This window comes from Cryptomeria japonica, chromosome 7 (assembly GCF_030272615.1).
Source record: "Cryptomeria japonica chromosome 7, Sugi_1.0, whole genome shotgun sequence".
Classification (NCBI taxonomy): Eukaryota; Viridiplantae; Streptophyta; class Pinopsida; order Cupressales; family Cupressaceae; genus Cryptomeria; species Cryptomeria japonica.
Genome location: NC_081411.1, coordinates 284,665,796 through 284,737,884, shown reverse-complemented (window position 1 = coordinate 284,737,884; position 72,089 = coordinate 284,665,796). Strand labels below are relative to the sequence as shown.

Below are 72,089 nucleotides of genomic sequence, written 5' to 3'. Positions count from 1 at the left end.
ACAAAAAATAGAAATATACATTATAACATTCAAACCATAACACAGTGATTTACCTGGGGAAAACCCTTTCGGGAGAAAAACCCCACACTCCAAAAGCCACCCAATATATTATTCAACAATCAAAACATATTACAATATACTTGTAGATAAATCTCTTCATAGGAGTACCACTAATCAGAAATTCAAAGGTAACTCAATAGCCATAACACTCTTACACACAACCTCTATCTCACGCACCTCATATATAGGAGATATAACACAAGAAACCGTCAAACAGTATTACAAAACCATAGGCTAAAACCACCCAATAAGGTATAGCTAACCTTATCTCTCTTCTAGATTTCCTATGACATGTCCCTCCCTTTTTGCATCTCATTTATGTGTTCGATGTATTTTATATTTCCTATTTCAAGAGTACAAACTTCCAGAGGCCATAACTTGAGAATCATGTGTCCTATTGACGAACTGTTTGAAACGTTGAAAAGATCGCAAACTATTCTAATGCCTCATAAGTGATATGCCACTTATGCCCATTTTTTAAGCCATTTTGAGGCCTCTAAAGTCCTCAAAATTAAATTTTGAACCTTTCATTAGACCCCTCAAAAAATGAAAAATTTAATATCTTCAAAAATATATGTGATCTTGCAGCGTAACTTTACCAGAATGCTTATATAGCCAACTAGAAGCTTCAAGGAGAATTTTGCACCATTTCATGCTCAAATGAAAACTTACTATAAATATTAACCTCATGTAAATGCAAGGTTGAGACACCATTTTCCCAAGAAATCTCCCACTTGTCGAACACCTTGCAAGAGCAAAGGGAGTATTGACACAATGAATCAATTTCTAGGGGCCATGAGGCCCATAGACTCTGAACACCATCTGAACTTCTCTGTGCTCATAGGATTAGTTAAATAATCTGCAACATTCATCAAAGTTTCTACCTTAACCAACTTCACCCTACCATCTTCGACCATATCTCTAACAAAATGATATTGAACATCAATGTGCTTGGTCTGGGCATGAAATGTCAGGTTCTTAGCTAGGAAAATCACACTCTGACTGTCACAATATACTCTCATTGCTCCTTGTTTTATTTCAATATATGAACACAATCTCTTAATCCAAATTGCTTCTTTACAAGATTGAGTGGTTGTCATATACTCTGCTTCGGTAGTGGAAAAAGAAACCATAGCCTATCGCTTACTCATCCAACAAATTGCACCACCAAATAAAGTAAACACATAAGCACTAGTGGATCTTTTGATATCAATATCACCTGCCCATTTTGAATCCACATAACCATCAATATCAAGGGAAATCATGTCTCCAACTGAATTACCATGATAACACAAAGAATACTCTGAGGTAAGGTTCAAATATTTGAAGACTCTTTTGACTACATCCCAATGAACTCTACCCGAATTAGACGTATATCTAGATAGAACTCCCACTACCTGGGCAATTTCTAGTCTCTTACAGACCATAGCATACATCAAACCTCCAACTGTACTTTGGTAAGGCACCCTTCTCATTTCTTCCATCTCCAATGGGGATGTAGGGCAATTTGTAGCAGATAATTTCATTCTAACTATAAAAGGAACACACAATGGTCTACAATCCTGCATGTTAAACCTCTGTATCATTGAATTCACATACTTACTCTGGCCTAGCCATATCTTTCTATTCACTCCATCTCTTCTAATTTGCATCCCAAGAACATGTTTTACTGCACCAAGATCTTTCATTTTAAATTTAGCAACGAGCTGAGACCTTAGTTCTGAAATCATACCTTTCCCTTTACCAATGAATAACATGTCATCAACATACAATGCAATGTACAGGAAATGATCACCATTAGATTTATAATAAACACAATGATCTGATTTAGAACACTCAAATCCAAAACTCAACACATGTATCAAATTTTTGGTACCATAACCTAGGACTCTGTTTGAGGCCATACAAGGATTTCTTAAGTTACGGACCAAATTACTTTTACCTTTCACCACATAGTGCTCCGACTGTGTCATATTGTAGTGTCATAAAATTGCGACCCTAGCCATTTTCTACCACATTAGGGTCTTCATGCATGCAAAATTGAATCCCCTAGCTTGATCAGAGACCGAAGACAAATCAACCCTTGAAAACTGCTTCTCCCTTGCCCTCCACACCACCCTGTCTGCACTCTTCCCTGGGGAAAAGGGCAGGATAGGGGCATGGCGCCCCCTGTCCCTTGCCCTATTTTGAGGTAGGACTCTTCCTAAGTCTGCATTGAATCTTGTGCATTGAGTAGGAAAATATCCCCAATGTCAGTTTGTGACATAAATAAGTTTCATTAACCCTAACTGACAAGTATAAAATTTGCATTTTCCCTCATTTGCGAAACATAAGTTCAATAAGGTGAAAATTGGCGATCAAGCATTCAAGAGCATTCAAGCATTCAAGCATCCCTTTCAAGAATTGAGCATCTTAAGTCTCCCTTCAAGGCTAGGTGTTGCATTCAAGTCAAGGATTCAACCATTGAAGAGGAGATCCATTTCAACATTCAACTTCATACAAGCAATTATATCAACATTTCTATCACAACCTCCCTTGAGATGATTTACATTTCAGTCTTTCATTTACATTTACTTGCAAGTACTTTCTTTCATTACTTGGTTAATTTCAAAACTGGGGTTTGACCTGAAGGAAACCCCCAATCCCAACCCCTTTTCCTCTCTTTCCTGTGTGTAGATTGTAGGTGCGCAACTGTACTTTCAGATTTGGACTCCATTTGCATAGGCGGAGAAACCCTTTTTATTTCACAGATTTTTTGGAGGATCATGTACACTTTCACCACAGTCCAAGCAACTTTTCCTCAAATTTGCAAGGAGGCTTCATCTCGACATATTACTGCCAAATCCAGGTGTACAACTTCATCCCACACTCTGATCTTGAGTTGTTATTAGTTCTTCATCTCTTTCCACTTAGTCTTAATACATAATTCAATCAATTCCTTTCCATCCCAAGTAGAAGAGGGGATTGACTTATCATTCTCATTTCATTCAGAATTCTATCTTCTTCCTTGGAGGTTGAATCTAGTGAATTACACCCCCCCCCCGCTCTTCCAATGTAATACATGAAAAGTGTTTCAAGGAAAATCCATAGTGAAACTCTCATCTCTCCTTGGAGGGAAAGGGTAGCTTTCCTCTTGATCTCTCATTCACACATTTTTCACCCACCATTACATTTTGGTGAACCCGACGTCTTGCATGCTTTCCTTTCAACAAAATTTCATATTTTTCATTTACAAGTTTAATGTTTCTGCAAACTTAGTGGTTCATTCATTCAAAACCTAGTTTTTTTTTAAATCGGAATTGAACTTGTGATTTGTAAAAATTGCTTGTGATTATCTTAGATTTGAAAATTGTTTTGTTTCTTAAATTCAATTTCCTCATTTTCTTGTTCAATTTGCAAATCAAATTTACAAAATTAAGCGGTTACTTGTTAAAACCCTAATTTTCAAAAATGATCTTGAACTTGTGCAAAAAATGGATTTCCATTTAATTTTCAGATTTGTTCTTATTCTCAAACGTGTTTTCATTCCTACAATTCAAATTTCCAATTTCCTCATTTTTTCCCAAAATTCAAATTTCAAAATTAAGTGGTTAGGTCATAAAACCCTAATTTTCAAATTTAATTGGATTTTGTACAAATTTCAATCAATTTCATTCAAATTTAGATTTCTAAACATTTTCTAAGGTTTCCCTATCCATTAGGTTTGACCTTTTTCAAATTTGCAATTCAATTCCTCTTTTTTTGCAAAACCCTAATAGGGTCCTATTTTTAAATTTGAACCTTAATTTTGTCCATCTAGAAATCATAAAATTCACCAATTTTTTGGGGTTAGCTTTGAAATCATCATAATATTAATCCTAAAAAATTTTGAAAAAATTTGGTAGGACCATGTGCATTCCCGCCACGGTCCTCGACTTTTTTCCCAAAATTTCGGGAGACTATTATGACTGTATTTAATAGCCTAAATCCATAAGATAGGTTGATTTTGTCAATTTTTGATCCCTCTAAAATAAAAAATACCTCCAAAATTCAATATTTCAAATTTTAAGAAAATTTTTAAAATTAAGAGGTTAATTATAGTCTGCCCTAATTTAAAAAATTTTGTTAATTTTAAAATTAAGTGGTATCCCCTTGGCCCTAATTTTAAAATTCCAATTATGTCTTTTTCTTTCTCTAACTAAGTTCAAATTGTTTAATCATTATTTTTCTTAAATTTTGCATTACTCAATTTTGTAAGTTTTGTTCCTATAATTCAAAATTTAAAATTCAAATTTTCCCTCTAGTGCATGAGTTTTACCACTATTAGTCCTACCTATACTATCCCTATTAGACAAAGCATTAGAATTAAGGCCTCCCAAGGTTTAATTACTAAGGAGATGGAGTCTAATTTGGGTGACTTCTTTAATGAGGATCATGCTAATTCTTCCAATCCTAATCATGTGCCTATTTACCCCATTGATGATTCTCGTGATGAAGAAGAAAATTTAACTAGGGTCTCTATAGATCAACTTTCCAAATTGTACAATCCATTTGATAACTTTCAACAATGGATGTCCCAAGAATACCCTAGTAGTGAATCTCTTCCATTAATTGAAGGCCTTAAGCACATGATTCAAAGTGATAAGAATGAACTTGATATATTGTGTGGCAGTGCACATATTGTTGGTTCTAATGTCATGCTTATCAAGGGTTGTGCCGAAACCCTAGGTTATTCACAACCTTCAACACAAGCCAATCCTTCAATTCCTTTGACTACTCTTATGACTAGTATTCCTACTTTTACCTCCAACATCATGGCTAATTCAACTCAAAATGTCATCCCTACAACAATTAGTCATGGGGGAAGTCCCTCTTCTTCATTAAATCCTCCATCTTTGCCTATGTCTTCAATAAGTATTCCTATTATCCATCAACCAATCAATGTGACACAAGGAGGCAATTCCTTCAACAACTTTGTTCCTCCTTTAAGTATCCCTTTTCCTACCCAATCATCACCTATGCCTACTTATCATAATGTCCCACCACCTTATTCTTAATCCATGCCTTTGTAGCGTCCTAAAATTGTGACACTTGCAATTTCGACTGCATTTCGGTCTTCATGATGGCGACGCAACATGGAACCTAAATGGAGACCCTGAAACTCGTCCGCGACACCAAAAACTACATTTTCTTGCACTCTGGCCTAATCCTCCTTTGCACCTTGCTGTCCCGGGAGGTGGAACCAGAGCGCCCAGTGCCCTGGTCCCTGGCCCTATTTTGGGCCCGGTCTCCTATGGGGCTTCGGGTCTTTTTGTTTGCAAATTGGAAAATATCATTTCCTGGTCGGCCTAAGGTCGGGAAAATCAGTCTATCAGCCCTAATTGACAAGTATATAAACTACATTTTCCTCTCCCATATGGATGGATGGAAAAAAGGCGAAAGCGATACTCAAACATTCAAGCATTCAAGCATTCAAGCATTCAAGCATTCCTTCAAGCAATTGATCATTCTAAGTCTCCATTCAAGGCTAAGTGTTGCATTCAAGACAAGGATTCAACCATTAAAGAGGAGATCACTTACTACATACTACTTACAACATACAACATACAAACAACATCTATACCTTCGCACATAAGGATACAAACATCCTTACAACAAGGTATTAGTACTTGTTTTACATTACAAACATTTACAGCATTTCTCATTTCTTGGTTAATTCCAAAACCGGGGTTTGACCTAAGGGCAAACCCCTAATACCTAACCCCCCAATCGTCTTCGCTTTTCTATGTGTAGGTTGCAGGTATGCGGCTGAAATTGAAGATCTGGAATCCTTGTGCAGAGATGAACAAATCCCCCTTTGTTTCGCGGATTTTTCGGAGGACCGTGTGCATGCCGGGCGCCATCGTCCCGTCAACTTTTGCTCAAATTTGCAGGACAGCGCTGTATCGACATTTTACTGCTAATTCCAGGTCCGCAGCTTCATCCTATATCCCTATCTCAGTTTATAAGCGAATCTTTCTCACTTTCTATGCATTCCTAGCTTAATTCTCTTATCAACATTCTTTACAAAAGAGGGTAGCCTTGCTGTCTTAACCCTTGAAACTCATTTAGAATCCAATCTTGCATTGTGTGGGATTGGATCTTGTGGGTTTCAACCCCTCTTTTGAATGCAAAGTCTCCCCTAAGTGAAAACCGCCAACCCTAGTCACCTCCCTTCTCTCTCCTTGGAGTTGGAAGAGGGGAGAGCAACTAGGGTTCGATTTTTCCGCTTTACATTTTGGTGAACCCGACGTGAACATCCTTTCTGATTATTCATGGTTAGATCTGAAAATTGGATTCCTTGATTACATTTCCATGTTTGATCTTTTGCAAATTTTAGAGGTTAATTGCATGAAAACCCTAAATTTTCTTTTTAGTAATTAAGCTTGTGAAATGTTTAATTGTTAATGCTTGTTTCAGATCTGCCCTTCTATTACAAATTATCAATTCATATTTGTGCTTTAATTTTGAAAATTAAGTGGTTAAGTGTCAAAACCCTAATTTTTGAAACCCTCTTGATTCAACCTTTGACCGACAATTTCACTAATCAAAAAATTTCCAAATCAGCTGTAACTTTGGATTCCGCAATAAAATCACAATATCTTTCATCCCTGAAAATTTGGAAAAAAGTTGCGAGGACCGTGTGCACTCCGAGCGCCATCGTCCCTGACATTTTTTTTCGAAATTTCGGGAGCTAGATCTTACTGTATTTTTCTGCTAAAATCCAAAATTTTGGCTGATTTTATCAATTATAACACTTTCAAAATTACAGTCAAAGTTGGTCTTGTGATTGTTTGGGTTAAGGCTTCTAATCATTCAAAAATCATTGAAATTAAAATTTTGTGTCAAAATTGTGTTCTTACTATCCTAAATCTGAAAAGTGTGTTTGCATTCATTCAAAATTTCAGTGCTTTATTCAAATTCTTGCAATTTGTGACTTTTGAAATTAAGTGCTTAATTACAACAACTTTGATTTCCGCTTTCAAAATTGAATTTTGCGTGAAATTGAGTCAACTTTTAAAATTCAAAACTTGCATTGCTTTTGGTATTCCCTCTTAAATCATAAAATTCAAAATTTCAGTTTCCCTCTCTTTTTCAAAATTCAAATTTTGCATTTTTCGACAATCTTGGTAGGGTTCAATTTTGAGATTGCAACTTTAATTGGGCCTATCTACAGATCGTAAAATCACTCAATTTTTTCAGATTAGCTTTAAAATCATCATAGCTTTCATCTCTGAAAATTTCGAAAAAAGTTGCAAGGACCGTGTGCACTCCGAGCGCCACGGTCCCGGACATTTTTTCCGAAATTTCAGGAGATTGTCGTGATTGCATTTAACAGCTTAAATCTAGGAGATTGGCTGATTTTACTGAAATTTGCTACCTTTAAATTCAAAATCTTCTCTCCCTTTCTAGTGCATGAGTTTTACAACAATAAGCCCTACTTACACTATTCCCGTTAGACGAAGCCGTAGAATTAAGTCTTTCCGAGGTTTAATTACCGAGATGGAACCTAATTTGAATAGCCTTTTTAACGAGGACATGGGTAATTCCTCTAATCCTCCTAATGATGAAGAAGCTCTCCATGAGGTTTCTGTAGAACAACTTTCAAAATTGGATAATCAATTTGACGATTTTCGACAATGGATGTCTCAAGAATACCCCGATAGTCAAGCTCTTCCTTTAATTGAGGGTCTAAAACATATGCTTCAAAGTGATAAGAATGGAATTGATATTTTGCGTGGTATTGCACACATTGTGGATTCGAATGTGATGCCTATGAAGAGTTGTGCTGAATCTTTAGGTTATACACAACCTCCCACTCAAGTCAATCATTCTATTCCTTTGACAACTTCTATTGCTAGCATACCTACCTTTACATCAAACATAATGACTACTTCTATACAAGACATTCTGCCTATGATCACCAGTCATGGGGGCAGTCCCTCTTCTTCAATTAACCCTCTTCCTTCATTCAATCCGACTTCTTCATTCATTCCTTCAATGAGTGTTCCTATTATATCTCCACAAATGAACATGACGCAAGGGGGCAATTCATTCAACCATTCCATTCCTCCTTGTAGTGTTCCTCCTGTCCAATCATCTCCTATGACTAACTATCATAGTGTCCCACCACCTTACTCTTTACCTTCTTTCAATAACATAACACCTCCATCTCAATCTAACACATCTAATATGAACTCTTCGACTGAAGCGACCATTAATAATCTTGCACAAACTGTCTCTTCTTTATAGCAACAAATTGCCTCTATGAATCAATCTAAGTTTAGTGTGCCCACATTTGATGTTGCGAGCCCACTTTCTCTTGACATTGTTCAAGCTATCCCTCCTAAACATGTTGAAATCCCGCATTTAGAGCTTTATAATGGTAAAGGTGATCCTCTAACACATGTTAAGACTTTTCAAACAATTTGTACCGATTTTGCTTATGACCAAAGGTTGCTTGCAAAACTGTTTACTAGAACATTAAGAGATAAAGCCCTACAATGGTATTGCTCGTTGCCTTCTTATTCTATTATTTCTTTCGAACAACTTGCAAATGCTTTCATTCAACAATTTCAAAACAATATAAGTCCTAAAGTTACTTTGATTGATTTAATGCATTGTAAACAACGTGTTAAAGAAAAAGTGACTGATTTCATTGGTAGATATAAGCATTTGTATGCTCAAATTTCTTTTCCAGTGCCTGACAATGATATTCAAAGAATCTTTATTTCTAATTTACAAAAAGATATTCGAGACAAACTTCTGTTTTCTGAGTTTACTTCTTTCCAACAGTTGTGTGCAACTCTTCACAATTATCAACTGACTGTGAGTCAAATGGAACAATCACATCCTATGGCTTCGAGTGATAAGGGTGATAGCAGTCAACAACCATTTGGAAAGTTTAAACCAAACAGAGATTCCATCAAATTCAATGAAAACATCATCACCAACAATGTGAATGCAACATCAGGTGTGCCTCCTATTTCTAAGTTTTTCAAGAAAGAAAGAAAGTATACTCCTTTGAATGAATCATTGCATAGTATTATGAATAAGTTATTGGAACAAAATGTGCTTACTCTTCCTCCTATAAGGCAAATAGATCCTGCAAAGATTAATTCACCCTATTTTGATAACAAATCTTTTTGTCAATTTCATCGTCAACCTGGGCATGATACTGAGAAATGTTTTGCTTTAAAGGGGAAAATTCAAGATTTGATTGATAATAATACTATCTCTGTTTCTGGAGTGAATGATAAAGGCAACACATCTGTAGCTCCTCCTAACCAAAATCTTCAGATTTTTACTGATCCATTACCTTCTCATACCTCTAATGTGATTGAGGCTAATGATTCCTCTATCTCATCTGATGGTCTTGTGTCTATAACTCCGAATGTGATTAACTTTGTAGAGCAGCAAGAAAACCCTAAAGAACCTTCCATCACATTTGATTCTAGTGAAACTATCAGGGCACCTGATGGTCCTTTATACATAGTTGCAAAAGTCAAGAATACACCTTGCCGTGGAGTGCTTATTGATCCTTCGTGCATGGTTAATGTTATTACCGAAGAATTTCTTTTTACTTTGCAATTGAATCAAGTGGTCTATGACAAAACAGATGTGGTTGTGAAATTATTTGATGCATTTTCTTCTCCTGCAATTGGTTCTATTACATTACCTATTGAGGTCCATAACAAATCCCTTGATGTGAACTTTGCTATTATTCCTTCTTCCAAACAATTTTGTGTGAAGCTTGGCTATCCTTGGCTATCTTCCATGAAAGCTATTGCTTCTCCTATTCACAAGTGTTTAAAATTTCCCCATAATGGTGAAGTTGTTACTGTCAATCATAGTCTCTTTAAACCAGCTGAAAGAACTTCTAGCGTTCCTATTGATTATTTTTGGCCTAAACAATTCCAATCTCTTCCTCCGCGAAGTGATCATCTTTTCAAATCTTATCAAAAGTGGAAAACAGATATGATCCTATCTCTAAGTGAACCTAGAACACCCAAACTTGATATTCCTATCGTTCTTGAGAAGGAAGTTCTTCCTTTGAAAGATAAAACTAATGTCTTTCCTCAAGAAGATTCCCAACCCATCCCTATGGATGTAACTATGTCTATGCCTAAAAAACTTTCTAAAAGTAGACCTATACCTCCTCGTCATGATGGACTTGGTCTCCTTCCTAAACCAAATATTCCTCCTTTATATGGAGCAGTTCCTCCTCCTTCCTTTTATAGAGAGAAGAGACCTTCTTCTTCTCCTATTATCCAACCTAAGAGACCACAACCTAAACACCCAAGTGATAAGGATGAGAACATTCCTCCTCCTCAATCTTCTCCACTTCCTACTAAGACTAGACGAAATCGTTCTGCACATGAACGCCGACGAAAGCGTTGTCTGAGAGCTCAAGCAACTGCTTCTCAAACTTTGCAATCTCCAAAAACACCTTCAACAAGCATTATTCCATTTTCTCCAAAATCTCCTAAACATAAGATGCATGATGGTCTTGATCCTGTGCAAGTTAAAGATCCTATCTTTATAAATCTTGATGATGATATAGATGAAAATGTTACTTCTCTTACTTCTGATAGTGAATATGAACTTGTTGATATTGATAACCATTTATCTAACGAATTTTCTAAAGCACTTATCCTAGCTCCTAGACAAGAACAACGTGGCTTGGAACATGAACATAGCCCTTGTTTGGATCTTGTGATAGCTCCATCTGTTGTGTTGGATGTTCCTCCTCCAGCGTGTTCCCTACCTTCCCGAAACATTGATCAACAAGATCGGGGGGTAGATGACATGCTAGACTAGTTTCATTAGCATTGCAGATTTTCTCCTCCTCTCTTTTGTTACTTCTTCTATGTGTTATTCTCATTCTTCTATTCGTTGTCTTTAGTGTTGTCTACTTGAGGATGATGCAAAGCATTGAGATCTCTTTTGGTCTCTCTCATGTTGACTCAAAAGACACATGTGTTCCCTTCTTCTAGGTGACCTTCCTTGATTAGGGAATGAAGAACAATTATGCATATATGTATATATGATATACATGAATTATCATACAGCATACTGACCCCGAGGAAAGCGAAGTCACCTCATGCTTTGTGTTTTGTGTGTATTATCCTTGGGTTTATCTCACACTTGGGGGCTAAATCTTTGTGATAACGTGCTCCTTTCCTTCTCATTTCTTATGTGTATCACTACCTTAAAGCAATCACCCCCGTTGAGGCGTGTGCGATCGGTTTAACGTAGGGGGGCATACACCCTGTCTATCTCTTCAAGATACTTGAAAATTTCTTGGTGAACTTAGCTCTGCCTTGAAAATTTTTGGTATTTCTCTTGCATGACTCATAGTGAGGGAACCTTACTATTGACAGTCATGGTTCTCCCTCGTGATCTTCCCTTCTACTTTGTCAATCGAAGTCGTAAGATCCTTAGTCCATTGGGGGCTTGGTGTGTCTTGCCTCCTTGACGTGGTGAAAGTCTTTCAATGTTGTTTCCTTGTACTTTACCGGAAGTATGAGCGTACGCCTATACTCCCGCTAAAGTGGGGGCTAAATGTAGCGTCCTAAAATTGCGACACTTGCAATTTCAACTGCATTTCGGTCTTCATGATGGCGACGCAACACGGAACCTGAATGGAGACCCTGAAACTCGTCCGCGACACCAAAAACTGCATTTTCTTGCACTCTGGCCTGATCCTCCTTTGCACCCTGCTGTCCCGAGAGGTGGGACCAGAGCGCCCAGCACCCTGGTCCCTGGCCCTATTTTGGGCCCGGTCTCCTATGGGGCTTCGGGTCTTTTTGTTTGCAAATTGGAAAATATCATTTCCTGGTCGGCCTAAGGTCTGGAAAATCAGTCTATCAGCCCTAATTGACAAGTATATAAACTACATTTTCCTCTCCCATATGGATGGATGGAAAAAAGGTGAAAGCGATACTCAAACATTCAAGCATTCAAGCATTCAAGCATTCCTTCAAGCAATTGATCATTCTAAGTCTCCATTCAAGGCTAAGTGTTGCATTCAAGACAAGGATTCAACCATTGAAGAGGAGATCACTTACTACATACTACTTACAACATACAACATACAAACAACATCTATACCTTCGCACATAAGGATACAAACATCCTTACAACAAGGTATTAGTACTTGTTTTACATTACAAACATTTACAGCATTTCTCATTTCTTGGTTAATTCCAAAACCGGGGTTTGACCTAAGGGCAAACCCCTAATCCCTAACCCCCCAATCGTCTTCGCTTTTCTGTGTGTAGGTTGCAGGTACGCGGCTGAAATTGAAGATCTGGAATCCTTGTGCAGAGACGAACAGATCCCCCTTCGTTTCGCGGATTTTTCGAAGGACCGTGTGCACGCCGGGCGCCATCGTCCCGTCAACTTTTGCTCAAATTTGCAGGACAGCGCCGTATCGACATTTTACTTCTAATTCCAGGTCCGCAGCTTCATCCTATATCCCTATCTCAGTTTATAAGCGAATCTTTCTCACTTTCTATGCATTCCTAGCTTAATTCTCTTATCAACATTCTTTACAAAAGAGGGTAGCCTTGCTGTCTTAACCCTTGAAACTCATTTAGAATCCAATCTTGCATTGTGTGGGATTGGATCTTGTGGGTTTCAACCCCTCTTTTGAATGTAAAGTCTCCCCTAAGTGAAAACCGCCAACCCTAGTCACCTCCCTTCTCTCTCCTTGGAGTTGGAAGAGGGGAGAGCAACTAGGGTTCGATTTTTCCACTTTACAACCTTCTTTCAATAACATTACACCACCTTCTCAATCAACTATGTCTAACATCAATTCTTCTACCGAAGCGACAATTAACAATCTTGCTCAAACTGTGTCTTCCTTACAACAACAAATTGCTTCTATGAGTCAATCCAAGTTTAGTGTGCCCACCTTCGATGTTGTGAGCGCACTTTCTCTTGATATTGTTAAATTTGTGCCACCTAAACATGTTGAGCTCCCTCAATTAGAACTCTATAATGGAAAAGGTGATCCTCTTATGCATGTCAAAACATTCCAAACCTTGTGTACTGACTTTGCTTATGATCAAAGATTGCTTGCAAAATTATTTACAAGAACACTAACAGATAAAGCTTTACAATGGTATCGCTCTTTGGCTTCTTATTCTGTCACTTCTTTTCAATAGCTGGCAAATGCTTTCATCCAACAATTTCAAAACAACATTGGTCTTAAAATCACTTTGACTGATTTAATGCATTGTAAACAAGGTATTAAACAAAAAGTGATTGATTTCATTGGTAGATATAAGCATTTGTGTGCTCAAATTTCTTTTCCTGTATCGAATAATGATATTCAAAGAACTTTTATTCCTAATTTGCAAAAATATATTAGGTAAAAGCTTCTTTTGTCTGAGTTTACTTCCTTTCCGCAATTGTGTAACACTCCACAATTATCAACTGGCTGTGAGTCAAATGGAGCAATCCACTCCTATGGCTCCGAGTGATAAGGCGGAGAGTGTTCAACAACCATTTGCAAAGTTCAAACCAGCAAAAACCTTCATCAAGTTCAATGATATAATCAACAACAACAATGTGAATGCTACAACAAGTGTGCCTTCTATTTCTAAATTTTTCCAAAGAGAAAGACAATTTACTCCTTTGAATGAATCTTTTCATAGTATTATATCTCAATTGTTGCAAAGAAATGTTATCAAACTTCCTCCTATAAAACCAATTGATCCTTGTAAACTTGCATCCCCTTATTTTGATAACAATTCATTTTGTCAATTTCATCGTCAACCCGGTCATGATACTGAGAAATGTTTCGCACTAAAAAATAAGATTTAAGATTTGATTGATAATAATACTATATATGTGGCAGGTGTGAATGATAAAGGGAATAAATCAGTAGCTCCTCCTAACCAAAATCTTAATATTTTCACTGATCCCTTACCTTCTCATACCTCTAACATGATTGAGATTGTGCCTACTTCTTTCTCTTCTGAGGAATTCACCTTTATGGCTCTGAACTTGGTAAATATGGTAGAAAAACAAGATACGCCTAAGGATCCTTGTGTTACATTTGACCCTAGTGAGACCATTAGAGAACCCGATGGACCTTTATACATAGTTGCGAAGGTTAAGGATATACCTTGTCGTGGTGCCCTTATTGATCCCTCTTGCATGGTTAATGGCATCACTGAGGAGTATCTTTTCACTTTACGATTGCATAAACCAATATATGATGCTTCTAATGTGGTTGTGAAGCTATTTGATGGATTCTCTTGTCCTATCATTGGCTCTATCACTCTTCTTGTTGAAGTTCATACTAAATCTATGGATGTTAACTTTGTTATCATTCCTTCTTCTGAGCAATTTCGTGTGGAGCTAGGCTATCCTTGGCTATATTCTATGAAGGCTATTGCTACTCCAATCCATAAGTATTTGAAATTTCCTCACAATTGCAAAATAATAACTATGAACCATAGCTTATTTAAACCATCTAAAAGAAGCTCTGGTGTTCCTATTGATTTCTTTTGGCCTAAGCAATTTCAATCTCTTCCATTAAGGAGCGATGCTCTTTTTCAATCTTATCAAAAATGGAAGAAAGATATGATATTATCCTTAAGTCAACCTCAATCCCCAACACTTCACATTCCTATCATTCTTGAAGATGAAGTTCTCCCCTTAATGGATAGAATTAATCTTCTTCCTAAGGAAGATCCTCAACCTGTTCCTATGGATGTGTCTATGCCTTCTCCTACGAAACAAAATAATATTCCTCCTAAGCTTAGACTTGCACCTCCTCCTCATCATGGACTTGGTCTCCTTCCTACACCTAATATTCCTCCTTTGTATGGAATAGTTCTGCCTTCTTCCTCTTATAGAGAGAAAAGGCCTCCTTCTCCCCTTATTCAACCTAAACCTTCAACTATCAAAGACAAGAATATTCCTCCTTCACCAAATATTCCTCCTCCTTCTCAGTCTTCCACTAAGACTTGACGAAATCGTTATGCAAGAGAACGTCGATGAAGATGTCGTGTTTGAGATCGTGAAGCTATCCCTCAAACTATTCAATCTCCTAGAACTCCAACAGTTGACATGATTTCCTTTTCTCCTAATCAAGTTGTTGAACATAAATCTCCAAATGATAAGTTGCAAAAAACATGTGATGGTTTTACTTCTATTCATGTACGAGCTCCTCTTTCTATAAATATTGATGAGGAAATGAGTGAACATGATATTCATGATGGAAATACAACTCCTAATGCTTCTGATAATGATATTATGAATATGTTGATGTTGACAAGCATTTATCAGCTGAATTTTCAAAAGCCCTAACCCTAGCTCCTAGAGCCAAACAAAGTGACTTACCACATGCGCATAGTCCTTGTTTGGATCTTGTGATAGCTCCATCTTTTGTTCTCGATGTCTCTCCTCTGGAATTTTTTTCACCTTCTCAAAATAGTGATTAGCAAGATCAGGAGGTGGATGTCATGCTAGATTAGCAACATGGCACAATAGATTTTCTCTCTCTCTCCTCTCTTGCTCTTTTGTGACTATTCTTCTATGTGTATCCCTATTCTTCTATTATCCCCTTAATGTCTACTTGAGGATGATGCAAATCATTGAGATCTCTTTTGGTCTCCTTCATGTTGACTCAAAAGACTCTTATCTTCCCTTTCTTCTAAGGAAGTTTCCTTTCTTTGGGGAATGACGATTATTATATGCACATACATATATGATATACATGAGTTATCATACATCATACTGACCCTGAGGAAATCGAAACTACCTCATGTTTTGTGTTCATTATCCTTGGGTTTATTCCTCGATTAGGGGCTAAATCCTTGTGATAACATGCTCCCTCTTTTCTCTCTCTCTTGGGTGTATCCTACCTTAATGCAATCGCTCCCGATAAGGCACATGCAATCACTTTAATGTGGGAGCATAGACTCCACTCATATTTTCCTTCTTGATACTTAGAGATACTTAGTGTAATTTGTTTTGTTTTGTAATCATTGGTATCCTTTCTTTCATGACTCATAGTGAGGGGAACTTTGCCACTTGCAGTCATGGTTTTCCCTTTCTTGATCTTCCCTTTTACTTTGTCAATCAAAGTCATAAGATCCTAATCCCATTAGGGGCTTGGCGCATCTTGCCTTCTTGACATGGTAAAAGTCCTTTCAATCTTCTTTCCTTGTACTTTATCGACAGTATTGGTGTACCCTCATACTCCTGCTAAAGTGGGGACTAAATGTAGTATCATAAAATTGCAACCCTAACAATTTTTTACCACATTAGGTTCCTCACGCATGCGAAATCGAATCCCCTAGCTTGATCGGAGATCGGAGACTGCTCAACCCCTGAAAACTTCTTCTCCCTTTCCCTCTGCACCACCCTGCTTGCACTTTGCCTAGAGTAAAGGGAAGGACAGGGGCGTGGCACCCCTATCCCCTACCTTATTTTGGGACAGGACCCTTCCTAAGTCTGCATTGAAGGTTGTGCAGTGAGTGAGAAAACATTCTTGATGTCGGCTTGTGATGAAAATTAGTTTCATTAACCCTAATTGACAAGTATAAAAGTTGCATTTGCCCTCTCATTGGCAATCAAGTGTTCAAGAGAATTCAAGCATTCAAGCATCCCTTTCAAGCATTGAGCATCTTAAGTCTCCCTTCAAGGCTAGGTTTTGCATTCAAGTCAAAGATTCAACCATTGAAGAGGAGATCCATTTTAACATTCAACTTCATACAAGCAATTCTATCAATATTTCTATCACAACCTCCCTTGAGGTGATTTACATTTCAGTCTTTCATTTACATTTACTTGCAAGTACTTTCTTTCATTACTTGGTTAATTCCAAATCTGGGGTTTGACCGAAGGCAAACCCCCAATCCCAACCCCTTTTCCTCTCTTTTCTGTGTGTAGGTTGCAGATGCACAACTATACTTTTGAATTTGGACTCCATTTGCAGAGGTGGAAAAACCCTTTTCGTTTCACGAACTTTTTGGAGGATAGTGTACACTTTCGCCATGGTTTGGGAAACTTTTCCTCAAATTTGTAGGGCAGCTTCATCTCGACATATTACTGCCAAATCCAGGAGCACAGCTTCATCCCACACTTCGATCTTGATTTATCATCATTTCTCCATCTCTTTCCACTTAGTCTTAATACATAATTCAATCAATTCCTTTCCATCCCGAGTAGAAGAGGGGATTGACTTATCATTCTCATTTCATTCATAATTCTATCTTCTTTCTTGGAAGTTGAATCTAGTGAATTCCCCCCCCCCCCCCCCCTCCCCTCTTCCAATGTAATTTATGAAAAGTACTTGAAGGGAAATCCGTAGTGAAACTCTCATCTCTCCTTGGAGGGAAAGGGTAGCTTTCCTCTTGATCTCTCATCCACACATTTTTCACCCACCATTACATTTTGGTGACCATTACATATATAAATATACTCCTTCAAATCACCATGAAGGAAAGCAGTTTTTACATCCATTTACTCAACCTATAAATCATAAGCAGTAGTACATCAGAAAGAAAAAATATAATGGATGTCATTTTTGCAACAAGAGAAATATCTCACCATAATCATCACCTCAACCTAAGAGTAGCCTTTTGTAACCAACCTTGAATTATACTTCTCAATACTTCCTTTTGAACCAATATTTTTCTTGAACACCCATTAGCAACCAACAAACTTTCATCCGTCAGGAAATGGTACAAGATCCCATGTATCATTCTTTTTCAAAGCTGCCATTTCTTCTTCCATAGCAATCTTCCAGGATTCCACATCATTCATACCCAATGCCTCTTCTATAGATTTTAGTTCATCCACATTAGTGTTCAAAGAAAAAATACATCTTCAATTATCAGGTGAATACCTTTTAGGTGGTTGTGTATGTCTTGTAGCCCTTCGAACAAGCTGAGTTGGGGGTTCTCCTCCTCTTCTGAAGATTCAAAGCTAGACGAACTCTCCTCAACTTATTGTCTATCTAGGGATCTCAATTCGACTCTTTCAGGTGTAGAAGGGAATTGAATCACATCTTCCTTTTTATTTTGTTCTGGCTACAATGTAATAGAAGGAGACTTAATTTCTCTAAAAATAACACTTCTACTTTGAATTACCTTTTGTGCAACGAGGTCCCAAAGCTCGTATCCTTTCACACCATAATTGTACCCAATGAAGATACATTTCACAACCTTGTTCTCCAACTTTGTATGCTTCTCCTTTGGCACATGTGCATATGCCTTGCAACCAAAAACACTAAGACATATCGATGAAGGATTGTGACCCGACCATGCTTCCATAGGTGTTTAATCAACAAGGGCTGATGTAGGAGACCTATTAATCGAGTAGCAAGAAATGGTAACAGCTTCAGCCCAAAACTTTTGTTCTAGACCAGCACCACTCAGTATACTCCTAGCCTTCTCCATTTGTGTCATGCTCATTCTTTCTGCAACTCCATTTTGTTGTGGTGAATATGGAGTTGTCTTCTGTCTTTTAATCCCACAGTCTTTACAGAATTTATCAAAATCATTAGAGAAAAATTCACCGCCATTATCAGTCCTCAAACTTTTAATTTTCTTTCTAGACTGCAACTCAACCATTTCTTTAAATTCTTTAAATCAACTGAAAACTTCAAATTTACTCTTCAAAAAATATACCCATGTCCTTCTACTTAAATCACCAATAAATGAAACATAATATGTGGATTTTCCAATCGAAGGAACATCTATAGAAACAAACATATCAGAATGAATAAGATCTAAAATACCACAAGACTTATGAGAACTCAAGTAAAACTAAACATGGTTTTGTTTTCCATAAATGCAATGCTCACAGAAATCAAAGTCAAGATTACAATCGTTCAAACCTTCAACAAGGTTTTTATTTTTCAAGGTCCTTAGACCCTTTTCTCCAATATGGCCAAGCCTCTGGTGGCATAACATAGTCTTCTCTGCAGGTAACTTTGCTTCACAAGAAAGAGCACCCTTAGGTACCCAAAAGTCATTTCCATCTGCTGAAGGTGAAACCCTCAAATCTTCCACATATTTACTTTTTACAGAAGTGTTATTACACTCAATAGTGTATGCGTCTAGCTTATACAAAGAGTCAAACCTGACACCTCTAGCAATTACCATAGCACTTTTAATCATCTTACATCTTGCTTTAGAAAAGACTACCTACACACCCGCATCTATCATTTTCTCACAGATAACAATTTTCGTTTTAATCCAAGGATATGCAACACACCATTAATCCTTTTTATTCTACCATCAAAAAACCTGATTCTAACTTTATCTCGACCAACAATGTCTAAATGTGAATCATCACCCAAGTACACCTTACTTCCATTAAATTCTTCATATTCAAACAACCAATCTCTATTAGCATTCATATGAAAAGATGCACCTGAGTCAGTTAACCAAGCATCGTTACCTGCATGAGTCTCCAAAGCTGCAATGAATGCATCACCATCTTCCTTCTCGCACTTAGAATCAGAATCGAACTTTTTCTTTTTCTTCTTCTTTTCTACTTTGTAGTCCTTACGGAAGTGACCTAGTTTACCGCAATTTCAGCAAACGAATTTGGACTTTCCAAGAGATTACAATCTCCCTCTATATTTGGACTTATCACGCTTCTCATTCTTCTTGCCTTTCTCCTTAGGTCTTCCACGAACAGTTAGGGATTCCTTTAAATTGAGGGATACCTTCCTTCGCATCTCTTCACCAAGTAGGGCACCCACCACATCTTCAGACTTCAAAATAATAGAAGTACTACTGATAGCCATAACAAAAGAATCCCATGAATCAGGCAAAGAACAAAGCAAGATCTGGCATTTCTCCTCTTTGTTCATCTTAACACCGACATATACTAATTGAGCCACCAATATATTGAATTCTTCTAGGTGGTTTGCAATTCATCCACCCTCTTCCATCTTCAAGGAATGCAATTTCTTCCTCAAGAAAATCTAATTTAATAAATATTTCGCTTGATACATTTCACCAAGCTTAATCCATAGCTTCTTTGTAGTGTTTTCTTCATGGACATTGATCAGAACAGAGTTTGTAAGGCACGGTTTGATTAAACCCTTGGCTTTTTATCCATAACATCACACTGAGTTGTTGCAGTAGGATCTGAGGGCCTTTGGATATTCGCATCAATAGCATCCCATAGATCTCGATCTATTAGCAGATCTTCCATCTTTAGCTTCCACATCTCAAAATCCATTTCATTAAATTTCTCCACCTCTATTTTCCCTGATGAACTTTCCATCTTAAAATTTCTACAACGAGATCAAAAATTGTCTTTTGCACAAGCTCCCAGTCAAATCTGGATTAGTTAAAAAAACCCAACAACCCACATCTGAAACCAAAGGTGATTAATCTCTGATGCCACTTGTAAGGAAGTTAAGTAGTAGAACAACTTCCTACACTAACCTTGAGAGGAGGGTAATGCAAAAAAATTTACAGGTCATCACAATAGTTACAGAAAACAAAAATAGATATTATAACATTCAAACCATAACATAGTGATTTATGTGGAGAGAATGCCACACTCCAAAAGCCGCCCAATATATTATTCAGCAATCAAAATATATTACAATATACTTGCAGAGAAATCTCTTCATAGGAATACCACTAATCAAAGATTCAGAGTAGCTCAATATCCATAACACTCTTACACACAACCTCTATCTCACGCACCTCATTTATAGGAGATAAAATACAAGAAACTGTCAAACAGTATTACAAAACCATGGGCTAAAACCACCCAATAAGGTGTATCCAACCTTATCTCCCTTCTAGATGCCCTATGACATGTCCCTCCCTTTTTATAGCTCATTTATGTGTTTGATGTATTTTATATTTCCTATTTCAGGAGTACAAACTTTCGAAGGCCATAACTTGAGAATTGTGTATCCTATTGACGAACTGTTTGAAACGTCGAAAAGCTCATGAAGTTCTCTAATGCCTTGTAAGACGCTGCACCACTTACACCTACTTTTCAAGGCATTTCAGGGCCTCTAAAGTCCTCAAAATTAAATTTAAACCTTTCATTGGGCCCCTCCAAAATGAAAAAATTTAATATCTTCAAAACTATATGTGTTCTTGCGACGTAACTTTACCAGAAGCTTCAGGGAGAATTTCACACCATTTCATGCTCAAATGAAAACTTACTATACATAGTAACCTCATGTAAATCCAAGGTTGAGACACCATTTTCCCAACACATGCCACTATTTTACCTATATCATTTTTATATATGTTCATCATGCCATCATAATTACTATAGCCCTATGTGTTCAAGGGTCTTGTGCTAGTCTTCACTCTGGCAAGCTTTCTTCCCTCTTCTTTGTTGCATTTTCCGTCATCTCCATTAGCATATTATTTGTCAATTATCTTATCTTTTAATATATCTTTTATCATTTTAGTTATCAATCGAGCTTGGTTTCCCATGACTGTGGAAACAATTAAATAGGGGCCTAACAATTATAAACCTCTTAAACACAACCTCAACATTTTTGTCTTTCTACTTTCTGTTTAGGTTTGTTGGAGAAGATTCATGTTTGCTAGAGGCTTCAATCTCTGGACTTTTGTGAGTTTTCTTATTTTAACCCCATTTATTTAATTTAATCATTGTTCTTTATTTAGTTTATTGTTGTCTTACATTTTCCATAAAATTAAAAACATAAAAGTATGAAGTCTAGTCACCTTTACATTTTCTAGTAAAGTCTTTGTACTTTGTCCATACAAGACACCAATACATCGTGTTGTCCTCCACAACCCATGCATGCATCTTGGACATAAATATTTTAGAGGTGACCAAAAGATCTTTGTAACTTGTGATTTTAGGTCCCATAATTAAAAAAAATTAAATCTACTGGTACTTGACATCTTTTAATCTCTATGCTTCTTACGAGTGGAAATGAAGATTATTGATTCCCCAAGAGGTTGTCATTCGCCTTTTCAAGAGGTTCACTTTTCACACTCCATATTTTGGTGAACCTAACATGAATCTTGTCTTTCATGTGTGTTAAGTTGATTCATTTTAGAAAATTTTGAAAACTTTTCTTAAATAAAACATTTCAATGCTTGTGTTGGTTTCCTCTATTGCACACTTTTGGAGTCATCAAAGTGTTGTAAGGATTGTCTATGAGATTTACGACCCAAATTTCCTCTAGGGTTGTTGTGAGGAGAATTTCTAGACCAAGTATCCCTCTATATTGTTATAGTCCTACTAGAATTGGCCCGATGTTCTCAAGTAATGTAAATCAAAATGATCTGTTTGATTCCCATCTCTTACATAAAACTGTCATTATGGAAGGATCTTTTGCATCTGCCTCGCAACCTAACTCTTAGAATAATACTCCAACAAACACTCCTTTGGGGTCTCCTCTAGCTGTCGATCATAAGTCTACTTGTATGGTTGTATTTGACTAGATTTATTCTATAGAGGAGAACTTGAGGGAATTTGAAGGGTTCTTGAACTGAGAGAATATTATCCCCCGAGATGGTTTTGTGATTAATAATCCGAGATATATTCGCATCTTAGATATGAAAGGGTTGGAGGTGTTAAGGTCTTTGTCTATGATCATAAGTTCTCATGTTCCACATGTTGAGGCTAGCACCCAGGATGATCAGTCTAATATCATTGACACACAAATTGGTGTCGCTATCCCTAGAGTGTTAGTCCAGATGGTAGATGTTGGACCTACTACTGATCCATTATCAGGTGGCACTATCTTGAGTATTAATTTTTCTTAGAGTCCCTTGGGGTACACCAACATATTTACTACCTCCATTGTTGCTACGTCCACTGCTCAGGCTACTTTCACTAGTGTTGGTGTGGGTGTTGGTACTGGTCCTAGTGTTGGTGCTATGAGTGGTTTTGGTGCCCATGCCTCTACTGCTTTTCCTCCGCCTTTACCTCCTCTTCCTAACAATCCTATCCTAAACACCATCTTGCAAAATATGGGATAAGTGTAGCAACATCTTACCACCCTTTCATTTTCTACTAATCAATTTTTTCTTCCTTCATGTTATCATCGTAGCCTACTTGACCTGAGCATATTGAACATCATTACTCCCCAAGAGGTTGAGATATTGAATTTCAATCAGTACAATGGAGAGGGAGATCTAAACATTTATATTGATTCTTTTATGACTACATGTGTAGTGACTATCATAACTTGGATTTAGTTCTATCAAAGCTATACTCTTGATATCTTAAGGGGACTACACTAAAGTGGTATAGTTCCTTACCTAATCATTCTACCAAAACATTTGATCAACTCATGGATATATTTCTCATGTAATTTCAAGAAAATATTGGTAGGAAAGTCATCGTAGTTGACCTTGTTCATTTTAAGAAAAATCAATGTTAGAGGGTTACTAATTTTATCTCTTGCTATCATTTTATCTCTACCAAGATCTCCTTTACCCTATCAGATAATGATTTACAAAAGATTTTTATTGGAAATCCATAGCTGACATTGAGGGAGAAGCTCTATCTTAATTGTTATCAAATTTTACCAATCTCTATTTCATGTTAGCTAACTATCAACATATGTTGACTTGGTTCAAAGAATCTTCTTTGAAATCTCATGTCGATGCTTTTGAGCCCATGAATCTTCTTCAAGAGGGTCTAGAAAGACTAGTAAATTTATGGTGAATGTTGTCACTACACCTCAAGAAACTAAGATATCTACATAGAAGCCACAATAGAATAAGGTCTTCACTAAATTATCCAATTCTTATTTGAGTATATTGCAAAAAAATTTAAAGGATAACCTTGTGACCCTTCATAAAATTAGACCACTACCCAAAAACAAATCATATGACCATTGGTATGATGGTTCAAAATTCTATTAGTATCACTATGTGCCTATCCAAGACATATTCCAAGACCATATAGACAGTAGTGCTATCTAGGTTGATGATTGAAAATAGAAATCGAACAAGTTTGTCAATTAGAGCAACAATGGCCCCTAGATCTACACTGATCCTTTCTCATTGCATTCATCTAACTTTATCTCTTCATCATCAGATCCTACATTGAGTGGTGTACCTTATGTAAACATGGTAACTATCACTTTAATCTTGCCCCCTAGTCAAAGAACAAAATATTATGATAAATATTTCACACTTTTGGATGCTCCTTATAGTGGGGATCCTACTCCATTATAGATCCTAGAAAAGATTAATGATCACACCATTATAGGTGTGATGGTTGACCCTTCATGTCGAGTCAATGGCATCATGGAGAAGGCTCTATTTATTAATGGTCTACATGGACCGAGATATGATGAGTTGTGTGTCATTGTTTGTACGCATGATGGGCTATTTTTTCCTCCTTTGGTAGCACCACCTTGACGGTTCTTGTGGGACCTAAGGCGGTGCTAAGTACTTTTTTTGTCAATCCTAAGCTGGAAATTCCATATTAAGTTAGGTATCCCCTAACTAATCGTCATGGATGTAGGCCCCTACATTGTCCCTTATGACATTAGTTCTTGTGGTACAATTTTTTTAACAATTGTAGAAACTTTTTTTATGTCTAAAGGTGAAATATTATTTTTAAAGTCTAAGTCTTTTACGTACAATTGATTGTTATGTTGAAAATATATTTCTATAGATTTCTTTATTTGATTGTTTATATAATTATTTTTAGCGTGTTCTTAAAACATATGCTTGCTTGGAAATAAATCTTTAGATTTGGAAAAGATGAATTTAAATATTTGATATTCAGTGATATTTGTAATTGTAAGTAACTAATTATTCAATGGAGAAAGAAAGGGATGAGCTAAATGTTGACAAAACCTTTAAATTGTATAATGGATTTTAATCTCATGTACACCTTTTTTATCACTTTTTTTTATATTTATACCTTATTCTCTCATTTTTAATTGACTACTACAGCATAGAGCTTCCTCTCACACCCCAATGTATTCATTCTATTATGTTCTTGTAATTCCATTGAGAAAAAAAGGTTTGGTAGGGTTTAAAGTTCCCATCTGAGGGCAACCAAGGTTTACATTAACCTTGATTGATTGTACCCATAATTTTGATTTTCAATCTTTGAATCCGATATTCATCAATTCACCATTAAGGGAAATAAATATTTAAAGAGATGGAGTGTGAGTATAAAGGGTACTTCCTCGCCTACAAAATCACACATTGTCTCTCAAAGATTGGTGATATTAATTTAAGATATACGCATGTTAAGGATTTCATTCAAAGAGTAAACGAGGAAACATATACAACATGTTGGGAAACTCTTATAACTCACGGTGGTATTGTACAAGTTGTTGTGTTCCTAGTTAAGGCTTTACGCCCCTAATCATTTACTTAACATTAATAATCAATATGGCATTAACATAAAGAACAATAACATTAAATTAATGACATGTTACCTTATAATATGTACATTAATCTAATTTATCTCTAATAGTCCTAACTTCAAAAAATATGAACTAAGTTTTTGATACCGCATCTTAGGGGATTATTTCAAACTAAAAAGGAGATTCTTCAACCTATAAACCATTTCCTCATTACCAATTACCACGAAGTGGTCAATTTATTCCAAGTAGATTTCCTCCTCTACATTCTAATAATGTGTTTCCTATTCTCTATAACTTGAAACAAGTTGCACATTTTTTCTTCTCAAAGAGAAAACATCTCATCTTTCATGACCTTATTCTATAGTTCTTAGCATCAAAATTCTTGAATCCCTTAACTCCACCACTACAACTAATAATGATACTATTTTCCACTTTGAAATTACATTTTGGATCTCTTCTCCTTAGGCATATACGCATGCCTTAAAACAAAACATTGATATTTTATAAAATGGAGGCTTCTTATTGATGCACTTAATCTCCATAGGATTTTTTTCCATAATTATTTAAGTAGGAGATCTATTAATTAAATAACAAGTTGTGGTAAGTCATTTTTAGCATATTATTTCTAATCCAAACTAGCTCCATTTATCATAGTCCTAGATCTCTCAAGAAATGTTAGTTTGATCTCCTCAAATCAATTATCTCAAGGAGTGTATAGATTTGTCATATACCTATTTTTAATTTAATTGTTATAATATCATTAAAGGTTATTGATATCTATGAAATACTAAACCCATTTCTAGGTAACTAAATTATTACATGTTCGTTATGAAGATAAAAATGTTTATACCAAACAATTACATCTATGTAGTCTTCTATATAAATGATGAACGCCCTTAATATGAAACCTTAAACCTTAATTAATCTACCCCATTGACCTCTTTATATAAAGTACTATAATAATAAATATTTTAGTGATTATTAAATTCCTCTTATGAATGGATGTGGTATGGTCCCCATTAGATAGTGAATCTTTTATGAAACTTGAAATAATTTGGGTTTGATGTTGTCCTTCTTCATTTAATTCATTTAAATTATTGTTTGAACCAACCTCCTCATTGATTTTATCTTGAACATCAAGTTCAACCTCAAGAGTGTATTATTGGTCATTAATTTAAGATACACCAATGTTTCTTCCTCATCTATAGATTAAGAGATCTTACGTGACTATTTGATCTTAAAAAGTCACATTATAGTCATATTCCATATTTGCTTAAGGTTAAAAATTATAGTACCAATTAAATACATCATTGTACTTGATGAAGATGCACCTCTCTAATTTAAAGTCTAATTTGAATATAGTATCCTTATACAAAAGCACATATGACTCAAAATTGAATATCATCCATGTTATCGTCTAACAAATTCTTTCTACCCATCCAAACTTCCTTCACAATCTAGAGACACTCATCTATGCCTCATAAATGACTACCCTCCATGATATCCTTCAAAGTTTTTGACTTGTCTATATCTTCTTATGATTTTATCCATAAGATATGAAGAGATGTATTAAACAAACAAGAAGCTATGATCGCAACTTCTACCCAAAATTTGACACAACCTAACTCCAATAAAAATAATCCTAGCTCTCTCCATCAATATCATGTTCATCCTCTCTTCAAATAGACTTTATTGAAAGGTGTATGTATTTATTTGCACCTAACAATTTCGTTATTGTAACAAAATTTATAAAAATATAAATTTTATTATTACAAATTTTAAAGACTTTCGATTTATTCTTGAAAATAAAAGTCACATTTTCTCGCACTCACATACACAAAAGATATCTACATCAATAGCACCTTGTACATCATGCAATCAACCAAATTCAAAATCCTTAGAGGTCTAGGGTAACTCAAACAAAAATTAAAATAATTTATTTTTATGAAGCAAACAAAAATTAAAATAATTTATTTTTATGAAGATGACAACCAAATTCAAAATATAGGGAATAGTAAGCTATCCCCCCTACCATTCTTTCAGATTTCATAATTGTGGCATAGGCGTGTGATTTGAACTGAGAACTGGTGTGTTTTGTGGAGGAAGGCACGCAAATAAAGGCAGAAGCGACCCACTCCACTTTGTCACGAAAGTGTGCCATGTCATTTTTATATGAAACGTAGAATAATGTGACTGGATATGGTCAATATGTACAAGAAATGCAAACCCATTTTGTACAAAAATATGATTAGGTTTAGCTGTTGCTTCAAAATAGTACATTAATGGCATCCGTAAATTAGTGTTATTGATTTTTTGAAAATTTTAAAAAAATTAAATCGTAATTAATTTTTCTGATCACAATCAACGATCTGTATTTTCACACAATCAATAACACACAGATTTTTAATTCGTACTATGTCTTTTTGAAGCCAGTTTAGTCACAAATCTGTTTCGCAGCAGCATAGTAACAATCGTGTTGTACACCACCCAGATCACAATAATTAAAGTTGCTTGAGAGTCCAATGGATCAGATGTTGAGGCATTCTGAATTTGCAAATAGATCATAAAGATGCCGCAATAAAGCAGTTATGACCCACTCATGGTAGGTTGAACACGGTAGAAAACATTATAATAGTTGTGCCTGGGATTATTCATAATATTATTTTAAAATAAATATTTTATAATTTACCTTTTATTTCATTAGTTTTTTATTAGTTTTAGTAACATAAAATCTATAGAATTCAAAATTAAACTAAATGAGTTATTTAGACAAAAGTATTTTTTTACATCTAAAGTTAAAATATTATGTTTAATATTAATATATTGGTAAGTAACAATATTAGGGATCTTCACTCATTGGCTTCCTTTGATGGATGGTAAGGTGTAGATTTATCTTTATGAAAAGGGTTTATTTGTTGTTGGTTTTGCTTCAATAATGCCATTCTTGAGGTTGATGCCTGGACGTGGAATTCACACTTTCCACTACTTTGTCCTTAGACGCCCCTTTTAAACCCTCTAAAGGGCTCTATTGATGTTTCATCTATTTGGGTGAGACTACCTTCTCTCCCCTTACAATTTCGATGTGAATCTACCTATAAGGCAATTGGACATGCCTCTAGTCATTTTCTGTAGGTGGATACAACTACTACTAATTTTTCCCATACCTCTTTTACTCGTATTCTCATAGAGATTGATCTATCTAAATCTCTTCTAGGTGATATTATCTTATAGGTAAATGATCATTTTTGGACCCAATGGATTGATTATGAGGTATTCCTTTTCACTAAAAACATTGATTTGTCACTAGGCACCTTGCCTTTAGCTATTCGCACGGCCCTTGCAAATACTCCTCTTCTTGGTGGACTAATTCTCTCACCCAACATCTCATGGTATTCCTAGATGATTCAAGTGGCTCTGTGAATTTAGAGCCCTCCTTCCCTACTTTGGCCCCCTCTAACTTTCACCAGGTTACTTCAAAAATTACTAGTTTTTTCAGTTATGTTATTGTTTCTACAGATCTTATATGTTGATCTTCTAAAAACAAAGTGCTGGTTTCCAATAATGATATTGGTGTTATTGTTTGTTATGTTGTTTCTCCAACTGATGATTGTTAGAATAATAGCTTTTGCCTCTACTGATAAAGTCACTGCTCCTAATGTTGTTGTTTTGCCTCATTGTATTTTTTATGACACACCTTCTGATGTTAATTTGATTGTGGCTACTAAAGGGGTTTCCTCTTCCCCTTCACCAAGATATTCAAATGATGAAGATGGCTCTGGTTGGACAGTTGTACAAAGAAGGAAGAAGGATGTGAAGGTGTCTAATGCCTTGAAGATCCTCACAAAATTCACCTTCTAGCTATCCTTAGGTTTCTTGGGAAAGGCTTTACCTTCCACAATTATACCAGTGCTAGCTGTAATTGTTTCCATAGACACTATAAACACCACACCCCCACTTTAACTTCACCTTCATCCCATGATTTGGGCATATTGATCAAACAAAGAAGGGTTAAATCCCTTCATACCCTCAATGTACAATGCCAAATTTCCTTTCACAATCTTCTTCTATAGAACTTCATTTAGTTTCAAATTGTTGGACATGTTCGATCAGTTTGAATAATCTCTTCACCCATGGTTTTCTTAGAGAAGCCAGTAATAGGGAATGGAAAGGAATTGCTAAAACCAGCTTTGGGATAATAATAGCTAAAGACGGTTTTGAAGGAAACGTAGCTTTCACCAAATCAAACAAAGAAAATCCTCATCAATAAATGATTGAAGTATAATGTGGAAAGGATAATAAATGAAAATGCAATTTTTAAATATTTAGGTATCATTAGAATCAATGTCTTCATGAATCATGACATAAATTTTGTCAAAAAACCTCATATTGTCTCCATATTTTGAGCTTGTTGGAGAATGGACCAAGGTTTATCAGCCTATCCATAGTCTTTTTTCCTTCCTTAAGGGTTTGTTGGATCCTTAAGTGGCCAAAGGTGGCAATGGCACCTTGGCATTTACTAATAAGGTCCACCATACTATAGCCTAGCTTAGCCTTTCCTTGTAGCATCATAATGACATTTATTGAATCACCCTTGATAATGATTTTTTTAAATCCCTTGTCCTTGGAAATAGCAATGTCATAGAAAGAAGCCGCCACTTTTTCCACATTGGAAGTTCAAAGGCCCAGATTAACTATATAGGCAACCACCACTATGCCACCTAGATCTTTGATGACCCCAACCCAACCCACCCAACCTAGGTTCCTTTTAGAAGAACCTTCAAAGTTTATTTTTAACCATTTAGTGTCACAGGGAACTATTTTATATTGTTCTTGCATCCATAAGGTGGGGAAGTAAAATTAGAGAGTGAATTAGACATTTCCCATTTCTCGGCTATGAGCTAGTCTAGGGATGAGGGGGTGTGCATTTTTGAACTTTCTAAAGAATTTCATATTCTCCTTGACATGATTAATAATGGAGTAGACTAAATATTTCCATTAAGACTTATAATCTCTAGAAAAATCTATTATTACGTTCTTTCCATAAGCTCCATCCAGTGTGAAGAAAATCCTGCCACAAGAGTTCCTTTATGAAAGGATAAGTTGACAGAGAGGTCCAACCTAACAAGATCAATTTTGGGACCACATGCTACTCTTAAGGCAACACAAGAACATGATAATTATCTTTTTTCTGAATTTCTAGGAGTATTGACAGTGGAACAAAAGATGGTTAATGCTTTCCTCTGCCTCTTGACATAGGACACATCTATTCATGATCAAGATACCCCTCTTTTAGAGGTTGTCAAGAGTCAATATCTTCTGATGACAAGCCATCCACCAAAAAAAGAAAACCTTCAAGATTGTTTTAGTGCTTCATATATTCAACCATTTAAAAGAAGCATTAAAGGAAGGGAGTAGAAGATCAAACTAGATTTAATAGAGTAATTCCCATCCTTAGAAAAAGCCCACACCAATTTATCTTCGGCTTCCAATCTAAAAAACCTTAAGTTATTCAAGATCCTAAGAAGTTATTTTGTTGTTGTTGGGGGAGAAGGTTCAAACTCCATAGGGTTGAATTTCCATTTAGGTGAGGAAGAACTAGCCATATTTTTTCTCGATAGTCGAACAGATCGGGCAAAATTGCAAAGGAGTAGCTTTGAGTTGTTCAATAAGATCACATTCAATAAGATCAATATAAATATAAAGGTTACTTATCCTTGCCCATTTTAGAGCTCACAAGAAAGTCATCATAACTCTTTTTAACTATTTTTCAATCAACTAAGATTCTCTACTTATCTTGATCAATCTCAACCATCCATTCAATTTTAAATCTTCAATGTTTATATCTTTAATAAAAAATCAATAAATCAACTATGAGTTCTTCATGAAATCATAAATAAATGATTGATTTGTAGGTACACATTGCAGATTTAAGGAGCAATCGACATCTCTTCATCAACTATGATCCAAGAGCATATCCAACACATCCAAGATTTGCATTTGGTAACACTTTGCTGATTTTTTATTACATTTGTGTTCTTTGTTTGCTCTATCTAAAAAACTGCTAAATTGGAATAAGGATCTTAGATTTGAATCAATTTTCTTTCGACATTCCAAATCTAGGATATACAAGAAGTATTCAATATTTACCTCTTTTCTTTAGAAACAATCATAGAAATTAGGACGGGATCATACTCTAGATAAAATCTCTACCATAATTCCATCTTAGATGCTCAAATTAAAAGATTCAATCATCTCTATTTCATTTGCAATCTTTTATCATAATACATCAACAACCATAAGAAACGCATAACACATTTATTCATTTACTTAAACTTATTTATTCATTTAACACATTTTTTAACCAAAAGAAACGCACAATTATACCATTTTGTCTATTGAACATAATGATGCCAATTTAATAATAATTTAAATTTAAAGACATACTCAATTTCAAATTTGAATTAACTAAAAAATTACGGTGAAATGAACATCCTCCATGCGGCAAAGATACTTCTACTTACACAATTCCTCAAATGAATGGTCAGAAATGAAATACCGGTTGCTTCTAACCATTATCAATTATGGTAATCAAATTATTACAAACGTCATATTTTATTCAGCTTCTACATCTGGATGTATACCAGAGTTCTATAACAACTTCTATATCTGGATGTATACCAGAGTTTTATAACATGAAAGACCTAAGCGAAAAACATTATTTATTGAGCTTCAAACTTGTGTCTCAAGTTTAAGCAGAGATTGGTGTCAAAACATACATTTTGCAAACGTGCGAATCAACACTTGAGGTGAGACTTCCTTTTAAACTTGTTGAAAGGTACGAATGCTGCAATATCAAAGTGGACAAATAATGGCAGTCAAATTAATAAAGCCCATTATAATTAATTCAAGAGAAAGCCTAAAATATGCTTCTATCTAGATTTGGTAGATAATATTATGAAGAAGAAAAACATAACAAGGAGAGTTGCCAATAGTCTTACAGCCCACAAGTCTCTAGCTTGAACAACAGTTTTGGATGAAAGGCCAATGTCTTTCCATTTGGCAGTGATAGAGGCTGTAGAATTGCCTCTGTTCCACAAAGCTACAGTCACTCTTTTGTTAGACAGAGGCCCTGCCCATACCTGCAATTGATCAAACTGACACAAATTAGACATACAAAATCTGAGTCGAATTCAAGGCAAAAACATTGCTATCTAATTTCAGAGGATGATTGAAAGTCTTGTCTCTGTTAATCCATTAACCCACAAAAAATCTCATACCTCAAGGTCTCCTTGCTTGCTCACTTTCTTCCCCTGAACTCCTAATGAATCTGGGCCCATACATACAAAAAGGATTGGAGATGGGGGATGTAGATTGAAATCCATTCTCAAACTTGTATCCCAAAATATTTAAATTGAATTAATATGTGCAACTCACCTTGATTGACATCAATAACCTCTTTGTTTCCCAGGATCTGTAGTGTTTCCTTGCTCGCATTCCTTAAGTCAGTGGTAATGATCAAGGGTGCCTGCAAGAGATATGGATATGAACCCTTAACCACAAGATAATACAAAGGTCTTTGTCAAGGTGTCTCCTCTCACTAGTCTGGTGCTTGTATGGATGTGAAATTTGAATAGGTTTGCGTGGCCTACAGATAATAAGTTCTGCAATATTGCATGTGGCTTATGGGTACCAATACCTAATTAAACTATCGATTTCTATATTTACTAAGGAACCTCCTTCAGCTATTTATACATTAAGCAGAGGCCTGTATTTGTTACCTTCATTAAGGCCCATATGCTGAACTGTGATCTGTACTCCTCAATTGTCAAACTGGGGCCCATCCTTCCAATCTGCAATACATCAGCATCTGATTTGGATAATACAAGCACAATTTTTTTTGATATTAGTATGGATATTACAATGGAAATCGACAAAAATATCATGTCAATGGACTCATGGAGCAATTAATGTACCATTCCATCCACGGTCAGGACCTGCATAAGCAGAAAGCTCATTGTTCTGGTCAGCGACATCTAACAAGCTGCAAGAAAAGAAAAAATTATATCTTTTTCTCTGAAATTCATCCTTCTGCAAATAATGTACCGTGCATGGATGTCTTAATTGTATTACCCTTCATATGTATATCCAATTTCAGCACTCAACCAGCTATTGGCAATCTTAGGTCCTGCCTCAATATAATCTGTTAGGTTGTCCCTGTAAATCAGCATAGAAAGAGTTAGCATCATTTTCTGCTAATAAACTAGTGAGCGTCTTTTATTTTTGTTGAATACAGAGATTATTGCTTGAAAGTCCTCCTTACCAACTATCAGTGGCAAAGAATATAGGACGCCCTGTCTTTAGGAGAGCTTCACTCATGTTTTGGTACCTATTTATTTCAATACAAATTTAATACTTTTTTTAAATCAAATTCTAAATCTATTGTTGGAAAGCCTGTTGATAGAGAAAGTATGGTATATACTATAAATGTTATGTACCTTGCTCGACGGCTGGCGCCACCAATGTAGCAGGCCATATATGTCAAGTAGTCTACACCCTGCTCATTTATCAAACACCAGTTATTCTTCAGTATACCAACAACAATATGAGAAAAGACCAATTTGTTTCCCCATTATATTGCACTGAATCTTTTTCTAAGGATATACAATTTATTTTATTTTATTTTTTAAAATTCTGAATTTTTTTTACAAAAATGCTGAAATATTAGCTTGAGAAGTATAAAAATAGCTAAAGTTGTTACTGAAAGATCTCTGAAATTTATTGCATAGGACACCATATGACCCCTTAGGACAAGAGAAACCAATCTGTAATGGAACTCAATTCAGTCAATAAATGAAAAAAGGTTGTTAAGAGCGGCTTACCCATGAAGCAAATGTGTTGGCATCCTGTTGCTCATGTCCATAGGAACCTTTCATCTTTGTGGAACATGATTGTGATCTGGCAAAGGAAACCAAAAATTCAAGTCAATACTAGTTATCAGGATTTTGGTATATATGTTGTACCCAATCTATAAAATATAGAAAGGTTTTGGTTAATTCTGGCATAATATGCTCACCCTGCATCAGCATATATACCGAGTTTGAGTCCCTTAGAATGAACATAGTCTGCCAAAACCTTAATGCCAGAAGGAAATTTTTTTGCTTTAGCAACAAGATTACCCTGCCAATAAACAAGAAGGTTCTCAGTTGCTCAAAATTTTGCTTTAATTAGCGAATTATGAAGTCTAATATTACTGTACTACTAAAGAATAGTCAGGAAAATTTACATAAGCAACAAGAAGAGCTCATAACTGATTAAACTACATGAGCAAACAGAAATTTCATTAGTGGAAGCTAGCTATGGAGATAATTCTGAGTTCATTTCATCAAGTCTCAAGATTGCTATAATCTAAAGCAAGCATAATGACTTATTTATTAATTTACTTATGGCAATACCTGAGCATCCCGGTGTTTGTCAGCCCAACAGTCATCTGGTAGTTTTTGACAAAACCAATTTAACATTAGGGTCAAACACAACCCAAGGACAACTACATGCAATTACTGGTTTTCAGTCAATCAAGAGAACTAAGGTAATTTAGCTTACCTATATTTACATATTCATATCCTAACTTGGACAATCCAGTGGAAATCAGTCCATCAGCTGTATCATGCACATTTACAATGGGCCAATGTTAAAGATTCAGATCAAAATCTCTCTTATTAACTGTCCTAACACCAGTACACCAAATAAAAATGAGGTCACAACAAGTAAAAATTATAATGTCACCTGCTCCTCGAATACCATTTTCACTAATACCACTGCAGTAGAAATATCCACGACCATTCCATCTGAATACAAAAACAGTCACAACAATTTCATTAGTTTATATTTATGGGCATATATTCTTTTAACTATTTGCAGATACACCACCATCCTACAAAAATCCTCCGCATCCCTTGCTGACAGAGATGCAGTACCTTACATCTACTTAATGAAGATATGCTTATAAGAGAGAAAATAAAGAAAACAATAGTTTCTGCATCTATTTTCTAAGTATAGACAATGGAGAAATGTACCCCATTGGAGGCTTCCGGCCAAGTCCATTGTAGGTTGCATTGGCTTGAAAGCACAAACAAATACCCAAAAGTGTTACAAACAAAACAGAGACCATTTTCATGTTTTAACAATCTCCAAAGCAGAAATTAAAAAGAGACATACAGAAAGGCTTTCATATTTCCAAGGTTAATTTGCTATCCTATATATAGATTTCCAAGCGTCCACCATAGCCACTTGATTTGGGTTTTCTCTAGTTATTTTAATATATTTGTGCAAGAGATACGCTAAAAACCGCAACTGATTTTAATTACAATGGATTGACCAGTCCAAAATGTACAACGCCGACAAAACTCCACTACATCAAACATCCTAGTGAGATACGGCAGAGCATCTTCTGGGCCTTATCCAGCAAGGTGATTTTGACTGATAAAGTTGAATTTTGCAAATGTCGCTTTGATAAGCTGGATAAGGTTGTAATCTTTGTGTACAAACTATGGTTAGATCCTACTAACTATAATGGTGTCAGGTCTACATTTAAATTTACTACTAACCTCCACAAGCAATCAAGAACTTACAAATCGAATTGACCTAATAATGCATTTTCAATAAAGCCTGACCACCTAAAATATGAGAAGAAACTTACTTGGGGAGGGGTTCATATCAGTGCTGTTGTCTACTCTGTTTTCCCCTGATTATCCTTCTGTTCAACTGCTGTTACTACTGTTTTCTTTTCACCAGGCTTCTCTTACTGCTGTTTTCTTTTCACCAGGCTTCTCTTATTGTTGCTGTCTCTATCAGCAGTTTTGTAAATGATATGAGAGAAGAAATAAGTAGTCAAGAAGTGCAAATTGAATTCTCTCTCTATCAGCAGTTTTGTAAATGATATGAGAGAAGAAATAAGTAGTCAAGAAGTGCAAATTGAATTCTCTTAGTAGTGCATCTTTGATGTTAGATGTGCTCCATGACGATGAGTATGCAAGATATTAAGCTAAAATGGATGCAAATGATGGTTGGATGTGAAGATATTAAGCTAAAATGGATGCAAATGATGGTTGGATGTGAGTATGCAAACTGACATCATAACAATATGAATGCAAAAGAGTGGATAGTTAAAATGGCATTATAATGATATGAAAATGAAAGTGGATGGATTGTGAAGGAAAATGAGGGGATTAAATAGGCCAAGTTGGGAGGAGAAGAGTCATGAAAAAGAGACACTTGTCCTTGAGAAGGGAAAACGTCATGGATGGAAATGACAATTGTCCTTGAGAAAGGCAAGTGTCATGGAAAAGAATAACAAGTGTCCTTGAGGACACATGCCTATTTGAGAGAGAGACGCCCAAATAAGAAGATGCATTTCCAAATATTAGGATATTTTCAAATATTGGGATATTTAGGAATACACACATATGGGGTGGAAAAGAGGTTAAAAGTAATAAAAATATTTATTTCCAAATATTAGGATATTTCAAAATATTAGGACATTTAGGAATACACACATATGGTGTGGGAAAGAGGTTGAAAGGAATAAAAGGATTTATTTCCAAATATTAGGATATTTAGGAATGCACACATATGGGGTGGGAAAGAGGTTGGAAGGAATAAAAGGATGACTAAAACCCAAGGTTAGTTAATGGGTTAAGCTAGAGGAAGAGTTAGATGAGGGTTAAAGTTAGGAGATGTGTGAGGAAATAGAATTAATTAAATTTTATTCCATAAGGGATATTAAGAGGAAAGGACAAAAATGAATTAAATAGTCAAACTATGCATTTGATTTATTTAATAGAAGAAGGGATCAAATTTAATTAATTGATTGATTTATGATTGTCAATTAATTAATTAAAGGAGGACTATAGCATAATTAACAAAATTAATTAGCTAGGAGGAGGGAATACTAATTAATTAAATAATGTGTAATTATTTAATCTAAGAGCATTTAGGATAGCTAAATTAAATTAATTAAATTAATCAAATTTAGGTGTCTACATTTTGCCCCTCTTCATGGTGGTGCTAAAATAGCATTAGTGCGAAGACAATAAGAGACCCTTGACTTGAAGAATAGGGGGCGAGAAAATGCCCCAGGCAGATGGAGGAATAGTTAGTGATGCCCCCTCGAGAGGGTGCACGAGAAACAGAGGCCCGAATGATGTCTTGAAAGAAACATTTCCCTGGCAGACAAGATGAAAGACAACACAAAATGAAGCCTAAAAGCAAAAATAGGTGGGAAAGAGGAGTGAATGCAAATACAATGAATGATATATGCATAAAATGATCATGGAACGTGAGCACCCTTGGAAACATATTAGCATGCAACAAGCACTTATTTTGATTTAGCATTGTATGTGATGCACCAAGGTATAAGGAACCAAGGTGATTTTCAAAGCCAATGCATGGATTGATGCAACAAACAAACACAAAAAGGTTAGTTTAGCACCACACAGAGTTGTAGAGAACTTTGTGGGATACAATGCTAGAAAAACCACAAGTAGAAGATATGCCCCAATGTAACATGAGATAGTCGAGACCTCATGAGGGAGCAACATGGGGCACATCAAGAAAATACACTCAAGCAAAAAGAAACCAAGGCCATGCCCCAAGTTTCGTCAGTCATATCACACCATGATATAAAGGATCGTGACAACCACGAGGAGACAAAACAATGAAGCTCAAAGAGATAAACAAAGATAAAAAAGAATCAAAGCCAACATGAGTGCCTCAAATATCTTTTGCCAAAAAGGATGACTAACAGATGGGATTTGATATTTGTCTGACTAGAGGAAGGATACATCCTACACAAACTGATGATTGGATGAGGGATCAACGAGACTAGATGACAAAAGGGAACCTGATATGATCATGATGACAGATTCTTAAAGATAATTGTTGAAGAACAATCTTATGGGATATGATCTTGATGACACATAATCGACTGACGCAAAGGACAAGACCTAAGGACACATATGTACAAGTGGACCTAGATGGAGACACATGACCAACGGGTAAGTGCACAAAGATGGTGGTCATAAAAGTGGACACACCAAAAAAAAACATGAAAAACACCAAAATGCGCACGGGGTATTTCAAATTTAAAGAACGCCGTACGTGTTTAGGCTTGTTTTGCTGAGCCTAACCAATGATAAACTGCATGTGCGGTTTAAAACATACTAATTGCATACGTGGTTTAAAGAATACTAACCGCATACACGGTTCTATCTGTCAATAAAATGCAATTCACTTAGCATTCCATTAGGTTTTTTAGTAGGATATATACATAATTTATAACATTTAAGTATAAGTGATACTTTAAGTTATATTTTATGTATATATTGTCAGGATGTTTGAGAGTGGTTCTAGATCTCTAAGAGTTATAATGCAAATTCTAGTTTTTTGAGTATTCTTCTAAATTTCAGACTTAGTCAAATTTCAGTAATCAGCATGCTCATATCAACATTATGTCTCTCATCTCTTCCCTACATTCCCCCTCTCTCTTCCTTAACCCCTACCTTTTTGTCTCTTAGGCATCTCCCTCTCTACTTTCTTCCCTCTCTCGGGTATCTCTCCGTCTCTTTCTCATCTCCCTCACCCTCTTTCTCTCTTTCATATATCCCTCTCTTTCTCTCCCTCTCTCAAATACCTCTATCTCTCACTCTCTCCCCCTCTCTTAAGTGTCTCTCTCTCTCATTCTCTCCCTCTCCCTCCCCCTCCCTTTCTCTTCCTTTGTCAAGTATTTCTTTCCCTCTAACTCTCTTTCTCTCTCCCCCTCTCGCTCCATTTCTCTTTCTCTCAAGTCTCTCTCCTTCTCTCTATCACATCTCTGGCTATCAACCTTTATCTATCTCTCTCTCTCCTCTTCTATCAAGTTTCTCTCTCTCTCTCTCTCTCTCTCTCTCTCTCTCTCTCTCTCTCTCTCTCTCTCTCTCTCTCTCAAGTCTCTCTCCCTGTCTACCTCTATCTCTCTATCTCTCTTAAGTCTCTCTCCCTATCTACCTCTATCTCTCTATCTCACTCTCCTCCTCTGTCAAGTGTATCTCTTTCCCACTCTCTCCCTACCTCCCCACCTCCCTTTCTATTTTTCACTTAAGTCTCTCTCTTTCTCTCTCCCATTCTCTATCTTTGAAGTCTCTCCCTCTCGTCCTCGTTCTCTCTATCTCACTCTCTCCTTCTCTCAGGTGTCTCTCTCTCATTCTCTCCCTCTCCCCTCGCCCTCCCTCTCTCCCTTTCTCATTACCTCTCTTTCTCACTCTATCCCTCTCTCCCTCTCTTCGCACCTCTCTCTCTCTAGTCTCTTGTAATATCCTTCCACCCCTTCCTCCCTCTCACTCAGACTCTCTCTATCTCTCACCCTCTCTTTCTCTCTCTCACCTTTCCTCCCTTCACCTCTTAGGTCTCTCTTTCTCTCCCAATCCCTCTATCCACCTCTTAGATCTCTCTATACCTCCCCCCCCCTCTCTCTCATTTATCTCTTGTCTCTCCCTCTCAGTCTCTATCTCTCTATCTCACTCTCCTCCTCTCTTAGGTGTATCTCTCTCCCATTGCCTTCCTCTCCTCCCCCTCTCTCCCTCTCTAGGGTCAAAAGGTATTCTCAGGGGTCATATGGTATCCTAGGGATCCATGCATGTGTCCTAAGGGGTCATAGGACACCATATGACTCCTTAGGACACCATATGACCCATAACAACACATAAGAGGTCATATGGAGTCCTAAGGGATCATAAGACACCATATGACCCCTTAGCACACCATATGACCCATAATGACACCAAATGGTATCCTAAGGGGTCATAAAACACTATATGACCTCTTAGGACACCATACGACTGATAACGACACCATATGGAGTCCTAAGGGGTCAAATAGTGTCCTAAGGGGTTGTAGGAGACCATATGACCCCTTAGGACACCATATGACCCCTAATGACACCATATGGTGTCCTAAGTGGTCATAAGGTGTCCTAGGGGTCATACAACACCATAAGACACATAACAATACCATATAGTGTCCAATGGGTCATTGGACACCATATGACCCTTAGAACGCAATACAACCCCTAACAACATCTAAGGGGTCATAGGACACTATATGATCCCTTAGAATACCATAGGACCTATAATGATGCCAAATAGTGTCCTAAGGGGTCATCGAACACCATATGACCCTTTTGGGCACCATATGGTGGTGTTATGGGTCATATGGTATCTTGAGGGGTCATATGGCATCCTAGGACCCCTTAGGAAACCATATGATGTCATTATGGGTCGTATGGTGTGCTAAGGGGTCCTATGGTGTCCTAAGGGGTCATAGGACACCATATGACCTCTTAGGAAACAATATGACCTCTAATGACACCTAAGGGGTCATATGGTGTCTTAGGAGATCATAGAATACCATATGGCCCTTTAGGACACCATACGACCCATAATGACACCATATGTAGTCCTAAGGGATCATATGGTGTCCTAAGGGATCATAGAACACCATATGACCCGTTAGAACACCATATGACCTATAACGATAGGTAAGAGGTCATATGGAGTCCTAAGGGGTTATAAGACATCATATGACCCCTTAGCACACCATACAACCCATAATGACACCAAATTGTGTCCTAAGGGGTCATAAAACACTATATGACCTCTTAGGACACCATACGACCCATAATGACACCATATGGAGTCCTAAGGGGTCAAATAGTGTCCTAAGGGGTTGTAGGAGACCATATGACCCCTAATGATAGCATATGGTGTCCTAAGTGGTCATAAGGTGTCCTAGGGGTCATACGATAACATAAGACACATAACGATACCATATGGTGTCCTAATGGCTCATAGGACACCATATGACCCTTAGAACACAATACGATCCCTAACATTATCTAAGGGGTCATATGGTATCCTAAGGGGTCATATGACATTATATGATCCATCAGAACACCATAGGACCTATAATGATACCAAATAGTATCCTAAGGGGTCATAGAACACCATATGACCCTTTAGGGCACCATATGGTGTTGTTATGGATCGTATGGTATCTTGAGGGGTCATATGGCATCCTATGACCCCTTAGGACACCATATGATGTCATTATGGGTTGTATGGTGTGTTAAGGGATCATATGGTGTCCTAAGGGTTCATAGGACACCATATGACCTCTTAGGAAACAATATGACATCTAATGACACCTAAGGGATCATATGGTGTCCTAAGAGGTCATAGAATACCATATGACCCTTTAGGACACCATATGACCCATAACGACACCATATGGAGTCCTAAGGGATCATATGGTGTCCTAAGGGATCATAGAACACCATATGACCCGTTAGGACACCATGTGACCCATAACAACATGTAAGAGGTCATATGGAGTCCTAAGGGGTCATAAGACACCATATGACCCCTTAGCACACCATACAACCCATAATGACACCAAATCGTATCCTAAGGGATCATAAAACACTATATGACCTCTTAGGACACCATACGACCCATAATGACACCATATGGAGTCCTAAGGGATCAAATAGTGTCCTAAGGGGTCGTAGGAGACCATATGACCCCTTAGGACACCATATGACCCCTAATGACACCATATGGTGTCCTAAGTGGTCATAAGGTGTCCTAGGGGTCATATGATAACATAAGACACATAACGATACCATATGGTGTCCTAATGGGTCATAGGAGACCATATGACCCTTAGAACACTATACGACCCCTAACAACATCTAAGGGGTCATAGGACACTATATGACCCCTTAGCACACCATGGGACCTATAATGATGCCAAATAGTGTCCTAAGGGGTCATAAAACACCAAATGACCCTTTAGGACACCATATGGTGTTGTTATGGTTGTATGGTGTCTTGAGGGGTCATATGGCATCCTATGACCCCTTAGGACACCATATGGTGTCGTTATGGGTCGTATGGTGTGTTAAGGGGTCATATGGTGTCCTAAGGGGTCATAGGACACCATATGACCTCTTAGAAAACAATATGACCTCTAACGACATGTAAGGGATCATATGGTATCCTAAGGGGTCATAATACCATATGACCCTTTAGGACACCATATGACCCATAACGACACCTTGCACGCACTTGAGAGAGAGAGAGAGAGAGAGAGAGAGAGAGAGAGAGAGAGAGAGAGAGAGAGAGAGAGAGAGAGAGAGAGAGAGAGAGAGAGAGAGAGGCACCTTGTACGCACTTGAGAGGGGAGAGAGGGAGACAATACACATACATACACACATGTGTATATATATTTAATATATTATATATTATTATATACATATATATAAATATTATATATTTTTTATTTTTTATATTATATATAAATTATATATTATATGTATATACACATATTATATATATATACAATAGCATATTATACACTCCCAAAATTAAAAAAAACTTAGCCCGTACGCGCTATTTATAGTAAAAATAGCGCGTACACGCTTTTTATAGTACAAATAGCGCGTACGTGCTTTTTATAGTAAAAATAGCTCGTACACACTTTTTATAGTAAAAATAGAGCGTACATGCTTTTTATAGTTAAGATAGAATGTATGCTCTTCTTACACCATAAGTACCTCGTACACGCTTTTTATACCATAGGTACCCTGTACACGCTTTTGTCTCTTTAGACTTGGAAATAGGCCTGGATGACAAAGCTACGGTTTGGAAGTTTTATTTCCCTCCATTTCCCTCCTTTTTGCTGTGTTTTATTTTATCAAATTGGTTTCTCGACTTTGTCATCATCAGGTTTACACATCAACAAGTGGGTATTTCTAAAATTTCCACCATATTTTCACCCATCTTCTGAGCTTTCTAACCATATAATTTTTTTAAAATTTGGTCAACAATAACATATTATTATTGAATTTCTTTTACCAATGTCCCCATAGTTCTCACAGACATACGTGCACCATTTTTTTAATAACTTTTGATATAATTATCCAAATTTTTAAAAAATTATATATTATTGTAGTGAACTTGATTCTTTGCAAAAAAAAATTTTAAAAATTTGCATTCTCGATTTTTTTAGTGCAACTTATGCTTCGTGCACGAACAGGTACCTAATTTTCAGGATGTTCTCTATCGGAAAAATCATTTAAAAAGAAAAATACTCAACAAAAAATTACAAAAAAATACACATCTTCTAGTGCTCACTCTTAACTATCTTTCTGCCAAAGGATTTGTCAAAATACTAAATCTAAATATGACTTCTTTGATGCGCACGTCAGACACTATGTTATGTTTTTTTGAAAAAATCAGGGTCTGTTTTTTGTGCGCGAAGGATTTGACCCCCTTAATCTTATCCAATTTTGAAAAAGTTTAGTAGTTTGGAAACTAGATTCAGAGTACCACAATATTTGTTCTTTGATTATCTTCATATCTTGAGTGGATGACTTTCAAATTTTGCCTCCAAGTTCAGGTTCACCTGATTTCAGAAAAAAAGTGTCCACTTATACCCCCCTTTTTGACCACCATCTTTATGCACTTACCCCAACACTATGTATGAGACACTATTTAAAAGATGTCCAAGATCTATGGATGATGGATGAGGACCCAGGAAAAAACATGATGTTTACCTAGTCAAGTTGAAAAGCCATGATGGATTGATGATTGATGGGGTGTTGTTGATGTGGGAGCGATATATCCTAAAACAACACCAGGATTCGATTGATTGTGGATGGAGTGATGTTGATGTGGGAATGATATATCCCAGATTAACACAAGGATTGGGAATTATGCATCTTGATGATGATTTGATTGTGATCAAGGTTTGCAGCAAGGCTGAGAAAAATACCATGGATGTGATTGGATGATTTGATTGGGTGTTGTTGATGTGAGAATGATATATCCGAAAACAACAATAGGATTGGATTGATGGTGGATAAAGTGTTGTTGATGTGGGAACGATATATCCTAAAACAACACAAGGATTGGGAAGGATGCATCCCAATGATGATGATTGGATTGTGATCAAGGCTTATAGAAAGGTTGGGAACAATACCAAGGATGTGAATGGATCAGTTGATTGGTGTTTTCTTTTAGATAGCTGAAGGAGATGGATAGGATTGGTCTATGATGGTGGATTGCAAGGAGTAGATGGATTAATTAGAGGGATGGCATTGGATTGTGTGGGGGTAGCCTAGATCTAGATACCAATGAGAAGGGATGTAAGAGGTTATGGAATGATATGATAGGAGGGATGAAAGGATGGAGGATAGGATGAAAAATATTTAGCGACAGAAGCATTATGGATGGGGTTGGGAGATGAAAAGATGAGGGATCAATGGATGGAGGTAGATGAGGATTGGAAGAGGATTAGGTTATAAATGAAGGGATGGAGGAAGTGGGAGATAAGGATTGGTGGATGGAGTGGATGAGCGAATAGACGGTGGGTGTGAAGACATGGAGGAATTGGGAGATAAAGGTTTTGTGGATGGATGGATATGATAAGATGACTAGCAAGAGGATAAGAATTTGAGGGAAGTGGACGGAAGATAGGGTGATGGGTGGATAAGGAATATGAGGTATGTGAAAGGATGACATCGAAGGGAGGAAGGATGGGTGGATAGGAAGGTGAATGAAAGAACAACATGATGGGGGAATGAAGACCAATAGGTTTCCAAAGCATGTACACATGGTGGCCTTTTTTGTTTATCAAGATCCAAAGGAGGATGGAGGAAGTGAAATGGATAGGATATGATGGGTATAGTAGGTATATGAGATGGGGGAGGTGATGGCTAGATAGTTAGAAAAATTTCTCCCAAGTGTGGAGATAAAAAGGATGAAGGGAATTACACATGATGCATGTTTACCAGGTTTTCATCATGGTACTTGTCCAAGGTGCCTGCTTGCCAATTTTTTACCATTGGATGGATTTTTCTCTTTCTGTTTTTTCTTTTCCTTTTTCTTTTTCTATTTTTCATTTTTTTGGGGCGGGGAGGAAATTTATGGATGGATATGGATCAGAATAAATGTATTTGGAGGATAGGTGATAAGGGAAATGGATGGAGGACTCAAGCATCAATTTTCATATCAAGGTAATAGTAGCCCATTTGAAGTGCTCACTAGATGTTGGTACAACTTTATTAAGAATGAGTGGATTATCCAAAGGCTTGGATTAGATGATTTGGATGGGGAATGTATGCGGTGTAAGGGATATGGTAGTTGTAAGTGTTTAGATGGAATGGGGGAAAGTGACTGTGATGGGGGGATGTGGGATGAGTGGAGGAGGAATGGAGGGAGCATGTGGATATGATAGAGGAGTAATGATAGGTAGCTTTGGGACATAGGGACCAAAAATAGATTTAGGAGATGGAGGGAAAATATGTTTAGCTTGTGGACTAGCAACTTTGGATGCCACTGGAGATTTTTATTTTGGATGCATTGCTTCTTTTTTATTTGGGATCCATATTGTGTTTGCTTTTTCTTTAGTGGGCCTATGTGGCCTTTGGGATTTATTGCATTGTTTTATTAGATCTTTGTTTGTTTAAGCATGTCTTTTTTAGTGGACATGGTCATATTTATATTATTGTGGATGTTTAGCTTTATGCATTTGTGATTTGGCATCCAAACTATTAATAGTAGCTTTGGAAGGAGTGTGCAAAGGTGGAGGAGAAGGAGGGTATATGGTTGGAGTGATGGATGTAGGATGTTAGATGGAATGTGGGGATATGTGCCTTTGTTGATCTTGATTGGGAATGAAAGGAGTAGGATGTTTATGATAATTGATGGGGACAAGAGATCTGTGTATGGGGGGTTGAGTAGGGTAAGATGGAGGATGGGGTTTTGGGATATAAGGGCCCAAAATGGAATTAGCATGTGGGGGATATGTGATGGTGGACTTTGGGATATAGGGACCCAAAATGTATTTAAAGGATGAAGGAGGGAGATAGATGGTTAATTTAGCTTTATATGATGGAGGAGGGGGGTGGCGATAAATGGTTTGGATGAATTATGGGAAGATGGGATAGTAAGTCTGGAAACACACTTGGATTTTGCATTAGTTGTACCAACATTTTTGGATGAAGTTCCTTGAGATATATAACAAAGACCATGAGACCCTCGATGTGATTTGACATGGATGGGCTCCAAAGTACATTTTTCATGTAGGCCTAACCCTTTACCTTGATAGTTCATTTTTTCTGAGCAGTTTATCTAAAACAAGATACTTGTTCTCTAGGTAACAAGATGCGAGTCCTTTATCAGATGGAGAAGGATGGGTGGTGAACATGAGGTCTTCTTTTGCTTCAAGTGAAGTGCCATGGATGAATGTAAGTGAACCAAGAGGGTAATAGAAATGGGATGGTTTGTATGGGAGGCAACAAGATAGCATGCAATGGGTTTGATAGGATAGGAGGATCTTGACTTGAATGAGGGGATAATAAGGTCTCTTGAGACGGAGTAGATGGAATGGTAGGAACTTGATTTGGATCAATAAATATATCAACATGGTCTGGAACAAGATCTTGGTGTGATGGAATTAGTGTGGATGAAAGGATGGGAGGTTCTTCAATAGGGGTAGATGGATTGGATGGAAGGATCATTGGGTTGAATTTGAATGATGGTAGGAGTAGGAGATGGGGATTGTTGTTGTATAATATTAATGGATGAGAGGGTTTTGATGGTTTTAGGAAGTGGGAAAGGAATGATAGGTGTGAGAGGTGGAAGGGAAGTTGCAGAAATGGAGGAGGGAATGGAGGGTGGTGGACTAAGGTGGGATGGAGTGTATGATGGTGAACTAAGTTAGGATGGGGTGGATGAAGGTGTTTTGGTTTATGATGGAGTGGAAGATGATGAATTGAGATAAGATGGAGTGGGTGGCGGTGGATTAAGGTATGATGGGATGGATGAAGGTGTTTTGGTGTATGATGGAGTAGAAGATGGTCGACTAAGATAGGATGAAGTGGATGGTGGGTTGAGATAGGATAAATTGGATGGTGGTGGATTGAGGTAAGATGAGGTTGATGGTGGGTTTAGATGGGATGAAGTGGATTGTGGTGGATTGAGGTAGGATGAAGTGGGTGGTGGGTTGAGATAGGATGAAGTGGATGGTGGTGGATTGAGGTAGGATGGTGGGTTGAGATATGATGAAGTGGATGGTGTTGGATTGAGGTAGGATGAAGGATTAGGATTGGATGGAATCTTTAGGTAGGATGAAGTTGATGGTGGGTTGAGATAGGATGAAGTATATGGTTGGTTAAGATAGGATGAAGTGGATGGTGGACTAAGATAGGATGAAGTGGATGGTGGCGGATTGAGGTAAGATGAAGGATTAGGATTGGATGGAGGATTGAGGTAGGATTAAGGATTAGGATTGGATCGAGGATTGGGGTGGGATTAAGTGGATCATGTTGGATTGAGGTAGGATGGAGGATTAGGATTGGATGGTGTATTGAGGTAGGATGGAGGATTAGGATCGGATGGAGGATTGAGGTAGGATGAAGTGGATGGTGGGTTGAGATAGGATGAAGTGGATGGTGGTGGATTGAGGTAGGATAGGATGAAGTGGATGGTGGTGAATTGAGGTAGGATGAAATGAATGGTGTTGGATTGAGGTAGGATGGAGTGGATGGTGCTGGATTGACGTAGGATGGGGGTTTAGGATTGGTTGGAGGATTGAAGTAGCATGAAGGATTAGGATTGGATGCATGATTAGGATTGGATGGAGACTTAAGGTAGGATGAAGTGTTAGGATTGGATGGATAATTGAGGTAGGATGAAGTGGATGGTGTTGGATTGAGATAGGATGAGAGATTAGGATTGGATGGAGGATTAGGATTATAGATTGTGTAATGGATTTGGGGATAATGAGATGGTGCATTTGGATTTTGGATGTAAGTGGTAGTGTTGTTATGAAAATATGGAGGTTGGGATAGGTTCATGGGAGAAGATGGAGGCATGGACATTACATATGAGGGATACGTGGATGTAATATATGAGGGAATTATGGGTGGAGGACTTAATGGATTTCCCTTGTCAAAGGTTTGATAATGATTATGATTGGATGTGCATGGAGGAATGGTAGGGTAGCTAGGATGAATAGATGGATTTTGGTATCTGACACTTGGTGCAAGCTTGCTGAGGATGAGGGCATCAAGGTTTTCAATTTCATATTCATCTCGATCAACAAGACTATCATCATCATCATCAGAATAGGATGAAGTGGAAGAAAATGAAGGATGAACAAACTCATCATAATAAAATTATGACATGATGATTAGTGGATGAGCTAGATAGATGAAAGATGAAAATGGACAACAGACTAAATCTCAAAATAGGATGAATGATAACCTCAGACTAGGATGGGGGACTAACTTTGAGGAAGTTGGAAAAATGATGAAGTTTGATGTTTGATTTTGGATGTTTGATATTTGGATTGATTACTTAGGAGGAAGGTAATGAAAACATGACTCTAGTAGAAATGATGATGGATGAAAAATGATGATTATGATGGTGCAAATTTGGATGATAATGGTGACTAAGTTGATGACTTGAAATTGGGGTGATAAAAGTGACAATGCAAATTGAGACTTTGGTAGATGATAATGACAATGCTAAAAAGATCTGACACCAAGCTTGGGCAAGAACAGGCCCAGTTGAAGATAGAATTTCAATAGCACAATGAGACAATAAGGAGCAAACCCACTAGAGAACAGTAATGAATAAGGCTAGGTGAAATGTGATATTTGACGACTTAGACTAATTTTGGCAAAAGATTGTTTGCGACACAAGCATACAAGTATGATAAAAGCATGAACAATCATGTACGTCCTAGGTTGGTCAAATGATATTACTTGTTGAATCCCCTTGCCTAGAATACCACATTTAGTTGTATTGATAGAATTTTTGTAGCACTGGCTCCACTCCATTACACACACTTACTTAGGCATGCCAAGCTTCAAATTTCTAAGGACCCGAAGATCCCGATAAATTTACTATCACAAGTTGAAAGATACATGAGAGGTTTCTTTAGTATGCATGTATCACAACACTTGAGTCAACAAGTAGAAGGTTTTTGGAAACTAAAAACAATTTGGTTTATAGTGGGGGAACTTTTGGTGTAATCTAACAGTTATACATGTGGTGGCTACCTCATTTAAGAGATATCTCAGCCTATAGAACACAGGTTTTTACGCATCTTCCACACAAGCACTAGGGTTTTTTTACTTTCATCAAGACCACAAAGATATTTGTGTATAGATACTAAGGGAAAGCATCAGTATAACACAACAAAACCAGTTGATTTATGGATTTTAAAAAAATACAAATATTTATATAGCGAACCATAAGAAAGTACCACTTGGGTCATTCCCTCTCACCCGACCTTATCAGCTACTCAGGAGACAAGCCCTCTTACCTACTAAAGTAAATGTGAGCATCGCTAAGAATTTTCTCTTGCACCCAGAACCACGAGAGCCAAGGGAGAGGATAATGTGTGTTAGCAGTAGGTCCACTCTACATATGCACAAACGTGCCAAACACGGAAAACATGGTTGTTCTTTCCTTTATAAAATTGAAGTGTGCTACTAAATTAAGCAAAAGACACAATGCAAAATTTGAAAGAAATTATTTAAAGGAGAGATATATTTTCGTAAAAACCACCCCTGTTTAGCAGTCTTACAACAAACTTGTTAATGTTTAAAGTTGTGAGGTCTTCAATAAGCAATGGAGTTGTACTAACGTTAGAAAAAATCGAATCAAACAACAAACATTAGCAGGTTAGAAACAAACTGAGAAAAATTAAATTCAAGAAAATGACAAAAAATTAAAAAACATAGAGAATTCCCGTCACCTCACAAATGAATCCTACTATTTCTAAAAATTGAATTTGAGATGAAACAGATTTCCACCGAAGCTTAAATCCGCCTATATTCTCATGTTTTTGCCTGCAGGTGTAAAACATCTACAATATAACACACTAAAACAATTAAAAAATGTGAGATGGACCCGTGAATTGGATCCCACCAGGCGTTCCAAAAATGTGTAATTAAAAATGTGAGTGTGAATAAAATGATTGAAATAATAAGTGTAGCGTTGTAAATTGTACACCCTTGCTAGGGTGGTACAATTCCACGCTTGGTTTAACACCCGCCTTAGTGTGTTTTGCATCTTACATTTCTAATCCCTTTTAAGTATTTAATTAAACAATTTAATTAAATCTAAATCCATATTTCATCACTGCACACATTATAAAGTTGGGCCCTTTACCCTAAGCGTGCCCCTTTTCATCTTATTCCTTCTATTAATCATTAAATCATAAGCCCTAATTATGTCCTATTTTGATCTTAAGGCTCGATTTCGCATATCAAAAATCTCAAAATCAATTGTAACTTTGGGATCCTCTCTAATATCATCATATCCAATGGCTCTAAAAATTTGGTGAAAAGTTGGTCAGACCATGTGCAAGTGAAACACGGTCCCCGACATTTTTCCCAAAATTTTGAGAGCATAATTCTATGATATTATAATGCTTAACCCCAAAATATTGGTGGGAAATTCAAATCCTAGGTCAGCCTAAAGATGAAATTAAGATCTAGGGTTTCATACATAAGATCTCTCTTTCTTCATTTGAAGGCATCTAATCGAATCTAGGAAAAAGCTTTTGGAGCAATTACAAGGAGCCTTCTATGTAGCAAAAGAGAAGATATTTGGAGTCTTCAACAACATTCAACAACACCTATCAAGCATTCATCAACCATTATTTCATCAATTGGGTGCTTTTGAAGATATAGGAAAGCAATAGGAGATAATCGACTGAAGATTGGCTTGTACCTCTACCTTGGGGTTGGGTATGGTTTCATGTTATTTCTATGCCTTTGTATGAGCTTCATTACATCAATTTGATTTAAATTCATGCAAAATATCACTTTGCATCTTGATTTAGAGCTTTTACTTTGTCAATTACAAGCAATTAGGGTTTACTCTTTAGGGTTGCTCTAGATTGTTTACTCTCATCCTAGGATCTTGCAGACACACACGGTTCTTGCACACACCATTTTACTATACAAATCGGTTATTTGTTGAGGTAGAAATCACCAAAATAGGGGTTTTACTAAGGCAAAACCCCATATAGCCACCCCAAAACCCTATTTTTAGCTACAAGTACAGATTCGGGATCTGAGTGTAGTTGCACCCTTCAAGACCGACAGAGTGCTCAAAGATTGTTCCAAGGGTCTAATTTGGTCAAAAATACCTAGGATAGGGGTGTGGCACTCTGGTCCTACCCAAGATGGGGGCGTGGTGCCCTGTTCCTCCTTGTTTTCAGCAGAGTTTGGCAGATCAACAGTTTAGAATCCAGAGATCTCAATCTGTCAGGTACAACTTCCAGTCCGTAGAATCAGGACAAGGGCGTAGCACTCTGGTCCCATAAATTTTTTATTAGATTTCTAATATAGGTGGGCATCTGAATGTGTCTCTTAATCTGTACTTTGCAATAGTATATCAATTATTCTCAATTCTGCATTTCCAGATTAGGGTTGTTTATGCATGCTTGTATTCTAGTTTAAATCATTCAAATCTGCACTTTTGCATCGCTTCTTCCTCTCATTTACAGCAAAGGAATAGAAACTCTAAGAGGTAATCCTTAGGTCTCTCTTCCTCACAAGAAGTAGCCAAAGTTTTTTACCTCCCTAGGCTCTTTCGTATTCCACAGTCTGTACATGAGAGTGCGATTAGAGCTTGTTTGCTTAGTCTCACTTTTCCCCCTACACATTTTGGTGAACTCGACATGAACCCAATCTCATTTTCATTACATTGCATCATTAGATCTAGATTTAGTATCTTTTCATTTTTGTAAACATAAAATTCCAAAAAAAGTGAAAAGTTCATAAAAAAAAAAGAGAGGTTTCCCTTTATTTGCTTGCATTGTGTGTTTAAATTTCATTCAATTTCTGTTTCAAAATGTCATATTTTTATTTGTAAGATGTTCATGCTTTTGATGATGTATGCAATTATGTTGGTTATGATTTTAGTAAGGATGAATTAGATGAAGCTCTAGATGAGTTTTTTGAAACCTAAACCTTCTAAACCCTCATTTTGCCAAAAACTAATCAACCTTGTTACTATTCCATTTCATGGTGATGAGAAAGATAAGTTGAATGATTCCTCTCATGGGTACATTCCTATCAACTCCTCCACTAGATCTAGAAAAATTGTTTCCTATAACAATTCCCTTTATGAGGATATGTCTCCCTTTGAGTCAAAAGATAAACCTTTCAATCGATATGGCCATGCTTTGTTGGATGATGCCCTTGATGACTTTATGTCTTTGCCTAAATCTTCAAACAAGAAAAATACATCTAAAAGGTTAATCAACATGATAAATGTGAATGAACATATCATGCCTCTTTTTGTAGTCCAAGGTGCTTATCCTTCCTCAACCTCACAACTTCCCAATCAACTTCTTTTCACTATTCAAGGTGGATATAGTCATGATTTATTTAGTACTCCTAACAAACCTGTCATTACTATGCAAGGAGGAAATCCCACCAAGAGTCCTTATAGTTATGCTAAACAACTAACAAAGGAGAGTCATCATGAAGTTTCCCACACTTATAACACAAGAAACAATAGGCAACTGAATCCTCCTCTGGTTATTCCCACTTCTCTTCCCAATCGTCAACCTATTCTTCCTCAAGAGCTCACATTTTACAAATTCTTGGTAAGGAATATGATCTTATTGAACAACTCAAATCTTTTCTTGCCAAGATATCCCTTTGGGACTTGATTCAAACTTCTTCAACCCATCATGGAATGTTACGAGATGCCTTGAAAACCTTGAACGTCCCACCCGCAATGACATTCAATAATATGGCTTCCTTGATTGATTTTATCACATCTCCTAAGGCCCAAATTGTGTTTACCCAAAATGAATTACCCACTAGTGAGATCCAACATCAATATGATCCTTTAATGATTGTGGTTATCATGAACGATAGTGCAATAAGATGAACACTAGTGGACAATGGTTTTGGCCTTAATATTTGTAGCATTAACTTGTTGCATAAAATTAATGTTGATACATCTCTCATTAAGCTTGATTCTCTCACTATCTAAGGCTTTGATAATGTTGCCAAATCTTCATTAGGTATCATCACCTTACTTGTTAAGGTAGGTGATGTTACTTTGTCCACACCTATTCATGGACCATGCCTAAAAATCTAACATATAACTTGTTATTAGGGAGACCTTGGATTCATAGCATGCAAGTTGTCCCCTCTACATTGCATAGGCAAGTTAAATTCATTCACAACAATAAGACATATACCTCGCTAGGTGATACCAATCTCCGAGTTTGTCTCCAAACATCAACATCCAAATCCTCTTCAACTGATTCTTCCCCAACTATCTTAGATGATTCTTCCAAAGATTCTACTCCTACTAGTGTGTCTATTTCCTCAAGTCTATCTCCTACCTCTGGTTAATCTCCGAGTGATTCCTCAAATGAACCTAAGGTTCCTAAAGAAAAGCCTTCTCAACCTGGTTCTACCACTAAAGATGTATTTTCTCCTAAAGATATTCTTGCAGAAGACGATTGGGGATCCCTTGACTTTAATCCTACTTTCATAGGAGAATATAAAATTCCCCTTAGAGAACCCAAGGTCAAAAAGAAGAAAGAAGAAGAAGAACCTAAAAAGCAATCTACTTTATTTGGGCCATTGAGTAATAACTTTGTGGCAGCTTCTCAGACTTCGTCTCCCTTAGTTTCTGATCTAGGGGATTTGGATCCTTCACTTTATGAGAATCCTCCTCTTTCAGAAATGGCTAACCTTTATGGTCCTGGTTTTTACCTCCTACCTAGGTGTGGATATAATGGTAATGGTTGCGGTGCCCAAAAACAAGGGATAAAGGTTCCCTTGGAAAATAAATTTCGTGACACAACATTTGGACTTGGCTATGATCCTTTTGAGCATACTAAAGCTTTTAAGAAACCATCTATTAGTGTTAATGTCATTGCTACTTCTCTTTCACTAAAATATCCAGAGTATATTGACTATGACTCTTCTAGTGTCTTTTCTTTGGATGTTTTTCCCACTGATGATTCCTTAGCTGAATTCCTAGGAGTCTATGACAATGTTCCTCATTATCATCATAATCATGGTCTTCCCTATTGTTTGAATACAAAAGCTTACTTTGGGAAAGAAATAAATAACAATGAGATAGTTAAAGAATTTTCTCAGTTGAAATACACTCTTCAACAAAGTAATCTCCTCATAAGTGACACTATTGATATCTGGATGGATCCTTGTATCGAAGATAAAGTTATTAAGATAGGGAAATGCTTGGATGAAGAAGAACAAAAACAATATTCTGAATTGTTGCATGAATTCCCTGAAATATTTGCTTGGATATATTTTGATATGCTTGGTATTGATCCTAATATTTTCACTCATAACATTGTCTCGGTTCTTGATGATAAACCTGTGAAACAAAAGATTCGAAAGATGAATCCTAAGGTAGAATTGCTTGTTAAGGCTGAGATTGAAAATTTATTGGATGCGGGATTCATCCGTCCTATCGATTATTACACATGGATTTCAAACATTGTGGTTGTGGCTAAATCTGATAACAAGATTGGGATGTGTACTGATTTTCGAGATCTTAATAAAGCTTCTTTGAAGGATGATTTCCCTCTTCCAAATATCGATTTGATAGTGGATTGTGTAGCAGGTCATGCTTTGTTATCCTTCATACATGGTTTCTCAGGATATAATCAAATCTTCATTAACCCTCAAGATCAATTCAAAACTGCTTTCACCTTCCCTTGGGGCATGTTTTGCTGGGTTATGATGCCTTTTGGGTTGAAAAATGCAAGTGCTACCTATCAACGTGCTATGACCCTCATCTTCCATGATTACATGCATAAAATCTTAGAAAATTACATTGATGACATCTTAGCTAAATCCATCCTTCAAATAGATCTTGTTAAGATCCTTCATCAAGTCTTTGAGAGAATTTGCAAGTACAACATGCGCTTGAATCCTTGAAAGTGTGTTTTCGGTGTGGATAATGGAAAACTATTAGGATTCATAGTTTTGCATCATGGAATCGAGGTGGATACGAAGAAAATAGATGCCATTGTCAATATGCTGCCTCCTAAAAATATTTCCCAACTAAAAATTTTACAAGGAAAAATTCAAGTTATTCATAGGTTTGTTTCTCAACTTGCGGATCGTACCTTTCCTTTTACTCAATTTCTTAAAAAGAACATCACCTTTTAATGGAATGAGGATTGTTGTCAAGCGTTTGAAGACTTAAAAACATATTTGGCCAATCCTCCTATTCTCCAACCTGCTAATCCTTCTAAACCCTTTCTTTTATACACAGTTGCCTGCCTTCATGTTCTTGCGGCCTTATTAGCACAATGTGATAAGGATGGTAGAGAATGTATAGTTTACTATATAAGTCGTACTCTGCTCGATTACGAAGTTCGATATTCTGCAATCCTCCTATTCTCCAACCTGCTAATCCTTCTAAACCCTTTCTTTTATACACAGTTGCCTCCCTTCATGTTCTTGCGGCCTTATTGGCACAATGTGATAAGGATGGTAGAGAATGTACAGTTTACTATATAAGTCGCACTCTGCTCGATTACGAAGTTTGATATTCTGCAATAGAAAGATAGTGCCTCGCTTTAGTCTTTGCAACCCAGAAATTAAGGCATTATCTTTTGAATGCTGAAGTCCATGTTATCGTTAAATTTGATCCACTAAAACATCTTTTCTCCAAAACTGATCTTTCAGGATGCTTAGCCAAGTGGGTTATGATGTTGACCTATTTTGACCTTAAGTTTGTCTCGTAGAAGGCAATAAAGGGTCAAGCGTTGATCGACCACTTAGTTGAGGCTCCCTCACCCTTCTCCCTACCTAGCCCAGAGTCTTTTCTCGATGAATGCATTCTCTCTATTGAGGTTGATGAGACTTGGGAGTTATATTTTGATGGCTCTAGGTGTCGTACAGGATCAAGGGCAGGGATTGTCTTAATTTCTCCTAAAAAGAAACCTATCCTTTTATCATATCATCTCAATTTCTTGTGTACCAATAACATTGCTGAGTACGAGGCTCTTATAGCTAGAATTAAAGCAACTTTAACATTAAATATTAAACATCTACATATCTATGGATATTCTCAACTAATCTTAAGGCAAGTGATAGGGATTTATCAAGCTAAACAAGATAAACTATCACAATATAGAGATTTAGCTATATCCTTGTTGCAAAAGTTTGATTCTTATATCATGGAGCATGTTCCTCGAAAAGATAATCGATATGTTGATGCAATGGCATGTGTAGCCTGTCTTGTGTCATTAGAGGACCCCTTGGTATACTATAATGCATTTGAGTACAAAATCCAACGAAAGTGAATGAATTTGTTGTTTTGTCGGATTCTTTTTTATTTTTTAAAATTTATGCACAACGTTCATCGGAATTTCAACAAAAGTTTCCGATGAAATTTCGTCGAAATTTCAACGAACTTTCGAAAAAGTTTTTTGATTATTTTTTTTAATTTTTTTGTACATACCTCACCCCCCTTTTGGGATTTGAACTTGTGACCTCTCTTTTAAGAGCACAAGTTCTCTACCACTAGGCCAACTCGGGCTGTACAATTTTTTTATTATTTAATAAAAGCATTGAGAGTTTTTTTATTCGATGGCATATATATATATATATATATATATATATATATACATATGTATTTTTAATTATTAAATATATATGTATATTGAACTAATATGTGTATATATATACATTAGTTAAATAAACATATATATACACATACATACATACATATTTAATTTATATATGTGATTGTCTCAAAGGTTACATCTTATTGCCACTAATTTTTCCATTAAATTTTCCCACTAAAAATTACAAAAGAAACAAATTATATATACTATATTTTTCCATTAAATTTTCTCACTAAATTTTCCCACTAATGGGACGTGCATTAAATCTCATCCACGGGATGAATTCAATCTCCATCGTTGGATTATAGGGCTACAAAGAAACTTAAAATCAAACAACAAAAAGGGAAAGGAGTTCAAACCCTAAGTTTATTTTTGCAGGTTGTAGCAACATTCACCTCCTTGGAGGCATGATTGGGGGTTTGAAGAGGGATTGATCTAAGAAGAGAGTCCTAGTAAATTTTTGCTCATGCAAAGTCCATTGGAGATTATTTTTTCAAAATTTATTTTCAAATGCATACGCTAATAAAAAAATTTGGGATTTTATTTGCAAGTTGCTTGCCCTCTTTCTAGGGTTTTGTTTGCAGTTTGAATATTCTTATTTTCCTCTTATTAGTTGTAGTTTTCTTTTTATTTCGTATGAAGCATCTGGTTTTCCTCTTCTTTCCTTTTCTTAAATAAAACCCTAGATCTAGTGTGTCTCTTTTTTTTTTCTTTTTTTTTTTACAGGCATCTAGGTATAGATCCAAAAGAAATGAGATCTATAGAAAAAATGGCGGAAGAAATGAGATCTTTAGGAAAATGGCAGCTATTTACTTATTTTTCATTTTTTTTCTATTTTGAAAGGGCTGTGACATTTGCTTATGGGTGTCACAATTCCATGGAGGCTAGGGGTGTCGCAATCTATGGAGGCTGCAACATCCCCCCATGGGGGTGTCGCAGTTTATGGAGGTTGCGACACCGCCATGGGGGTTCCGCAGTCCCTTGTTTGCAATTTTTTTTAGGTATATATATATATATATTTATTTATTTTTATTTTTTATATATATAATATTATATATATTATACACATATATAAATATAAATATGTGTGTGTGTGTTTGTATATATATATATATATATATATATATTTGTGTGTGTGTGTGTGTGTTTTAAATTTATCTATGTTGAAGGTCAGAATTTCTCTAGATGAATAGGTGCTTTCTTTATTACAACATGCATATTTTATTCAAATTCAAATTCAAATTCAAATTTAAAATTTGAAGTCTAATTTTTTATATTAAATTTCAATAGTTTATGTTGAAACTTATTTAAAATTTAATTTTTTAATATATATATATATATATATATATATATATATACAGTCCAAAGCTTAGCTTCTATCCATCTAAAAGAGAAAGAAGATATTAATCAACAATTATATAACAAAAACCCACAAACCCAAAACTCAATCAATGACTAAATAAATGACTTGCATGACTAAATAAATGACCAGTTAACAACAATTAATGACTAAATAAATGACAATATTTTGTGATTATTTTGGACAAACTTTTCATTTATTTATCGATGAAAACATAGTGCCACTATCCAACGAAAGTTCATAAAAATTTCGATGAAAACAAATTTCATCGAAAGAAGCGACAAAAAAAATGCGACAATTTTTTTTGGGGTGTTTCATCAAAAAAGCGATGAATGTTCATCAAAATTTACATGAACTTTCATTGGAATTTGGAGTCAAATGCATTAGTGGTAGATCTCAAATTCACTATTGACAACCTCACTACCCCGGCTATTGTTGATAATCCTAGTGATGTGGCATATTATTGCATTATAGATTTTGATGAGTGGTACTCGCATATCATAAGATATCTGAGTGATGGTACCTTTCCCAACTCTACAAACAAGAATACTAGGGCTAGGATTTGCAAGTTGGCCGCTAGTTACATTATCCTTTCTAATGTTCTTTATAGAAGGGGTTATAATGGCCTTCTCCTTCGATGTCTTAACAAAGAAAAAATCCCTATTGCTCTTAAGGAAGCACACTCGGATGCTTGTGGGGGGCATTTTGGGGGCAGATCCTTAGTTCAAGGATTGCTCGGAATGGGATATTATTTGCAAACCATGGAAAAGGATTCCTTTGTGTTTGTGAAGAAATTTAGTAACATAGCAATTGATCTATGATCTTGCCGAAGAGCTTTGATCTCAATTAGCATCTTGGCCCTTTTCCACACAGGATTTGGATCTCATTGGTAAAATATCTCATCCCTCATCACAAGGACATACTTTCATCATAACCGCTACTGATTACTTTACGATATGGGTAGAAGCAGTTCCTCTTCGATCCACTACCACTGAAGTAATCTGTCAATTCATTGTAGATAACATTATTTCCCGATTTGGAATACCTTCCGCTTTGGTTTCAGATAATGAAACATCATTTAAAAACAAAAATGTGAAGAAGTTTCTCGAGAAATATCATATTCAACATAAATTTTCTACACCATACTATCCTCAATTAGATGGTCAAGCCAATTCTTCAAATAGAATAATCAAACAAATCCTTCGTAAGACCCTAAACAACCATGGTAAGGATTGGAATACTCAGTTGGTCTACACTCTTTGGGCTTACGAGATGAGCATGCGTATTGCTATGGGTTGTAGTCCTTATAATATTGTTTATGGAGTTGATGCTATTATGCCCTTGGAGTTATAAATTCCATCTTTAAGGGTTTCTCTTAAAGGTATAGTGGATGATGATTCTTATAGAGAATAGAGGCTCCAACAACTTGAGATGCTCGATGAATGGCATATAAATGCTCTTGAGCATATTCAAGCGTATCATAAAATTTTACAACAAAGCTACAATGATAAGGTAATTCAACGTTCCTTCTCAGTAGGTGATTTATTACTCTATGAAAATCAACGCAACATGAATACCTTACCTGAGGAAGAAAGGAAAATTCAGCCCTAATTGGCTTGGGCCATATATTGTCATTGAAGTCTATGGATCAGGTGCTTACAAGATAGCAGATGGGGAAGGTGTGCCTCTCAAGGAACTCATAAATGCTATGCATCTTCATAGATACTATGCCTAATCTTTCTCTTTCTCTCTCTCTCTCTCTTTCTAGTTTATTCTCTCTCCTTGTGCCTTTTCTTTTCAAAATTGGATAATATGTTAGCATATCTTCATTAAAGTATGTGGTATTAATTGATATTGTATTGTTTAGTCTACATTACTTCATTCTTAACAAGCATGTTTCTTCACTTGATAGTTTGTCTTGGATTCATTTATGTAAATTGCGATTGATTTACATTTTTATATGTGCTAGCATGTTATAAAATTTCTTATGTGTTAAGTAGGATTATATCATGTTGTGTTTAATTAGATTTAATTAAATCACATTAGTCATATAATTCTTAATATTAATACATTTTTTTTCTACATCATCAAGGTAGCATTTAATTAAATATGTAGCTATTTAATTAAATCACACATGTATCAATTTAATCATGAAGCATTGAGAAAGAAATCACATGGAAATTAAATTAGACATACATGTTCATTACCAAATATGTTTCTTTTAATCAAAGAAATGCATACATTGTTAAAATAACATGTTTGAGATAAAACATAAGCATAGATGTCATAACATGTATATCATTGTATATCAAAGTATCACAATACGATCATCTCATATCTCTACGACTAGTAGCTGGAGGATGGTGACTAGATGTCCCCTCCTGATCTAACCATGTGGGTGGACCCATGGGTGTGTATCATTATGTAGAGCATGAGTGACTCCACGAGGAGCTCCTATGATCCCTCTCTATCATGATCCTACGATATGTAGCTGCCTCTACCTGAGACACTGCTAGATCTCGCTCTGTCCGTTGTAGTCTGTCTAACAAAGTACTCTCCCTCTCTCTCCAGAACTCCATCTCGACCCGAATGGGGGTTAATAGGTCCTCACACCACCCGACACTCCCCTATTCCCTATGCACTATCTGCAAGGATATGGGAATGTGTGCAGTCGTGATGAGATTTGTCACTGCGTTATGGATAAGGGAGTGCCACTCATGGGTGCCAATTGCAGAGATAGAAGGAGGTTTTTCTTCAGTAACATTCTATATCATCAAATCGAATAAGTAAGATGCATAAATTAAATAATCATAAAAACATTATACCTAGATATTGTTGGACAGTTCAGAAAACCGGAAGACAACTGAGATGGGGGGGTGAATCAGTTGTCACAGATTGCCGGAAGCAATAGCAATTTCAACATTAATACCGGAACCCAAAACAATAATACCAGAATAATAGTTAATCCAATTAAGCATAAACAATAATCACATAATAAAAGCCATCCACACAACACCAAGATTTGTACGTGGAAAACCCGATAAAGGGAAAAATCACGGTGGGAAACCTACCCACGGTCAATTAATACTTTTGTAGTAAGTATGTGAATTACAATAAAGGGGCCTGCACTTGCAGGAAGGCCAACAACCTAGAGCATACTTCTCATCACAAAAGGAGCCTCACTAACTACATATAAATCTAGACTACAATCTGGAGAAGTGTTGAACTGCAAAAGATAGCATCTCCTATGCCTGAGTACAGTTTCGGTTAAGCTCAATACCGGAGGAATAAATCCTCTTACACAAACCCAATTTGATCTCCAATGATCGACCAACTCCTCTGCCTGAATGATATTACATTATTCGCACATTACATTCCTTGACCATGATGATCTACAATGAGATCTTACATCTTATTTATACAAACCCTCGACCATAGGTCGGCCATCAGACAACAAACCAATTACATAATTACAAACCATGTCAGCCTTAGACCAAAACAAATAATATCAACACATAAGACATCCTGTAAATACAACAATAGGTCCTATCCACACGTTACATTAATGTCGGTCCATAACCTAGATCAATCAGGACCAAGTATAGGTCCACATGCTTCAGCAATGATCTCCATCCACCAAGTCTCGAACATGATCACCAACAACATCCTAAAACTCCATCAGAAGCTGCATCAACACTAATTATGCAATTCATCAAATATCTCCACCAAAAGCTCTGTCGGTGAAACCCTCGCTGGAACCAGAAACCAATCTTCTAAGCAAGAAGGATAGCATCCAATCACCAGACCAAAACAAACTGATCAAGTATGAGTATAAGCATCATGAACAAGCCAATTTCATCACCAGATTATACCGGAGTCTTCTGGATCATGTCGGATCCAAGTTAACCAGAAACCACTCAACCTACTAGGACCAGAAGGGTGTCGGTAAAGCATCCAAACAACTAGTGTTGACATCAATGACAAAACATCAATGCAACACATAATCAATTCCACCAAATGGCCAACAATCTCCCCCTTTTGCATTGATGGCAACACTAGATGTGAAAAACATCAAAGTAACAAGAAATGCCAAACAAGTCTCCCCTTGTGGAAGACATCCAACAATCACCTGTATATAGCTTTGAATATCAATGTCACTTCCCCCTTTGAATAATATCTCTACCATTGACATTTTTACTTTTTCACATCAATATCACTCCCCCTTTGACATCAATGCCAGAAATCTGACAGAAATATCAAAGCAAAAATATAAGCCTCTGAATCTCAAAGCTGACTACTCCCCTGAGCAGTAGCATCCCACATCAGTGCCAGAATGAATAGTATCTCTGATAATGCATGTCAGACTAATGCCAAACCGCATCAATCAAGTCTCTATTGGAGGGGTAGGAACCCCCAATCTACTTCTCAAGTACTCAAATGCTTCCTTGGATAAAGGTATAGTGAAAATATCTACAATCTGTTCTTTAGTGCTCACATAAACCAATTTAACTTCATTTGATTCCACCTTCTCCTTCCAAAAGTTATACTTGATAGATATATGCTTTATCTTATAATGAAATACCAGATTCTTTGATATATCAATAGCAGTAGAGTTATCATAGTAAATAACTACAGGTGCATCACAATCCCCCTTTATATCCTTCAACATTTGCTTCATCCATTAAAATTGTGTACAGTTAGTAGCAACAGCAACATACTCAGCTTCAGTAGTAGATAAAGAAGTAAATGATTGTTTCTTCCTAATCCATGAAACCAACTTCTTTCAAAGAAAGAAAGCTCCACCGGAAGTACTTTTCCAGTCATCAACATCTCCAGCCCAATCAGCATCTGTATATGAACATAAAGTAAAGTTATCATCCTTAGGGTACCACAAACCATATTTTGATGTACCTTGCTAGTATCTAAAAATCCTTTTCACCACCATCTCATAATTTTCTCTAGGATCACTCTGAAATCTTGAAACAATACAAACAACATTCATAATTTCAGGCCTATCCGAGTCAAATAAAGTAGACCTCCAATCATAGATTTGTATCTTGTAGGATTTATCGGTGCAGAAAAATCTTTTCTTGTCAATTTCTCACTCGTAGCCATAGGTGTACATATCGATTTAGAATCTCCCATACCAAATTTCTTCAACAATTCCTTAGCATATTTAGTTTGATAGTGTAGCGTCGTAAATTGTACGCACTCGCTAGGGTGATACAATTTCGCACCTAGTTTAGCACCCGCCTTAGTGCGTTTTGCATTCTGCATTGCATTTCTCCTTAAGCACTTAAGTAATCAAATTAATTAGGTCTAAGGCCCTATTTCATCATTTTCTACATCACAAAGTTGGGCCCTTTCACTAAAGCACGCCCTTCGCATTTTATTCTTCCAATACACCACTTAATCAAAAACCCTAATTAAGTCCTATTTCAAACTTGGGGGCTTGGTTTCAGGGTCTAAACATCTCGAAATCACTTGTAACTTCGGGATTCTCTCTAAAATCATCATATCCGACGGCCCTGAAAATTTGGTGAAAATTTGTCGGGACCATGGTGCCCGTGCAACATGGTCCCGAACATTTTTCCCGAAATTTTGGGAGCACGATCCAATCATAAAATAAAGCTTAACCCCAAGAAATTGGCGGGATATTCAATCTCTAGGTCGGCCAAAATACGAATTTACGACCTAGGGTTTCATACTTAAGAGCTCTCTTTCTTCATTTGAAAGGATGGGATTTTTGTTTCCAGGAACTTCATATGCAGCGAAAGAGTAGATCTTTGACGACTTCAACAACATTCAACATCATTCTATCAAGCATCTATCAAATTCATTCATTCATCCAATTAGGGCTTGGAAGACATTGAAGAACAATAGGAGATTACCGACTGAAGATTGGCTTCTACTCCTCCCTTGAGGGTTGGGTATGATTTCATATTGTTTTCATGTCCTTACATAAGCTTTGATATATCATTTATTCATGCTTTAGATCACATTGCATCTTGATTTAGAGCATTTGCATTATCATTTACAAGCAATTAGGGTTTACTTTCTAGGTTGCTCTAGTTTGCTTTCTTGCATTTTGGACCTTGCACACACACTAGGTCTGCACACACAATACATTTTACAAAACAACTTGGCTATTCGTGGAGGTGGAAATCACCAAAGCGGGGGTTTGACTAAGGCAAAACCCTATATAGCCGCCCTTCCCCCTTTTCAGATATTATTGCAGGTTTCGGGATTCGGGCGACGCCGCAGGACACAGATCCGGAAAGAGGAGACTGAGACAGAACTCTGTGTGCAATTGCAGCTCAGAAGACTGGGACAGGGGCGCTGGGCGCCCTGGTCCTGCCAGGACAGGGGCGCTGGGCGCCCTGGTCCTCCGGACAGACAGCTTTCCGACAGTTTCCAGACAGTGTTTCAGGGTGCAAAACAGTGGTTTCCGGTGCAGTTTTCAGGACAGTGGCGCCCGCGCCCCCATCCCGAACATTTTCAGTCCGATTTCGACTCCGGGTACATATCTGCATTCTTATTTTATCCTTACATTTACAGCTGTTCATTGCTTAATCTCAATTCTGCAAACTTGTTACTAGTTCATACTTACATTTTGAGGTTAGGGTTTGAACTTGTATCATTTTAGCTTTCAATTTCAACAAGGGAATAGAAATCCTAATAGATATCCCGTGGCTCTCTCTTTCACCAAAAGAAGTAGCCAACCGTGCGATATCTCTAGGCTCTTTCGTATTCCGCAATGTGTGTCAAAAGTTAGGATTAGGGTACATTGTCCTAGTCTCTCTTTTTCCCCTACACAGATAGATAAAAATGCCTTTGTCAGTCTGAGTAATCTACAAACCTAAGAAAAATTTCATCTCACCAATCATAGACATCTCAAATTATTTTTCCATATTCTTAGAAAATTCTATGCATAATTTATCTTCACCTTCAAAAATAATGTCATCATCAAATACATCAACAATCAGTATATCATCATCAGTGATTTTATAATATAAATTACTGTCAGTACTACCCTTAGTAAAACCAAGCTTCAAAAGATATTTATCCAACCTTGCATACTAAGCTCTAGGTGCTTGTTTCAATCCATATAAAGTTTTTCTTAACCTGCAAACCATATCAGTATCATCTGATAGTGAGAAACCATCAGGTTTCTCAATATAAACTTCCTCATCAAGATCCCCATTCAAGAATGCACATTTAACGTCCATCTAATAAACCTTGTAGTTTTTATAAGCAACATAGGCAAGAAATAATCTTACAACTTCAATCCTAGCTACTAGTGCAAAAGTTTCTCCATAATCAATTCCTTCCTTCTGAGAATATCCTTTACAAACCAATCTAGCTTTATTCCTTATAACTTGACCATCCTCATTCAATTTATTCCTAAAAACCCATTTAGTTTCAATTACATTTTTATTTTTAGGTCGGGGAACCAAAGTCCATGTGTTATTTTTCTCAATCTGATCTAATTCTTCTTCCATAGCTTTTAACCAATGTTTATCTTTACATGCCTCAATTACCGATACCAGTTCAACTTGTGAAATTAAACATACCTCATTAGTTGTCAGTCTTCTTCTTGTCATTACTCCATTGCTCTTATCCCCAATGATTTGATCTTTAGAATGATTCAATCTTACATACCTAGGAGTCTTCTAACTCTCTATTCCTCTTCCTTGTTCTTTAGTTACTATAGAATTCTCTGATGTTGCCGGATTAACTAGTTGAACTCTCTATTCCAGTAAAGGTTCTACTAGTTCAAATATAATCATTTCCACTATTGGTTCCTTCTCATAAACTCTGATTTGACTTTTTCTCAACTCATCTACTTTGACATTAGCACTCTCCACTATTCTCTAAAATCTCTTGTTATAACATCTATATGCTTTTCTTTCATTAGAATAAGCAAGAAATATGCCTTCATCACATCTAGGATCAAATTTCCCAATAGTATCATCTCTCCTGATATAACATTTACTACCAGAAATTCTAAAATACTTAATTGTAGGTGTATTGCCAAACCATAATTCAGAAGGCATCTTACCAGTTTCTCCTTTGATATGTACTATGTTGAATGTATAAACCGTTGTAATCACTACTTCTCTCCAGTAGATATGAGGTAGATTGGATTCCATCATCATTGTTATAGCAGCATCCAAGATAGTTCTATTTTTCCTTTCCACAACTCCATTATGTTGAGGTATCCAGGGAGCAGAAAATTGTCTTCTTATACCATGTTTGTCACAAAAGTTATTAAACTCATCGGATGTGAATTCTCCACCATGATCTGATCTCAAACATTTTCAATCATGTCTCATTTTCCACTTTATCCTTAAAGATTTTGAATTTTTCAAATGCTTCATATTTTTCTCTCAAAAAAGTAACCCACATCATTCTAGAATAATCATCAATGATTAACATGAAATATCTATCACCATGAAAACTTTTAACTCTAGCAAGGCCACACAAATCAGTATGAATAAGATCAAGGACATCATATGATTTATCTTGTATACTCCTAAAAGAGGTTTTGACATGTTTACCTATTTGACATTCTTTACATACCGGATTATAGGGCTTCATAATCTTAGGTATATCTCTAATAGCCTTAGTTGAACTGATCTTCACAATGCAATCAAAATTCACATGACACAACCTTTTATGCCATAGCCAACTCTCATCAATCTGTGTAATCAAACATGTTTTGTCACCGGAGTTCAAATGAAATATATTACCTTTTATCTGTGTACTGGTTGCAATTTCCAAGCTAGATCTGTTAATGATTTTGCATTTTCCATCCTTGAACTGTAATTGAAATTCCTTATCTTATTACATGCAAAACATTTAAAAGGTGCTTTTCCTTCATACTTACTTCTTGCCAGTCCTTTCGATACTCTTCTAGCAAATAGTGCTTCAAGTTTTTCAAACTCATTATCTTCTCTCTTCATATCTTCTAATTATTTTGCATATAAATCTTTCCAGTCTTTCTTACTGGTTGTAGATGTAGATGCATGAAAAGCGGGTTCAATCTTCACAACTCCAGAAGGTCCAAATTCCACAAGCTCAAAAGCAGATAGTTTCACAACCAAAGTATCTTTGTTGACAGATGTATTAGCCATTGTTCTCAACTCATTAATAGCAGTAGCCTTCATTTTACAAGTCAGTGGTAGGGCTGTCGGGACTTTAGAAATAATTTCATCTTCACTCAGAGTTCCACCACAACATTGAATTCCCATAACAATCTCATTTACTCTTTCCATGAATGCAGTAATCCTTTCATCTTCTTTCATCTTCAGGTTTTCATATCTCACCTGGTAACCATCAAGTTTAGCAATCTTCAATGTAGGATCACCTTCATTAAGAGTCTGCAACTTATCCTATATAGCCTTTCCAGATGATTTGTCTATTAATCCCATTATTTGTTGATCAGAAAGTGCACATAAGAGGGCTTCTCTTGCTCTACAATCATTCTCAAGATCCTTTTCCAAGTTTGCTGGAGGAGGATTAGCAGATCCCGGATTAAAGGGTGTGACACCATTCTGTGTGATCTCCCAAATCTCCTTTCCAAGACATCTCAGATGAGTCTCCATCTGAATCTTCCATACTGTGTAATTTCTTCCTTCAAGCCTTGATATATCCCTTCGAAAAATAGCTCCATAAGAACTGGATGAACTTGAACTTTTAGTTGCCAGAGGATCTTCCTCAAGCGGTTAAGTTTTCTATAGAGAGGACCAAAGCTTTGATACTAATTGTTGGACACTTGAGATAACCAAAAGACAACTGTGAGGGGGGGAGGTGAATCAGTTGTCATAGATTACCGAATGCATTAGCAATTTAAACTTTAATACCCGAACCCAAAACAATAATACTAGAATAGCAATTAATACAATTAAGCATAAACAATAATCACAGAATAAAAGTCATCCACACAACACCAAGTTTTGTATGTGGAAAACCCGGTAAAGGGAAAAACCACGGTGGGAAGCCTACCCATAGTTATATAATACTTTTGTAGTAAGTATGTGAATTACAATTAAGGGGCCTGCACTTGCCAAAAGGCCAACAAAATAGAGCACATTACTCATCACAAAAGGATCCTCACTAACAACATATAAATCTAGACTACAATCCGGAGAAGTGTTGAACTGCAAAAGATAGCATCTCCTATGCCTGAGTACAGTTCCAGTTAAGCTTAATACCGAAGGACTAAATCCTCTTACACAAACCCAATTCGATCTCCAATGATCTATCAACTCCTCTACCTAAATGATATTACATTATTCACACATTATATTCCTTTACCATGACCTCTTACATTAACCATGATGATCTACAATGAGGTCTTACATCTTATTTATACAAACCCTCGACCATAGGTCGGCCATCAGACAACAAACCAATTACATAATTACAAACTATGTCGGCCTTAGACCAAAACAAATAATATCAACACATAAGACATCCTAGAAATAAAACAATAGGTCCTATCCACACGTTACATTAATGTCGGTCCATAACCTAGATCAACTGGGACCAAGTATAGGTCCACACGCTTCAGCAATGATCTCCATCCACCAAGTCTCGAACATGATCAACAACAACATCCTGAAACTCCATCAGAAGTTGCACCAACACCAATTATGCAATTCATCAAAGATCTCCACCAAAAGCTCTGTTGGTGAAACCCTCGCTAAAACCAAAAACCAATCTTCGAAGCAAGCAGGATAGCATCCAATCACCAAACCAAAACCAACTGATCAAGTATGAGTATAAACATCATGAACAAGCCAATTCCATCACCAGATTATACCGAAGTCTATCGGATCATGCCGGATCCAAGTTAACCAAAAACCACTCAACCTACCGGGGCCAGAGGGTGTCGGTAAAGCATCCAAACAGCTAGTGTTGACATCAATGACAAAACATTAATGCAACACATAATCAATTCCACCAAATGACCAACAGATCTCCCTCTTACCAATAAAGGTCATGGAAAGGGACCTCCTATGACTGGGAACTTCTAGGCTCTCTACACTCATAATGTCTCTGCACAGTGGGCACGAGACGATGAGGACTATGATTAGGACCCCTTATAGGGTACTTCTCCACTCGCAATGGAATGCTCGACAGATCTAGGTCTATGGTATCTTGCTCAAAGTGATTAGGAACTGCATCTGACTCATCCTCCTCATCCTCCTCATCCTCGTCCTTGTCCTCCTCCTCTCTATCCTCCTCATCATCACCATCCTGATCTCCCTCTCCTACATCAGAATCATCTCCATCACCACCAATCTCCTACTCTCCTGCATCATCATCCTGGTCATCTGTGTCCTCCTCACCAAGGTCCTCGGATGTATCAGGATCCTCCTCGTCACTTGCGTGTCTCCATGGTCCGGGGTTCCCTCTAGGGAAGTCCGCTGGAAAGAGGGCTCCAGGGTATGTCCTACCCCACCATGTGTTGTAGCACCAGTATGCACCCACATCATCTCTAAAATCGGTCATGATATCCTGATCCAACCCATCTAAATCTGTGATATCAATCTCCTTGCTAGTAGGCCTCAGAATGGCTCCTGGCCTAGGAGTCACATGTGAATATCGGATATAGATAGGCACATCTGTAGGGACACACTGCTCAAGCCCAAACTGTCATCGGACTCAGTCGAAGTAGAATGGGACTACAATGTGGCTATATTGTCCCTCTAGTAGATGGTTCCTCTGCATGCAAAACAACTGCCTATTTATATCCTCCCACATGTACATCCCGAGTCAGGGTCTCCATCTGATAACCTTTGTTGTCAATCTATCAAATGTCACTCTCCAATGCAACAAATCTCCAAACTGCCACTCATGGGTGAGAGGATATGCAAACACCCTAGGCTGCTCTGGAACCAAATCAATGGGTACTCCACGGAGTCTAGTGCACGTAATGTGCTCAAATATCCAGATCTATAGTAGTGTCCAGGTCATCAAGTTGCATCCCTATTTAAACATGTACTCTCCTAGGTCATGATAGAGGTGGGCTAACATGCTCTGCCCCCAGGAGAATACCCTCCTATGTCTCTCCATAGCTCTAACTACATAAGCGAGACTTCCATGCATATGAGTGTCACGCCCATTAGGGAACATGGCTAATGCAAAGGTACCAATCATCAGTCGTCTCACTAGTGGAACCTCACTGGTAGGATGCAAGAGCCAACTGATCCTGATGTGGCCCCTCATCTCACCGAGTATCTCTCTCCCAATGCAGTAGACCTGCTCCCTCTTGTAATTGGTAGCGGTGTGGTATGCTCGATATCTCATTGTCTCTCCTCTTATGGGAAGACAAAGTATGCGGTATATATCCTCAAATGTGATTGTCATCTCCCCCACGAGTAGAAGAAAGGTGGAGGTATCCATGTCCCTTCTCTCCATCAGTGCCATCAACATCGCAGGATGGAACTTTATGGCAGGCATGACCATCACATACCATAACTCTACTAAATACAGCAACTCCCTATCCTCTGGTGAAAACCTCGGTATCTGACTCTAAATGCTTCGAAAAGTGTGGCCGACAGTGTGCTCGTGGATATAGGGAAGAATATACAAAGTGAAACAATCAAATCATCAGTAATCGCTCATCTATCATCGTCATCCAATCAAACCATCATTGGATCTATTCTACGCATCTGACACCTGATCATGTGCAACCCTCAGTCACTCTTAGCAGGGACCAGGGCACCCCTTTGGGATCAGAGTGCCCTAGGAGGACCAGGGTGCCCAGGTGGGACCAAAGCACCCTAGGAGGACCAAGGCGCCCTAGGGGACCATGGTGTCCAGATAGGGGGGCATGTGCATGATCAGACACTGACAATAATCGAAATGAAAAACAAAGCAAAAAGGAAAAGTCAATGATGAGTCAATGGTCGGTCAACTCACCTCTTCGAGTGGTCTCCTGATCAACACGACCTAGTGCAGGATCTCCATCCGCGTGGGTCGCTCGGGTCGCCATAGAGGCATGATGACTGATGCATGGGCTCCTCTACGGTAAATAGTACCAAAAGTCAAAAAGTGACAAATGAGAGTGTCACTTTCATATTTATGAGGTAAACCCTAATTTTGCTCTTTTCACTTAATCTATCATAACTTGAGCTAGGGAGCTCTGATTTTCGCGTTGTTGGTGGTGTCGGAATCATGAATTTGCTATCTTTCTATACATTTGTTCCATAAAGTGCTTGGAATTACAATAGATCCTTGTTGAGAACATGATTTTATCAAAGTCTTCATCACAATTCGTTGTGGTAAACATGATACCATGTTTCACCTCACTAATAAGCAAGCCAAAACAAGGGGGCATATAGCTACCCGCTAATTTCATCACTTCCCTTAGTAAGCATTAGGTTATTTTGTGATCTAACATGTGGTTTTGTAGGGTGCGGTTCCTAATTGTGTACTGCAGATACTGTTGGCGGCTTCGTCCAAAAACTTATGGATATATCCTTTTTCAAAATGATGTTTACTTTTATGTACTTTATCTTGCATTTGCACGTAGTGTCATATGACTTCTAA

General features: G+C 36.9%; 1 protein-coding gene across 1 annotated transcript; it reads right to left on the bottom strand.

Annotated features, from left to right (window-relative positions):
- Nucleotides 1-31,949: 31,949 nt before the first annotated feature.
- LOC131052079 (alpha-galactosidase) lies at nt 31,950-35,645 on the bottom strand. The gene is made up of 15 exons (XM_057986663.2): nt 35,485-35,645; nt 35,195-35,256; nt 35,012-35,068; nt 34,864-34,898; nt 34,485-34,588; nt 34,291-34,366; nt 33,907-33,965; nt 33,732-33,797; nt 33,542-33,625; nt 33,385-33,452; nt 33,190-33,278; nt 32,846-32,936; nt 32,689-32,738; nt 32,410-32,550; nt 31,950-32,255 (listed from the first exon to the last, which is right to left on the bottom strand). The coding sequence occupies exons 1-15, from the start codon at nt 35,583-35,585 to the stop codon at nt 32,160-32,162; spliced, it is 1,179 nt and encodes a 392-aa protein (XP_057842646.2). The 5' UTR covers nt 35,586-35,645; the 3' UTR covers nt 31,950-32,159.
- Nucleotides 35,646-72,089: the final 36,444 nt, after the last annotated feature.

Coding starts and splice junctions, on each gene's coding strand:
- LOC131052079 (XM_057986663.2), bottom strand. CDS start 35,585: ATGAAAATGGTCTCTGTTTTGTTTGTAACACTTTTGGGTATTTGTTTG. Junction 35,257..35,484: donor GGCCGGAAGCCTCCAATGGG/GTACATTTCTCC, acceptor TTTTGTATTCAG/ATGGAATGGTCGTGGATATT. Junction 35,069..35,194: donor AAATGGTATTCGAGGAGCAG/GTGACATTATAA, acceptor TGCATGATACAG/CTGATGGACTGATTTCCACT.